Here is a 52,875-nt window from a genome sequence, read left to right as displayed (position 1 = left end):
CAATTACAATATAGACAATCATTGAGCAGTGAGCACACGCAGAGCAACATAGGACAAGCAAGACCTAGCATACAGACAGAGCAACATAGGACAAGCAAGACGTAGCATACAGACAGAGCAACACAGAACAAAAAATTCTAAATTCTTAAAAGCAACGGTGTTTCCACACCTCTCAAGCTACAGATGTTATGTTCACAAATCTGATTGACCTTTAAGCCATGTCTTCATGCATTTTGTGAAAGTGTGATATGTGGTGCAGTTATGTGTGTCTGATGGTAGTGTATTCCAGACATGGGAAGCTCTCACAGAGAAAGCGGATTTACTAAAGGTGCTTTTCCTTAAGGGAACTATACAGTCACCTCTCATGGCAGGCCTTGTGGATCTGCTGCCATATGTTTGGGTTTTCTGTTTAACAAAAATACTGAGTGGAGGGGGAGCCAGGCCATTTAGGATCTTGAATACAAGACATGCGTCAGTGTATTGCACAAGAATTTCCCAACTCAGGAGCTCATCATTTCTGAGGATGTAACAGTGATGATGGCTTTTGGGCTTCCTATCAAGCACTTTGAGAGCCTGTTTGTAGACAGACTGAATAGGTTTTAATGTTGTACAGCAAGCTTGAGCCCAACTATTCAAGCAGTATGTTAAGTGGGGGAGTATCATAGATTTGAAGTACAGTTTTGCTACCTCTGTAGTCAAACAATTTCGTATAAATCGGATATTAGCTAGGTTGAATTTGGTTATCTGAATTACCTTTTTCACATGCTTTTTAAAAGAGAGGTTGGAATCAAGTATGATGCCAAGGTACTTAAAATAAGACATCACCTGGAGCTTCTCCCCTGACACATAGACATCTGGCTCAGTAGCATCTGTTGCCCTCTTTGTGAAGAACATGGAAACAGTTTTTTTCACATTGAGATGCAAACACGAGTCACTGAGCCACTTTGTAACCTGGACCATTTACAGTAGTGAGTTCTTGTGCAGCTTGTTGTTTGCTCTTTGCATGCACATATATCACTGTATCATCTGCATACATTTGAACTTCAGACCCAGTACAGACAGAAGGCAGATCATTAACGTACAGACTGAACAGGAGGGCCCTAGTATTGACCCTTGGAGCATGCCCACATCATAGCTAAGAGTGGGCGACAGCTCATTGCTCACTCTGACACACTGAGTTCTGCCTTCAAGGTATGATTTCATCCATCTCAAGGCATCAGGGAAAAAGTTTAACTTTGACAATTTTGTGATGAGAATCTCATGGTTAACAGTATCAAAAGCCTTCCTTATGTCCAGAAACACAGCCCCAACAACGCCCCCTTTATCCATCTTGGACTTCACATTTTCCAGAAGAAAGCAGTTGGCCGTTTCTGTGGAGTGTTTCGCTCTGAAGCCAAACTGCATGGAGTGTAATGTGAAGGGACTGTTGTTGAGGTGGACAATCAGTTGTTCTGCTACACACTTTTCAACAACCTTTGACACCACAGGTAGTATACTAATGGGCCTGTAGTTACTCACGTCAGCAGGGTCGCCCGATTTAAAGATGGCCGTTATTATGCTCGACTTCCATAACCTTGGAAACACCCCGAGACCAATAGATGTGTTGGTGACCTTAGTAATGGGGCCAATGAGTGACTCTTTGTAGTTTTTAATAACCTCTTCAGCCTAGGGCTTACTTTGTCGAACATTCTGTTAAAAATCGCGCAACATATCAGCATCCTGCTACTCATGCCAGGAATATAGTATATGCATATGATTAGTATGTGTGGATAGAAAACACTCTGACGTTTCTAAAACTGGTTAAATCACGGCTGTGACTATAACAGAACTTGTGTTTCATCGAAAAGCCCAAGGAAAACTGATCACCAAAAAGTGGAAAAAATATCAATGCGCCACTTGCATGTATTGTCTATGGCACAGCAAATTAGATGGCTCCGAGATTACAAGTCCTACAGCTTCCACACGATGTCACCAGTCTTGGCAATTCCCTGGAGGTTGTTCCTTGGTCAAACGAAGAAGAGAGACCCCATACCATCCGGTCTCCGACAGGATGTTTTGGAAGAGAGATTTCCGACCATGATTTGAAGACGTGGAGCTATTGAATACACAATTTGATAGATTATTAACGTTTACTAATACCTAAAGTTGGATTACAAAAGCATTTTGAAATGTTTTGTGAAAGTTTATAGGCAACTTTTTGAATTTTAAAAAATTACGTTGCGTTTTGAAACAGTGTTTTTTTCTGCATCACACAGTTTTCATAGATGGATATTTTGGGTATATATGGCCGATTTAATCGAAAAAAAGACCCAATAGTGATGTTTATGGGACATATAGGAGTGCCAACAAAGAAGCTCGTCAAAGGTAATGAATGTTTTATATTTTATTTCTGTGTTTTGTGTAGCGCCGGCTACGCTAATTATTTTGTTTAGGTCCCCTTCAGGTATTTCGGGGTGTTGCATGCTATCAGATAATAGCTTCTCATGCTTTTGCCGAAAAGCATTTTAAAAATCTGACTTGTTGGCTAGATTCACGAGTGTAGCTTTAATTCAGTACCCTGCATGTGTATTTTAATGAACGTTTGAGTTTTAACGAGTGCTATTAGCATTTGGCGTAGCGCATTTGCATTTCCAGATGGCTGGGTGGGACGCAGACGTCTCAGGGGACGCTAAGTAGAGTCCAGCCCAAACACATCTTTGGCTTTAGAGTTCTTTAGTGAGCTAATCATCTTGTTCACCTTTGACTCAGAAACCTCCCTTATGATGAAGACAGATTGAGTGTCATTTACTAGCACTGAGCCCAAGAAACCAGTGGAGGGGTTCTGTGTCAGTACCTTGACAGAGTGAAAAAAGTAGGGATTGAAGGCTATTGCTATTTCGACTGCATCCTGTGTTAGATTGTTATTCACCATGATTTCTAGTCTTTTTGCAGTGTTACTATGGTCTTTCCCAGTTAACTTTTTTAGATTCTCTCAGATCAATTTAGAATTTCCCTTTGCTTCAACAATTATGTTCATAAAAAAGTTTGCCTTGGCCTGTCTGATTTCCTTCATCACCTTATTTCTCAACATGGTAAACCTATGTCTGTCATGCTCTAATTTGGATCTTAGGGCTATTTTTAGAGCACAATCTCATTCTTTCATCAATTTCCAGATTTCTCCAAGGAAGAGTGCTCTTTTGGCCAGGTTTGGATTTGATTTTCTTTAGGAAACCATTTACTGTAGTCTGGATTGTGGATAGAAAAACCTGACTATCAGCTTCCACGTCTGTATAGGACAAGAGATCATTCCAGTTAATTCCCTTAATTGCGTTTTCAAAATAGTTTAATTCACTCTTAGGTATTCTTAGTTGATCCGACTTTCTAACAGTAGAGAGGTTAAACCTGCACTTACACAGCTTTCTGGCTATAAGTGTCAGATTATGATCAGATAGCCCAGTAACCATATTGAATGATTTAGTCACTCTCTCTGGTTTATTACTGAACACCAAATCAATCTGTGTTTTAGAGCAACAAGTCACCCTGGTTGGCCCTTTAACTAGCGGTGTATTCAAAGGTATTAACCTCTTCAGTCGACCCTCTACTTTTTTGAACATTTTGTTAAAAATCGCGCAACATTTCAGCGCCCTGCTACTCATGCCAGGAATATAGTACGTTCATATGGTTAGAATGTGTGGATAGGAAACCCTCGGACGTTTTTAAAACTGGTTAAATCACGACTGTGGCTATTACATAACGTGCGTTACATCGGAAAGCGCAGGAAAACCTGATCACAGAAAATGGAAATAAATATCCTTGCGCCACTTCCAGCAATTGTTAACAGTGAGCCGAATTAGATAAGACCGAGCATTCAACTCCCACAGCATCCCCATGTTGTCTAGAGTCTTGTGAATTGAATCATCTTTGATTCTTGGTTGAACCGAAACAGGGGCACCGCTTACCTCCGATCTCCGCCCAGATCATTCCGGAAGAGCTCTCTCCTGAAATTTTTTCCAAGACGACAGCTAATGATATTTACATCGCCTACGGATGATTTTTATCGCTTATTAACGTTTACTAATACCTAAAGTAGCATTACAAACGTATTTCGAAGTGTTTTGTGAAAGTTTATCGTCTACTTTTCGAATTAAAAAAAATGACGTTACGTTGTGAAATCGCTGTTTTTTTCGTTTATCACACAGTCTACATATAACGATATCTTGGCTTTATATGGCCCGATTTAATCGAAATAAAGACCCAATAGTGTTTATGGGACATCTAGGAGTGCCAACAAAGAAGATGGTGAAAGGTAATGACTGTTTTCTATTTTATTGTGCGGTTTGTGTAACGCCGAAATGCTAATTATTTTGTTTTTTCAAATGACACTACAAATGTTCAAGTGCCCCCCTAGTAGTCCCTTGGGCTTAGCTCGTGGGTCCCAGATGACTCGAGAGTGATTGACACATTGAAAAAAGTTACATTGTCTGTGTTTTCTGACGGCTGGGTTTAGGCCGTTTTGTTTAGTTTTGATTAGGGGCAGTTCGGTAGCACAATTAACACTCCCTCCCGCCTGCACTGGATGAGGGGAACTAATTAAAACAGCTTGCGTACCAGAAACAGAGTCAGGGATCCCATACAGCGACTTGGGTATGTTTGAAGAGTCAAAATCTATCCTGGAGCCGGGTGAGTCGAGAGAAACCATAGGACCATAGCACTCACCCACCTCCACAGCGGCGACGACCAGTGGACGAGGCCATCCACTGCTTTCCACTCCGGTGAGTATCGCTGGCTCGGTGATGTTAGGCCCAGGATTGAGTTGCACATCCCGGAGAGCAGGAGGGTAGTGAACAGGTAGTTTAACAGTTTCCGATAAATGTTGGACTTGTGTTTGTTACGCCTAAGCGGTTCAGTGGAATAGGGAGCGAGGTAGACTTGGCCATTATTCAGAACATTATGGTATGCTGTGTACTGTCCTCTCCCGTGGAACGGTGAACCAATGTGTTTGGTGTTGATATTCTCTGGTAGTAGACTGATTTTGTCATCCCAGCAAGGACGCACTGATTTCAACCTCCGAGAACTGTTAGTGTAAATAATGGAAGACGACAAAGTCATTGAAAAAAAAGGTAGAACCCAAAGCTTATTATAGACGATTAATTTAAAGCTGAAAATGTAAATCCTAAATTGTAGCTTTTACACATGTTATTTTTATAGTGTAGAATATACACTGAGTGTACAAAATATTAAGAACACCTTCAGAATTTTGCCCTCAGAACGGCCTCATTTCATGTCTACAGGCTTCCCACAGTTGTGTCAAGTTGTCTGGATGTCTTTTGGGTGGTGGACCATAATTGATACAAAGGGAAACTGTTGAGCATGAAAAACGCAGCAGCGCTGCAATTCTTGACACAAACCGTTGCACTTGGAACCTGCTACCATTCCCCATTCAATCGCACATACACAACCAATTGTCTCAAGGCTTCTTTAACCTGTCTCCTCCCCTTCATCTTCACTGACTGAAGTGGATTTAACAAGTGACATCAATAAGGGGTCATATCTTTCCCCTGTTAAGGAGAGACATTCTTAATGTTTTGTGCTCTCAGTGTTAATCTATTTAAATATAAAGTCTTAGTTGTTTTTAGTACTGTATGAAAATATAGAATAATTGACTCACTCACTGTAATTATGTGTTAAAAAAATCTTTCACTCACTATACTCAATGCAGCAAAATATGTAAAAGTGTAACGTTTTTTGTTACAATAATAAAAGGCATTTTAAAATGTGTCATGAACTGATCAAAGTACTTGTATGTTAGTGGATATCTGTTTAATGGCCCAGAGGCCTCATTTGCAAAATATTATTAATTTTTACATGTCTCTGTAAGAGCATTTAATTATTATTATTTTAAATATGAGACAAATGTCCTTATAATAATGTCTACCCATAAATAAAGTTGTTTTAGTCGCAAAAAGTTTTTCCGATTATTAATCAAAAAATGTCAGGCAGAATTTATGTAAATTCCATATTTGCATGTCAGGTTCAATGATTTATAAATACCATTGTTCTTGTAGATTTTTATATATGCACAATTTACAATCAAATCTGTGCGTGCAAACATTTTATTAATGAGGTCCCAGAATAGCAGTCTTGACATTGTAAAGGCCTCTGATGCAGAGTGTGCTTACCAATGGCTGATTACAAACCTACCCAATCTATACATTGTTCTGTAAGAGCTGGCATAAACTGATTGATCCTCATGATCACAAGTCATAAACTGATACACATCCAAGTCTTAAAAGCAATATTACATTTTTCACAAATCAATACATTTTACAGTATATGTGTATGAAGGGAGGCATAACATCACCTATGCATTATTTATTATTTATCTTATAATATCCTTGTGGTTTGAGAAAAACAACTGAAATAGCTGTCTATTATTATTCAAATCATAGACAAAGAATAGAAAGTCAATGTGAGAAAGCAACACATTTCCATAATAAACTAAATGTTTCATACAATTTAAACATTTGCAAGCAAATGTGTAAATATTTCTGTAGTGACAATCATTAGTGATTGACTATCATTAGTGTAGTTAAGACCACTCGTGTTTAGCATTCCATCACAATAAAGTAGCCTATTGATTGATGTAGAGATGATAATTTATGCTTTAGATTATTTAGATTTTTTACTTTCAATGGACAATATTCTGATTGGATCTGCATCATTGTTCCAGGGTGAGAAAAGTGGGCGGACATCATCCTGATAACTTGGTCCTTTGGTGAATGAATAGATGAGTGAGCTGTCTTCTGCATTGTAGAAAGTAACCTTCCTTTCCTGATAATCCACATAGATACCCACTCGGTGTAGAATTATTTCTTTATGGACATCATCATCATCATCATCATCATCTATGAATGCTGTAAAGTCTTTGCCATCGGAGATCCCGATTACCCAGAAGCCATTGGCTGGGTTGAGAACCAACTGTCCTTTCCTGTTAGCTGTTACCTTGGTAACACCAAGTACCCAGTCCTTTTTCGCCTTGACACACACCTCCCAGTAGGCCCTCATAGCACGGCCCATACTGCCCAACACATATGGGGCCACATCAAAATGCTTGTCAATGTCATTCTTGTTAATCTCTGTCTGTGGTTCTTGTTTCTGCTTCACCCACTCCACAACTTTCCCATTGTGTGATATCTTCAGCTGAGAGTGAGCTGTTTTTCCATCTAGAATAACATCCACTGATAATAACAACAAAAAAAGAGTCAACCAATTACGTCATAGTTGGTAAGATTTAAGGTACACATATTAGCTAGCCACTGATTTGTGGTTCATAAGTGTGTATATACGTAGCTAATAAGGCCCTGAGTATGTCTAACTAGCCATATAGTAGGCCTTAATCCAGTGTTTTCTTATTCAAACATACATTAAAGGGGCATGTAACGGCAGATTTCCTCCTCTTCGTCTGAAGAGGAGTAAGGATCGGACCAAGATGCGGCGTGGTAAGTGTTCATGGCGATTTTAATAACAAAAGCACTGAACACTATGAAATACAAAAACAATAAACGACAATGATAAACAGCTGCCTCTGATTGAGAACCATATCAGGCCAAACACAGAAATAGAAAAACATAGAAACACAAACAGACTGCCCACCCCAACTCACGCCCTGACGATACTAAATAAAGACAAAACAAAGGAAATAAAGGTCAGAACGTGACAGGGCAGTGCAGTCAAAAAGTTGATTTCCTGTTTTGTTCATGATATTTCCGCTATATGAAGTCAAAATAACACTCTGAAATTGTGAAAATTATGATGCCCTTTTAGTGTAAGAGCCTGGAGTTTCAGCCTGTTCGGGTAGAATTGAGTTTTTGTCTCACAGCATGACATCACAATCTGATCTGATTCTTATTATCATCTTATATTTGCATAATGTATCCTTCTGCTTTGAAGGGGCTAGCAAGGTAGGCTCTGAGTCTAGACGATCCAATCCACCAATCGAAGCTGTGTATGTACATTTACATTTACATTTAAGTCATTTAGCAGACGCTCTTATCCAGAGCGACTTACAAATTGAATATATTTACATTTGTATCATCATCAGAACTGATCATTTCATTGGTAAAACGAGTGTCAGGGAAATAAATGTTATATATATATACATACACAGTTATTTTCATGAAATAATCACATTCACCAGACATACAGTGATGCTTTGAAATAAAAAATAAAAACTGCACTCTTAAAACGTTCACTCTTAAAGAGCAAGTTAGATGAGATACAGATTGCTAGGAAGCTGTCTCAACATGGGACTAATAAGGGCATGGCAGCTTAAAATCTATTTCCTTATGCTAACCTCTCATCATTACCAATAACAGGGGAGGTTAGCATGTCTTGGAGGTGTGATCTTTGACCCTCTGTAACTTTCTCACTCAACATTATTCACGATTCATTCAGGATTTTCCTTTAATCATGGTAGCATCCACATTCATGTAGATATGTTTCAATTCATATTTGATTGTTATTTGTAATAAAAGTGACTCCAAAATTACAAAATACATAATTGACCATTCATTTATATTGTGCACAACATCATTTTGGTTGAAGATCTGATAAAATTCAGAGTAAATAATTTGCAAAAATAGAGAAAATCTGAACAGGGGAAATACTTTTTCACAGCAGGGTTGAATATTTAGACATAGAAAGAATATGATTAAAGCGGAGTACCTTCATGTGAGCGCGGCTCTAGAAAAGAAAAGGAAACAGACAGGTTTAACATGTTTCAGTCTTATTATAGTACTGTGATTTGTTAACCCTATCAGTCCCAAGGCCGCAGCAAAAATTATACATTTCCTTTATCTCACTTTCATTTATATTAATGTCCAACACTTATATTTAGTCTCACGATTAAGTGTTTCACCATTTCCTTTTCATGACAACCAGGGCTACAAATAGAACACAAAACAAGTTGACAGTTGCACTCATGAGTTGTATTGACAAATGTCAATAATAAAAAAAGGTCAGCCAAAACAACAACCTGATCAAATAAATGTATATGAATGCTGTATGTACAGAAATGGTTTGCTCACAAGGAAATGGATATCCAACTAGTCAGTGACAACTGTGTAGAGTTTGAAGTTTGTGACAGAAACTATGGGAGCTTATTACAGTGTTATAGACACTATGTCCTGGGATTTCCTATGATGTTCACTGTAGAACAACCCTTTACCTTCTAACAACTCTTGTGTAGCTTGTGAGGTCATAGAGCAAAACATGTTACATGTGCATGTTTGTGAGATTCTCCGATTTTCAACCCTGGCCCCGGGCCCCTTCGGGACCTGCCCTTGTCTCATCAACACGGCTCTAGCTCAGCCCCCGTTAATCACACAGACTAATGGTTGGTATTTACGGATGTGGAAGAAACAATCAAGGAGTTTGAAAGGGGTTAGAAGTCCAAAATGTGTCAGTGATATGGTGGGACTCATTGGGTTAAGTTAATGTATGTATCGTAAATACGATGGTTAATACTGATTAGTACATTACCATTATGTGGGAGGTCCAAATTCGTATTTGTATCTGGAAAAAATACAATACAATTAGATTATAATAAAAATACATTAGAAAAGTAATACATCTCACAATTCACTCTTATTCTAGTACTGTTATTTATTTTGTAAACTGTACTTGAAACAGATTCATTTCTGGTTGACTGTTGCTTATTCAAGATGGTCTTAATTGAAGTGTCCTGTGACAAAATGATTATTTCCTATTGATACCAGCATGGTTAAGTAACCTTCATTCAGCCTCATCTTTCATTGAAACTGCCTTAGGCATCTTGGGATGGGGAGAGATATTTGTGTCTGTAATGGCAGTATATCCATGTGACCAACTGAAAATATAGCGTACCAGTCAAAAGTTTGAACACACCTACTCATTCAAGGGTTTTTCTATATTTGTACTATTTTCTACATTGTAGAATAATAGTGAAGACATCTAAACTATGAAACAACACATATGGAATCATGTAGTAACCAAAAAAGTATTAAACAAGTCAAAAGATATTGTATATTTGAGATTCTTCAAAGTAGCCACCCTTTGCCTTGAGGACAGCTTTGCACACTTTTGCATTCTCTCAACCAGCTTCACATGGAATTCTTTTTCACCAGTCTTGAAGGAGTTCCTACATATTCTGAGCACTTGTTGGCTACTTTTTCTTCACTCTGCGGTCCAACTCATCCCTATCCATCTCAATCGATTGAGGTCAGGTGATTGTGGAGGCCAGGTAACTCCATCACTCCCCTTGGTCAAATAGTCCTTACACAGCCTGGAGGTGTGTTTTGGGTCATTGTCCTGTTGAAAAACAAATGATAGTCCCAGAAAGTGTAAAACAGATGGGATGGCGAATCGCTGCAGAATGCTGTGGTAGCCATGCTGGTTAAGTGTACCTTGAATTCTAAATGAATCACTGACAGTGTCACCAGCAAAGCACCCCCACACCATCACACCTCCTCCTCAATGCTTCACGGTGGGAACCACACATGCGGAGATCATCCATTCACCTACTCTGCATCTCACAAAGAAAGACATGCCAGTTGGAACCAAAAATCTATGTCCATTGCTCGTATTTCTTGGCCCAAGCAAGTCTCTTATTCTTATTGGTGTCCTTTAATAGTGATTTCTTTGCAGCAAATCGACCACGAAGGCCTGATTCACACAGTCTCCTCTGAACAGTTGATGTTTTGATGTGTCTGTTAGTTGAACTCTGTGAGGCATTTATTTGGGCTGCATGGCAGTTGTAGTTAACTGAGTTATCCTCTGCAGCAGAGGTAACTCTGTGTCTTCCTTTCCCGTGGCAGTCCTCATGATAGGCAATTTTATCTTAGCGCCTGATGGTTTTTGCAACTGGATTGACTGACCTTCATGTCTTAAAGTAATGATGGACTGTCATTTGTCTTTGCTTATTTGAGCTGTTCTTGCCATAATATGGACTTGATCTTTGACCAAATAGGGCTATCTTCTGTATACCACTCCTACCTTTCACAACTCAACTGATTGGCTCAAATGCAATAAGAAGAACAAAAATTCTACAAATTAACTTTTAACAAGGCACACCTGTTGATTGAAATGCATTCCAGGTGACTACCTCATGAACCCGGATGAGAGAATGCCAAGAGTGTGGAAAGCTGTCATCAAGGCAAAGGGTGGCTACTTTGAAGAATCTCAAATATAAAATATACTTTGATTTGTTTAACACTTTCTTGGTTACTACATGATTCCATATGTGTTATTTCATTGTGTTGATTTCTTCTCTATTATTCTACAATGTAGAAAATAGTAAACATAAAGAAAAACCCTTAAATGAGTTGATGTGTCCAAACTTTTGACTGGTACTGTATAACCAAACCAAAAAAAAACATATTTTTTATTTGAAGGTAAACATATACAGTACATCTTCTCACATCACATTTTTGTTGAATACTCAATTCTAAATTACTGAAGGGCAGTCCACAATGCATTTATAACCTTTTACTGCATTGGGCTATATCAGGGTCACGCAGAGTCTTTCTTGGTAGTCTTAAACAAATCTACTTTGAATGAAAATTATAAACCTCATATACATGGTTATGGGCTTTTAAAAAAGAAGACCTGTACCATGGCAGATATAGAACTTAAATGTATTCAATTTTGGGTTTGCATTCCAATATTAGCGATTTGGTCATTTGACTGCAGGAAAGGGCTACAGAAGCAACGTAACATTTTAGCCATACATCCAAAATTGGTCACTCACCCTCTCCTCCAATGACATTAAATCTTCCCAGCAGATTTTTATTTGCATCTGTTAGAAATGACAAAACATGTCATTTAAGTGTATCCTTTTCTAAAGTAATGTTTTAAAGATAAACTGGGAATTTGATATTTTTTCCTAATATTATGATTGTCTGCTTGTTTCATATCTGCAAAAGAGTTGAAAAAGCTGTCAGTTTCAATTTAAGGGGATTTCCACTACTTTATAACCTCATAGTCTAAACATGCTGAAGATAATGAAAATGATGTTAAAAAGTAATGTGGTGGGATTCCCTGATTTAAGTGATAAATCTATTGTTTTAAAAAGTAATAAAGTATAATGAATGAAGCTTTACCTCCACAGCACTTATACCATACCAAGAAAACCACTCCCAGGATAATAATGATCCCAAATGTAACACATCCAGCAAACCACACAGTGCAATTCAAACCATACAGTGTACTGGTTGACTCGCAAGTTGATTGCCTCTCAGTCTCTGTTCCATCTGCAACTGCAATAGTTAATCAGAATTAGGTCTTGAACTCAACATTTAAATATGTGTCCTCTTTGTTAGAAAATAAACAATCTCTCAGGTGTTGATTAAAATAAGTGGTGATGGACATGTTGTTTTTTGATGTTGCTTTATGGTTCAAATGGAGACTGACAACCAACATTTGGAAATGTGGTACCAGGGTGAATGACTTAGTCTGCCCTCATAGCCCTTCCTAATACTTTACTATTAGCTTATTACCTGGAGCAGATGAACAGGCAAAAAAGATAAGGAATGTTACCAAACAGATATGCTGGATCAAAGGTCCCATGATGCACCTGCCTGGGGACATAAAATCATGACCTGCATCAAGATTATTAAAATATTGTTGTAAAATAATAAGTATGGATAGCATTCCTTTATTTTACAAATACTCTTTCAACAAAATCTTTGTCAACAAGTTTACTTAGATATACTTTTGTGCCAGTACTTCAATGCTTAATTTGAGCCGGAACCTGTCAGAAGAGGATCCGGCGCCTCTCCATTTTGGACTGTTTTGTTTGGAACATAATTGGCCGGATCCAGTACCTATCGTGGCATGACAAATCATTTATAAATAAAAGCTATCGAAGATCATTCGAGTTGCCTCCTCTTTAATATTCCTTTCTCCACAAATAACGTCATGTGAAAAAGTAGATTTTCAGACCGGGCCTAATATCATATGAGTTGATTTGGGTTGGGCCGCTCCGGGTTTATGGTTTTCGCAGCATTGTAACCATATATGTTTAAGACCAACGCGTGGCTGTGTGAGAAGCGCGCCAGTATCTCTCACATTGCTAGAATGAGATTAACTTTCTATGATCTCTCTCCGTCTCTGCTCTGATAGACATGAGCCTGCAACTCTCATTTCTCCAGCATTGCACTTTATAATTGATTTCCGTATAGAATCATGGCTGCGCGAAGGTTTCTGGGGGAACTGCAGTACCACAGCCTGGCAGTACACCTGATACATTGAAATACATTTGCCAAAGTTATATAATTACCTCTGCTGTTCAGAAATAAATGAAATCATTCAGAATAGCCCACTACACAAAGAGAAGGCCTAGAATTTAGCCACATAGGTTAAATAGTTTAATTTAGCCTAGTTCTGGATTGTAGCCCAATAATAAGGAATAGCCTACAGTCGGGAACGCATGGCAAATCGGTCAGTGAAAAAAAAGCACGCAGACAAAACATTTCATATAAAATTGAAAGAATACAGTTTGAAAAGCCACGACTCCTGACGAAAAGAGAAGACTCTATGCTGTAGGCCACCAAAATATTTGATCAACTTAAAAATATATTTGACAAAAGAAAGAGAGATGGAGATACGTTTTTGTGAACTGCGCATCATTGGGTGAGTCAGTGAATCTGGAAAGCATTTTTAGGACTATAATATCCTCATATTGTAGCCTACAACTACTGTAGGTTAAATTGCATTGAACCTTTATTTAACCTAGGTGTAGGCTATTGATGGATTCAAGACAAGGTCGCTTTTATTGATCTCAGATTGTCAGTGTCAAAGCAGCCTGCCATTTTGATAATTTGTGCGATATTAAAAATGATTCTGACAAAGTCTCCAGTCAAGTAAATTGACATAGAATTGCATGATATGCATTTTTAAAAGGCCAACATTTTCCCGGACCGTAGGCTACAAAAAATGTTCCCCATTTGTTCAATTTCTGTAAGTGCCTCTACCCTACTGCTCAATTCCACTACGAAAATGCGATGATATGCATGAAATGCTTTATGACAAAGGTATTGTTTTCCCCTCATGCGTTCGGGTATCTCAGAACTCCCCAGTTCAGCCCCCTCTACCACTCACTTTTTGTGGTTCACTATGAACCAGAGTAATATACAATTAAACCATCAAGACATTTGAAAGCATTATTAAATATAAGTTACATATCACATTATTTCGCAATAGATAAAGACACGCTTTTAGAAATGAATTAATTAACTAGAACCTCTTACCTGAATGCAGATAACAGAGCACGGAGCTATAACGGAGTTTCAGATATGAAATAAACGTTATATTCTCTCCAGAGCTTCTTATAACAATGAGAGTAGTGTTTAACCAGAATTAGACTTTGAGGCTCGAAGGTTCAGAGGCTCCCTCTAGAGGTTTCTCCAGCAGTACACGTTAAAACAGGTCAGGCCATTCAAATGTAATTATATTTTTAACGAATGACCCTCTTCACGTTTAACAAATAATTTTATTAAATACAAATTGGAGATATTGAAAATTGTACTGAAAAAGTGCATTATTATAGCAAAAATGATTCCTTCAAGCTTCCATTAAAGAGGTACAACTCCCACTTTGATTATGGCTGAACTATGCCTCTTTTAACCTCCCCAAGAGCATAAAATCACTAAGTGTCGTTGTGTTGAACTAAGGTTGCTATAGCAACAAGAGTATCTACTTTATTATGTATTTCTTTATCCCTGGTTTGCCTCACGCTAGCAGAATTTAGAATGTACATGTTCATCTATAGATAATATACTACTCAGACACATTTGCTATTCCTTTATAAAGTATTTTGGTTGTGGTCTTACCTCTCACCTGTCAGCAGTTCTCAGAGCTTGAGGGGTTTAATAGTTATTAGATACAGGTGACAGAATATTACAGAACTACATTACAACACTACAAACAACACAGTCACTCAATACTTATATTTTGTCAAATTGTTCAATTAAAGAAAATCCGAGTGGTGGAACAGTCTTTTATTTTATTTTTACAAATTAATAAATGAATTAATTCACTAGAATCTCTTACCTGAATGCAGATAAGAGTACGGAGCTATAACGGAGTTTCAGATATGAAATAAACGTTATTTTCTCCCCAGAGCTTCTTATAACAATGAGAGTAGTGTTTAACCACACCTACTGTGGACTTTGACGCTCAAAGGTTCAGAGTACACGTTAAAACAGGATTGGCCACACAACTGTAATTAAATGTTTAACAATGGCCCTCTTCACATTTAACAAATCATTTAATTACAAAAAATCGGAGATACTGAAAAGTTATGCTGAAAAAGTGCATTATTATAGTAAAAATTATGCCTTCAAGCTTCCACTAAAGAGATACAACTTCCACTTTGATTTTGGCTGAACTATGCCTCTTTTAACCTCCCCAAGAGCATAAAATCACTAGGTGTTGTCAAGTGTTCAACTAGGGTTGCTATAGCAACAAGAGGATCTACTTTATTTATTTTTCTGTTGCTTGCCTCACTTAGTGAACTTAATATACAAGTTGGTGTTTATTATGGTCTATGCATAGTAAATAAAGGTATTCTAACTTTAAAACCCACCAGACTGCTTGAACCTTAGTTTCTTCTAACCATTTCATACTTTTGTTGGATTCGATTTAACCTGTTGTTGTTTTCTATGAATCCCCCATTTCAGCTCAACGTTGGAAGCTCCAGACACATTAATTGCTCAAGGACATCCAAAGTCCATTGATGGTTAAACATTAATCATTGTAATAAAATGCTCTAGGAGAAAAGGAAAGAGTTTGACTGATCTTCAACAGACTCTCCATTTTAAACTTGCTGTGGCAGCGTTCAGGTAACAATTTCTATCCATTCATTTATAAACGCATATGATGAGTTTCATTCCATAACGCTATATGTCCATTTTCAGAAATGTTAGTAAATTCACTTTTATTGTTTCAAGAAATTCTGAAAGAGATTGATGTGTGGTGTTTTTCCACTATTTAGTCATGCCCTGGGGTTGTTCAATGACAGACATACATTTGTTTAAAATCTATCACTTGATGGGTTACATTCCAGAGTCAAATAATCATTTATTTTATTGGTACAAAATGCTATATATCCTACTCACTCTCAGGGAACAAAGTAGTACTGCTAGGTTATACAAAGTCAAATGTAACAAATAGCAAAAAATATTATATAAACTGTACAAATTATACATTTGTGACATCATAAATAAATAGTATTCAAAAGAGTAATATGAGATCTGTACTGTATGTAAAACATTTACATTTGACATTTTAGTCATTTAGCAGATGCTCTTGCCCAGAGTGACTTACAGTAAGAGCAATCATCTTAACCACATATCACAGTCAAATATACAGGATACAAACATTCCACCTCAGCTAAACAATGCATATACAGCATTCTGCAACAAAAATAAATACAAAAATATTGTGGATATGGAAATAATAGATTTAGAGATGGTAATCTTGTCATCTGCTCAAAAGGTATTTTTATACCTTCTAATACATTCAACCATTTTTGTATTCACCACATCCTTGTTTTGGTCTGTACTACATTGCTTCTTCTTCTTTGGTGAGGTTTAACGGTGGTTGGCATCCAATATATGTTGCATTATCACCACCAGCTAGACTATAATGGATATACAGTGCATTCAGAAAGTACTCAGACATGTCACGTCAACTCCCGCTCCCCCTCTCAGGCGCACAACGTTGCCGGTCTACTAACCACCGGTCCTGCCAACACATCTTTACACACACCTGGCAACCATCAGTATGCACACCGGCGTCTAATCATCACTCACACCTGGACTTCATCACACCCTTGATTACTTACCCATTATAAAGCACTCTTTTGTTATCAGTCATCGGGTAGTAGTGTATTTGTTTCTATGTCAGACGCTTCTCTTGCTTTGTAGCGCTCGATGTACATTATTAGTGAACTCACTGCAGCTACTTTCTGACTCCTTGTGTCTACATTACAAGACCCCTTGACTTTTGTTGTTGTAGCTCCCTTCAGTAACCACGAGCACAACCGTTCCTTGATTTTAACTGGCGGCTTTATTCTGTAGTTTTAGTCAGAATTATCACCTTCCGTGAGAACTATAAAGTAAATGAAAAATACAGTTAAGCACACTCTTACAACCTTATCTTACGAGTGACTTATTAGCTTGGTATAATTCTGAAGTGCTTACATACATAACAGTTTAACCGGCGTTATAACGGGTTCAGATTAAACACATGAATAAAGGAACAAATACCTCATTGGCTGCTTATTACAGAAGGGAGGAAATCAAACTTCACACTTATTATTCCTGGCATGAATTCACACTTCATCCTAACATACACTCTTCAACCTTTATGAACTACACTCGATGACATGAAAACTTAGCTAACGCAGCGCAGGATTGCCTTCCCTCCAAAAGTGTGTTGCTACAATAAGGATCCCCGTTACAACAGTATTAGCTACGTAGTTCCGCTTGTATTATCATTTCCCCCGCACAGCGGACACAAACAATTCAAACAAAAGAAAACGACATAACCTGTAAGTCTAACTGTCAGTTACAGTTGTTGTTGACTTTTTCCACATTTTGTTACGTTTAAACCTTATACTGAAATGGATTAAATAAATTAAAGGTCAATCTACACCAAATACCCAATAATGACAACACGAAAACAGGTTTTTAGACATTTAAAAAACTGAAATACCTTATTTACTTAAGTATTCATGCCCTTTGCTAGGAGACTCGAAATTGAGGTCAGGTGCATCCTGTTTCTATTGATCACCCTTGAGATGTTTTTACAACTTGATTGGAGTCCACCTGTGGTAAATTCAATTGACTGGACATGATTTGGAAAGGCCCACACTGTCACGATCGTCGTATGGAGTAGACCAAAGCGCAGCGTGGTTAGCAACATAACGGAATACTCAAAGAAGATGGCTGCCTAAATATGGTTCCCAATCAGAGACAACGATAAACACCTGCCTCTAATTGAGAACCAATCTAGGCAACCATAGACCTACAAAAACACCTAGATGGAAACAACCCCATCTACAAAACCCCTAGACAGTACAAAAACCCCAGATGAGACAAAAACACACATACCACCCTCGTCACACCCTGACCTAACCAAAATATATAAAGAAAACAAAGAATACTCAGGTCAGGGCGTTACACACACCTGTCTATATAAGGTCCCACAATTAACAGTGCATGTCAGAGCATTAACCATGCCATGATGTCCCAAGAACACAGTGGCCTCCATCATTCTTAAATGGAAGAAGTTTGGAACCACTAAGACTCTTCCTAGAGCTGGCCACCCTGCCAAACTGAAACATCGATGGAGAAGGGCCTTGGTCAGGGAGGTGATCAAGAACCTCTTACAGAGCTCTAGAGTTCTTCTGTGGAGATGGGAGAACCTTCCAGAAGGACAACCATCTCTGCAGCACTCCACCAACCAGGCCTTTATGGTAGAGTGGCCAGACGGAAGCCACTCCTCAGCAAAAGGCGCCTAAAGACTCACAGACCATGAGAAACAAGGTTCTCTGGTCTGATGAAACCAAGATGGGACAATATGGCCTGAATGCCAAGCGTCACGTCTGGAGGAAACATGGACCCATCCCTACAGTGAAGCATGGTGATGGCAGCGTCATGCTGTGGGGATGTTTTTCAGTGGCAAGGACTAGGAGACTAGTCAGGATCGGGGAAAAGATGAACAGGCAAAGTACAGAGAAATCCTTGATGAAGATCTGCTCCAGAGTGCTCAGGACCTCAGACTGGTGCAAAGGTTCACCTTCCAACAGGTAGCAATGCTTCCAATCAAACCTGACAGAAACTCCCCAAATAAATGTGTGCCACACTTGTAGCGTCATACCCAAGAAGACTCAAGGATTTATTTGCTGCCAAAGGTGCTTCATCAAAGTACTGAGTAAAGGGTATGAATACTTATGTAAATGTGATATTTCCATTATTTTTTTTACATTTCCAAAAAATTCTAAAGAACAGTTTTTCCTTTGTCATTATGGGTATTGTGTGTAGATTGAGTAAATAAGTAATGTAAAACATTTTAGAAGAACGCTGTAACCTAACTAAATGTGGAAAATGTCAAAGGGGTCTGAATACTTTTCAAAGGCACGGTATATATTCATTATACTTTGTGATATAAAATGTGAAAAAGAAAAACTACCGTGCCAACTGATTAAAAAATCCTTAAAAACCCACCACCATATTTCACCCTATCTAATCCTACACCAGGCCAACTACCAGAACACTACCACTCAACACCCCACTGCAACTCTTCTGCAGAAAAACCTCGCAAGTACATCTCTGCAGCTGCCACCGTAACCTCTGTTTTCTATGAGTTGCGGTCCATTTTCTAAAGTAGAGTAGACAACCATGGATATGAACGCTAAGAAACCCACCTCACTGAAACATATTATTCATTTCACTCTTTATTGGCCTCTCAGGATCCCTCGCCATGTACCCATCTTCCTGTACAACTCCCTTCACTGCCTCAGCACATGACGCCTTCTGTACTACTCTGACCCTGGCAACCTCAACCTGCCTTTCTCTCACCGACCAACTCCGATTTCTAGCACTGTGGGCACACTCAAAGCTAAGACACACAACTACACATTCCTTTGTTTATTAGTGCCCACCTGCACACTTTCCACATCTTGGAATCTCCTTCCTACACAACGCTGCAACATGACCATAAGCTTGACATCTACAATAACGTAATGGGTTCGGGACAAAAGCTCTCACGGGATAACTGACACATTGTAAAATGGCGCTGATTGAGAGGGCAGCCATGCTTCTAGCCCCTAGGCAACTTTGCAGTATTTCATTTTTTTATGTTATTTCTTACATTATTAGGCCAGATAATGTTTGTGTTATTACTTACAGCCAGGAATAACTTTTGGATATCTGAGTTGCGGTAACTCACCAGCATTACCAACATTACGACCAGGAATATTACGTTCCTGAATCGGATCCTTTGTTCGTACCCTCCAGGGCAATTGAACTGTTGGGTTCTCAGTTCATCGCACAGACAGGAATAAACATCTCTCCGGGAAGAAGAAGGGCGGTGGTGTATGTTTCATGAATAACTACTTACTGTATGACTGTGAAAACATACAGGAACTCAAGACCTTTTGATCATCCAACCTAGAATGCCTCACAATCAAATGCCGACCACACTACCTCCGTGTATATTCCCCCTCTAGCCGATACCACGACGGCCCTCAAAGAACGTCACTGGACTCTATGCACACTGGAAACCATATATCCTGAGGCCACATTTATTGTAGCTGGGGATTTTAACAAGTCACATTTGAGGAAAATGCTATCAAGTTCTATCAACACTTTCACTGTAGTACTCGCGCTACTAAAACACTCAACCACTGCAACTCCAACTTCTGGGATGCATACAAGGCCCTCGTCTGCCCTCCCTTTCGCTTCACCCGCAATAACATCTGCTAAACACGTGTATATGACCAATACAGTTTGATTTGATTTGACATCCTAACTTAACTTTGTCGGGTAAAGACTGCATCCAAACTCATCAGGACAGACAAAGTCTTCTCTGTTTCGTCACGCTCTCCACTGGTTCTGCGTCGTACCAAACCGCAGGTGTCACATACACCAGGAATCGTCAATTTCAGTTGCTCCTCCTCAACACTTAATGCCACCAAGTTATCACTCCTTTCAATGGCACCCTGCTCCGGAATTCTTGTATTTAGTTGTGTGGTCCGGAGCGCAAAAAAAATCTAAAATTCATCACAAGTCCACTTCGAGTTACATTCACCGAATGAGCAGTCCCCAACCTCTTCTCCACCCAACCTGACACTGCCAGCAGGTTAGGATCCACTCTCTCCAAACTTCTCACTCCAACTGGGTCAGAATCATCCTTATCATTTTTGGGACGAGGCTCAAACTCAGCCCTCTTCACCACACCTGCCGCTGCAGGTAATTCATCCTGGATCTTGTCAGATTCATTTTAGTCCTCCACCCAAGTATTGTGATTAATCCAATGTCCTGACTTTGACTTCGGCATTGTTCCTTCTTCCTCAGCTTCCCTATATGTCATCAGAATACATTGCTTTTTTTGTGAGAAAACACATTGATATTAATTTCTGTGTTTTCAAACATGGATGTCAATTCATTTGAAATATCCTCCCCACAGAATGCTTTTTTTGTGATACCAAGTAAAACATTGGTATATTTTGACTTTTTAATAGCTTAATATATATTTTTGTAGACTTAATGAACCATGTGATTAACAGGACCTGGTTTTATGTTCCATGTCAGGTGCATCATGGGACCTTTGATCCGGCAAGTCTGTTTGTTAACATTCCTCATCTTCTTTAATGCCTGTTCATCTGTTGCAGGTAATTAAGATTACAAACAATGTTTTATCCATGTAAACGTTTACCTACAACTTAAATATAATAAACACATTTAAATGTGTCAGTGGTTTTGTTTGAGATTGACTGCATTGCAGTTGGCGATTGCAGAGTGATCTACAATTCACTTTGCATCTTATTAAATAACAATTTATTATTATATGTAAATACATCACCAATAAGATGCTCTTGAACGTTATTATCATGTTGTATTCAGTAGCTCTTACTAATAAGTTAGCCTATTGATAAAAAATATAGATGTCTATTTCTTTGGTATTAGTAGTACGCTGTATACATCAGTATGATAGTCACCTATGTTAAAAGTAAACTTTGTGTAAATGTCTTGATAAGTTATTGCCCGATATGAGCCGCTCTTATGTTTGTGTCCTTCAGACTGATATTGCAACACTTTCTCGTCTCTCCTTCCAGATAAGCAGCTTGTTGTCCCTCCTGACCCTGTAGTTACCTCTGCTGGTCATGATGTCATCCTTCCCTGTCACCTGTCTCCTCAAACCAGTGCTGTTAACATGGATATCAGGTGGTTTAAGGAAGGAGAATTCGCTAGCCCCCTGTACCTGTATTTGGGTGGAAAGGTAACAGAGGGGAAAGGCTATGAGGGTAGAGTGAGTGTGTTAACTCAGGAGTTGGAGAAAGGCAATATGTCACTGCTGCTGAATAATGTCATGGCTTCTGAAAGGGGAATCTACAAATGCCAAGCCAGCGACATGGACTGGATTCAGGAACTGCCTGTTGTACTACAGGTTAAACGTACGTAAATAAGAACTCATTCAGTAAGAGGATCATTTTAATCCATTCCTGTCTAGTGCAGAATCATCAAAGCAGATCAACAGAATGTAGAGTATTTTAGATTTCACAATAGGGTAAAACTATTCTTTCACCTGTTTCTTTACAGAGCAGGGCAGTGTCCCCAGGATCTCCATGAGGAAGCACCACAGAGTGTTCATCCAGCTCAGCTGTAGCTCAGAGAACTGGTACCCAGAGCCTGACATGTTGTGGACAGACAGCAGTGGGAAGGAGATCACCTCAGCAGAGACATAGAGACCCAAACAGAAGGAGGGGGGCGTCCTGTACTCTATAACCAGTCACGTGAGAATAGGGATGGACCAACTGGAGGGGTCACATGTGTGGTGATTTCACAGTACCAGGGAACCAAGATGGAGTCTAAACTGCAGATGACTGGTGAGTTTAGGGACTGGAATATACTGTAGACCAGGAATAGACAACTGGCAGCCCCCCTTGTGTTGGACCAATTTGACCACCTCCAAAAAAATCTAAATTTACTGTTTAGAGATAGAATAATAAAATACTGGAGGTGAAATGTATAAACTTGGTTGTGCATCAGCAGTCACTCAATTATCACATGTCATCTATTTTATTATTTATTGGTAAATTAGTCTAGTAACCAGCTATCTAAACTTGTAGTAAGCATATTTGAATTATTGATTGGCGTGGGGCCTATTGATCATAGAAAACTGCAAACATTTGCCTCCACCTGATGGCAAAATGATCAGTTCTGTTTCTTTGTGGCCCCCACCCTCATCACAGTTGCACATCCCTGCTGTAGACCAATGCCTTTAACAAGTGGTCTAGGGGATGTTTGTTCATCATGTTAGTAATGTGTAAAGTTCAGACTCAAGGTACGGCTTATAGAAGACAAAGATTAGGTTGGAGTATGATTAGGTTGTCAACAAGGAATTAAAATATCAAGTAATATATGTAAATGTATATAGAACTCATTTACAAATATTTTTTATTTTTTATTTTTTACAATAGACGATATGAATACAAAATTAAAAGCTATGGATCAAGGTATGCAATATTTATCTTCAATATATACAGCATTTCCTTAAAATGAATCATTTAAAACTGTTTTAATTCAAACCAAAATAACAACTTTCCTCTACTGCATATTACAGAGCTCATCAAAAAGACAGAGGAACTCACTTATAAGGATAAGTTAATGGGTACGTATTATGTGTTTTACAGTTGATGGACCACTATTTATTTCACAAGTATTAAAAGTGAATTGATACAGAAACATGATTTTGTATTTTCACAGGAATTACTGAAACAATCCCAGACTCTGGTAACTATCGACTTCTTTCACATTAATGCTGCACAAACTTCAAGTGATTTGTCATCTAAGCATATAATCCATGCAGTTTCTTTTTCATATATACAGTGTGGTACTGAATTATTGACACCCTTGATAAAGATGAGCAACAATGACTGGATAAAATAAATAATTCAAATACTGAGCTATGTTGTATGTTCAAATAAATTGGAAATTATATTATTTTATACTAATACAATTGCTCAGAGAAAGAGATTTTGTTTAAGAACTACTCTTTTTTTTCAAAGGTAGATGTCAAAATTATTTACACTCCTTTTTTCAATATGTTTCAATACCTAAACCTTGCAAAGATTATGACACTGAGCCTATTTCTAAAATGTTTTTTTTGAGTTGGAAAACACATTGGGAGGGATCTCCATACAGAAACCTTCCAGATATTTGATATCGTTCATCTGGACCTCCCTCTTCAATTCAAACCATAGGTTTTCAATGTGTTTCAAGTCCGGAGACTGACATTGTCGTGTGCTTGGGTTCATTGTCTTGCTGAAAGGTCCACTTGCGGCCGAGTGTCAGCCTTCTGGCAGAGGCAACCAGGTTTCTGGCTAAAATGTCCTGATTCTTGATAAATCTCATGATGCCGTTGCACCTTAACAAGGGCCCCAGGACCATTGGAACAAAATAACCCCAATAACATCAATGATCCACCATATTTTATAGTAGTTATGGGGTTCTTTTCTGCTCATGTATTCTCATTTCGTCACCAAACCCACCACAGGTGTGCGTGGCCATATAGCTCTGTTTTTATGCAATCTGAACAAAGCACTGGTTCCAATCCAAATGCCAGTGTAGTTTAGCAAACTGCAGTTTTTACATTTTATGGATGACATGAAAATAGAGCTCTTTGGCCACGTGCACCAGTGGTGGGTTTGGTGTCAAAATGAGAATGTATAAGCAGAAAAGATTACTTCTTAAAGGGGACTGCAATTATTGACACCCTTGATAAAGATGAGCAATAATAACTGTATTCAAAAAATAATTCAGATACTGAGCTATATTGTATGTTTAAAAAAACCTGAAATTATATTATTTTATACAGATACAATATCTCAGAGAAATAGATTTTGTTGAACAAAAGATTTACCTTTTTTTTTGTCAAAAAGGTTGTTAGTCGCTCTGGATAAGAGCGTCTGCTAAATGACTTAAATGTAAATGTAAATGTAGAGGTCAACATTTTTGATAATTATTGTTGACACCCATAAAGATTCTTCTGAATAAAGTAGTTGAATATTTAGTATTTGGTCCCATATTCCTAGAACGTAATGAGTACATCAAGCTTGTGAATCTACAAACTTGTTGGATACATTTTCAATTCGTTTTGGTTGTGTTTTAGATTATTTTGTGCCCAATAGAAATGAATGGTAAATAATGTATCGTGTCATTTTGGAGTCACTTTTATTAGAAATAAGAATAAAATGTGCTTCTATACACTTCTAATTGTATTCTTATAAAAGTGACTCTAAAATGACACAATACATTGTTTGCAATTCATTTCTATTGAGCACAAAATGATCTGAAACACAACCAAAACTAAGTGTTTAGAAACATTTTCTATTCTTATTTACAATAAAATTGTCTCCAAAATGACTCTCATAACTCTCATTCCTTTTGTTTTCCCTTCTTAGTTTGGAGCTTGATGGCTGATCATGCAGGTAATTATGAACACTTTTATAATTCATATGTGTCATGAAGTTTGGTACTAATAGAATACACACACACACACACACACACACACACACACGCCTATATCATTGTATGTTTCATTTTTAACATGTGATCACATTTCCAACCACGAATAAGATTCAATTCAATAACAATGTTTGATATTTTATCTTTTTAACATTAACGTGATCACATTGCCTACCATAAATTCAATTAAATTGTATTGTTTTTTCAATGGTCATGCTAATTCATTTATAAGACAAACATAACATGTTGTAATATGCTAATGTTATTGGATTTATATCTTGTGTTAAAATATCAGAATTCTTTTTAACATTGAAACGAAAATTACATTGACGTTTTTTTCAGTGGATGTGACATTCGACGCTGACACTGCACATGTCAAACTCTCTTTATCTGATGATAACAAATGTCTCAAATTTGGAGAATTAAAAGAAAAAAAGGATTGTGAGAATTTCAAAGAAAAATGCAAAGGAAGCGGCAGTATGAAGTTTGAAGAAGAACACAAAGAAGAAGACACAGAGCGTTTTGGAGGAAAACCTACAGAAAATAGTATGTTAAATGTTTCAGGAAAAGACAGACAAGAAAACTGGATTATTTAACAGGATGATGAAAAAAGGACAAAACAACGAAGGTACTCTGAAGGTTGAGGAAGTACACAAAGACGAGGCCACTGAGAATTTAGAAGAAAAATGCAAAGGCACTAAAAACAAGTTTAAATATAATCAATGTGTCTTGGGAAAGGAAGGATATGACAAAGGTACACATTACTGGGAGGTTGACCTGGGGAAGAAGAGCCAGTGGAGTGTTGGCATCGCTCAGGACACAGAGAAGAGAGACAACATCCAAATGTATCCAGATACTGGCTTCTGGAGCATATGTTACAAAGATGGAGGACTGAAAACAGTTGAACCGTCTTCCACTTTCCTTCCCATTGAACTGACACCTGAGAAGCTGGGAGTTTTCATGGACTATGAAGGGGGACAGATAACATTTTTCAACGTGGAGAAGAAATGCCACATACACTCCTTCTGTGGCAAGTTTAATAAGAAACTCTATCCATTCTTTGGTCCTTTGATTGATTGTAAAGAGGAACTCAAAATCTCACCTGTGGTACAAAGAGACAAACCCTCAACCTCCAAGAACTGTTAGTGTAAATAATGGAAGATGACAAAGTCATTGAAAAACAAGATGTTTAGAACTCAAAGCTTATTATAGATGCTTAATTTAAAGCTGAAAATGTAAATCCTATAATGTAGCTTTTACACATGTTAGTTTTAAAGTGTACAAAATACACTGACTGTACAAAATATTAAGAACACCTTCCTAATGTTGCCGTCGGAACAGCCTCATTTCATTCTACACGGTGTCTAGATGCTTCCCACTGGATGGCTTTTGGGTGGTGGACCATTCTTGATAAACACGGGAAACTGTTGAGCATGAAAAACGCAGCAGCGCTGCAAATTCTTGACTCAAACCGGTGCACTTGGCACCTACTACCATTCCCCATTCAAAGGCACTTAAATATTTTGTCTTTCCCATTCACCCTCGAACAACACACATACACAATCAATTGTCTCAAGGCTTAAAAATCCTTCTTTAACCTGTCTCCTCCCCTTCATCTACACTGACTGAAGTGGATTTAACAAGTGACATCAATAAGGGATCAGGAAAGAGCAGTTGTTAATGTTTTGTGCTCTCAGTGTTAATCTATTTAAATATAAAGTCTTGGTTGTTTTTAGTACTGTATGACAATATAGAATAATTGACTCACTCACTGTAATTATGTGTTTTAAAAAAAGTTTTTCACTCACTGCACTCAATGTGGTAAAATCTGTAAAAATGTAAAAACTTTTGTTGCAATAATAAAAGGCATTTTAAAATGTGTCATGAACTGATCAAAGTCCTTGTATGTTAGTGGATACTTGTTTAAAGTCCCAGAGGCCTCATTTGTAAAATATTATTCATTTTTACATTTTTCTGTAAGAACATTTATTAAAATATGAGACATATGTCCTTTATAATAAGGTCTACACCCATAAATAAGGTTGTGTTAGTTGCAAAAAAGCTTTTTAAATTTATTAATCAGAAAATATCATGCAGAATTTATGTAATATTTGCATGTCAGGTCAATATTTATAAATAGCATTGTTCTTGGTGATTTTCTTAGATGCACAATTTACAATCAATTCTGTGCGTGTAAATTTTTTATTAATGAGGTCCCAGAATAGCCGTCTTGACATTGTAAAGGCCTCTAATGCAGAGTTGTGCTTACCAATGGCTGATTACAAACCTACCCAATGTCACACCCTGACCATAGTTTGCTTTGTATGTTTCTATGTTTTGGTTGGTCAGGGTGTGATCTGAGTGGGCATTCTATGTTGTGTGTCTAGTTTGTCTGTTTCTGTGTTTGGCCTGATATGGTTCTCAATCAGAAGCAGGTGTTAGTCCTTGCCTCTGATTGGGAACCATATTTAGGTAGCCTGTTTGGTGTTGGGTTTTGTGGGTGATTGTTCCTGTCTTTGTGCTCCGCTCCGCCGCTCTCTCCACTGGCTTCCAGTTGAAGCTCGCATCCGCTACAAGACCATGGTGCTTGCCTACGGAGCTGTGAGGGGAACGGCACCTCAGTACCTCCAGGCTCTGATCAGGCCCTACACCCAAACAAGGGCACTGCGTTCATCCACCTCTGGCCTGCTCGCCTCCCTACCACTGAGGAAGTACAGTTCCCGCGCAGCCCAGTCAAAACTGTTCGCTGCTCTGGCCCCCCAATGGTGGAACAAACTCCCTCACGACGCCAGGACAGCGGAGTCAATCACCACCTTCCGGAGACACCTGAAACCCCACCTCTTTCAGGAATACCTAGGATAGGATAAAGTAATCCTTCTCACCCCCCCCCCTTAAAAGATTTAGATGCACTATTGTAAAGTGGCTGTTCCACTGGATGTCTTGGTGAACGCACCAATTTGTAAGTCGCTCTGGATAAGAGCGTCTGCTAAATGACTTAAATGTAAATGTAAATGTAAATGTTTGTGTTTGTTGCACCAGATAGGGCTGTTTCGGTTTTCAACGGTTTCTTATTTTGTATTATACATTGTTCAAGTTATCATCTTTATTAAAGATGTTTATAAATAACCACACTGTGTTTTGGTCCGCTCTCCTTCCCAGGAAGAAGCCCGTAACACCCAATCTATACAGTGTTATGTAAGAGCTGGCATAAACTGATTGACCCTCATGATCACAAGTCATAAACTGATACACATCCAAGTCTTAAAAGCAATATTACATTTTTCACAAATCCATACAATGTACAGTAAATGTGTATGAAGGGAGGCATAACATTACATGTGCATTATGCATGATTTCTTATAATATTGTGGTTTGAAAAAAACAAATAGCTGTCCAATTTTATTAAAGTCAAAGACAACAAATATAAAGTCAATGTGAGAAAGCAACACATTTCTATAATAAGCAAAAAAGTATCATAAAATTTAAACAACTTCAAGCAAATGTGTAAATATTACTGCAGTGACAATTATTTGTGATTGACCACCATTAGTCAATCACTCCTCAAGTTTAGCTCTCCAACACAATAAAGTAACCTATTGATTGATGTAGAGGTGATCCTTAATGCTTCAGATTATTTAGATTGTTTAGTTTCAATGGACAAATTTGTGATTGGATCTGCATCGTTATTCCAGGGTGAGAAAAGTGGGCGGATATCATCCTCATAACTTGGTCCTTTGGTAAATGAGTAGATGAGTGAGCTGTCTTCTGCATTGTAGAAAGTAACCTTCCTTTCCTGATAATCCACATAGATAACCACTCGGTGTAGAATTATTTCTTTATGGACATCATCATCATCCATGAACGCTGTAAAGTCTTTGCCATCGGAGATCCCGATTACCCAGAAGCCATTAGCTGGGCTGAGAACCAACTGTCCTTTCCTGTTAGCTGTTGCCCTGGTAACACCAAGTACCCAGTCGTTTTTCTCCTTTACACACACCTCCCAGTAGGCCCTCATAGCACGGACCATACTGCCCAACACGTAGGGGTCTTCATCAAAATGCTTGTCAACATCATAGTTGTTCATCTCTGTCTGTGGTTCTTGTTTCTGCTTCACCCACTCCACAACTTTCCCATTGTGTGATATCTTCAGCTGAGAGTGAGCTGTTTTCCATCTAGAACAACATCCATTGATAATAACAAAAAAGGAGACAACCAATTATGTCATAGTTGGTAAGATTTAAGGTACACATGTTAGCAACTGATTTGTGGTTCATAAGTGTGTATATAAGTAGCTAATAAGGCCCTGAGTATGTCTTACTAGCCATATAGTAGGCCTTAATCCAGTGTTTTCTTAATCAAACAGTTTATGTTGAAGGGGCAGTGCAGTCAAAAACTTGATTCTCCTGTTTTGTTCATGATATTTCCACACAATGAAGTCAAAATATCACTCAGAAATAAAGAAAATGATGATCATGCCCTTTTAGTGTAAGAGCCTGGAATTTCAGCCAGTTCAGGTAGGATGGAGTTTTTGTCCTACAGCATGACATCACGATCTGTTCTGATTCTTATCATCTTTAATTTACATAATGTATATTCCTACCTCGAAGGGGCTAGCGAGGTAGACTCTGAGTCTAGACGATCCTATCCACCAATCAATGCTGTTTATGTAAATGTATTTACATTTGTATCATCATCAGACTGAGCATTTCATTGGCAAAACGACTGTCAGGGAAATAAATGATATATATAATTTATATATATATGTATATACAGTATATCACAAAAGTGAGTACACCCCTCACATTTTTGTAAATATTTGAGTATATCTTTTCATGTGACAACACTGAAGAAATGACACTTTGCTACAATGTAAAGTAGTGAGTGTACAGCTTGTATAACAGTGTAAATTTGCTGTCCCCTCAAAATAACTCAACACACAGCCGTTAATGTCTAAACCGCTGGCAACAAAAGTGAGTACACCCCTAAGTGAAAATGTCCAAATTGGGCCCAAAGTGTCAATATTTTGTGTGGCCACCATCATTTTCTAGCACTGCCTTAACCCTCTTGGGCATGGAGTTCACGAGAGCTTCACAGGTTGCCACTGGGGTCTTGGTGGATGTTAGAGACCTTGCACTCCTCCACCTTCTGTTTGAGGATGCCCCACAGATGCTCAATATGGTTTAGGTCTGGAGACATGCTTGGCCAGTCCATCACCTTTACCCTCAGCTTCTTTAGCAAGGCAGTGGTCATCTTGGAGGTGTGTTTGGGGTCGTTATCATGTTGGAATACTGCCCTGCGGCCCAGTCTCCGAAGGGAGGGGATCATGCTCTGCTTCAGTATGTCACAGTACTTGTTGGCATTCATGGTTCCCCTCAATGAACTGTAGCTCCTCGGTGCCGGCAGCACTAATGCAGCCCCAGACCATGACACTCCCACGACCATGCTTGACTGTAGGCAAGACACACTTGTCTTTGTACTCCTCACCTGGTTGCCGCCACACACGCTTGACACCAACTGAACCAAATAAGTTTATCTTGGTCTCATCAGACCACAGGACATGGTTCCAGTAATCCTTGTCTTCAGCAAACTGTTTGTGGGCTTTCTTGTGCATCATCTTTAGAAGAGGCTTCCTTCTGGGATGACAGCCATGCAGACCAATTTGATGCAGTGTACGGCGTATGGTCTGAGCACTGACAGGCTGACCCCCCACCCCTTCAACCTCTACAGCAATGCTGGCAGCACTCATACGTCTATTTCCCAAAGACAACCTCTGGATATGATGCTGAGCACGTGCACTCAACTTCTTTGGTCGACCATGGCGAGGCCTGTTCTGAGTGGAACCTGTCCAGTTAATCCGCTGTATGGTCTTGGCCACCGTGCTGCAGCTCAGTTTCAGGGTCTTGGCAATCTTCTTATAGCCCAGGACATCTTTATGTAGAGCAACAAGTTCTTTGCCATGAGGTGCCATGTTGAACTTCCAGTGACCAGTCAGAACTTCCAGTGACCAGTTAACACACCTGCTCCCCATTCACACCTGAGACCTTGTAACACTAACGAGTCATATGACCCCGGGAAGGGAAAATGGCTAATTGGGCGCAATTTGGACATTTTCACTTAGGGGTGTACTCACTTTTGTTGCCAGCGGTTTAGACATTAATGGCTGTGTGTTGAGTTATTTTGAGGGGACAGCAAATGTACACTGTTATACAAGCTGTACACTCACTACTTTACACTGTAGCAAAGTGTAATTTCTTCAGTGTTGTCACATGAAAAGATATATTCAAATATTTACAACAATGTGAGGGGTGTACTCACTTTTGTGATATACTGAATATACACAGTTATTTTCATGAAATAAACACATAACCAGACATTCAGTGATGATTTGAACATTTCAATTAAAACTGTACTCTTAAAACTTTCACTCTTAAAGAGCAAGTTAGATGAGATACAGATTACTAGTAAACTGTCTCAACATGGGAGTAATAAGGGCATATATACAGTACACTTTTTGCAATGTAAAAATTATAATAAAAGCAATCGAAGTTCATTCGAGTTGCCTCTTAGCTAATGTTTCCTTTCTAAACAAAAAAAAACTTAATGTGAAAAAATAGATTTTCAGCCCGGGCCTAATATTCTATGAGTTTAGAATTACATATTGAATCAAAGCTGCGCGAAGGGTTCTGGGGTACCTGCAGCACCCCTGACAAGTTGAAATACATTTGCCAAAGTTATATAATTACTGATGGCTCTTCAGCAATAAATGAAATCATTCAGAATAGCCTACTACACCACGAGAAGGCCTATAATTTAGCCACAGAGGATCAATAGCTGCTTTTAAAAATAGCTTAGTTGTGGATTGTAGCCCAATAATAAGGAATAGCCTACAGTCGGGAACACGTTGCAAACCGGTCAGTGAAAAACAGCACACAGACAAACATTTCAAATACAATTGAGCGAAAACACAGCTTGAAAAGCAACGACTCCTGCTGAAAAGATAAGACTATGCTGTAAGCCACCAAAATATTTAATCAGCTTGAAAATATTTTTCACAAAATAAAGAGAGAGGGAGATAAGCTTCTGGTACGAGCTCATCGACAATCACCAGCGAGTGAGCTGCGCATCATTGGGTGAGTCTGTGAAACTGGAAAGCATTTTTAGGACTATATTTTCCTCATATTGTAGCCTACAATATGCGTCTCCAAACACCTATTTTTTAAACCTTTATTTAACCTAGGCCTACGCTATTGATGAATTCAAGACAAGGTCGTTTTTATTTATCTCAGTTTGTCAGTGTCAAAGTAGCCTGTCATTTTTATCATTTGTGCGGTATTAAAAATGATTCTGCCAAAGTCTCCAGTCAGGTAAAATTACGTGGAATTGCATGAAATGCGTTTTTAAAAGGCCGACATGTTCCCGGACCTTAGGTTACTAAAAATGTTCCCCATGTGTGCAACTTCTGTAAGTGCATCTATACTCTACTGCTTTATGCCACTACGAAAATGTGATGATATGCATGAAATGCTTTATGACAAAGGTATTGTTTTCCCCTCATGCGTTCGGATATCTCAGAACTCCCCAGTTCAGCCCCTCTACCGCTCACTTTTTGTTGTTCATTATGAACCAGAGTAATATGCAATTAAACCATCAAGACATTTGAAAGCATTATTAAATGTACGTTACATATCCAATTATTTCGCAATAGATAAAAAATACGCTTTTAGAAATGAATTAATTCTCTAGAACCTCTAACCTGAATTCAGATAAGAGTACGGAGCTATAACGGAGTGTACGTTTCACATATGAAACGATGATAATCATTTTTATGCACACCTACTGTAGACTTTGAAGCTCAAAGGTTCAGAGGCACCCTCTACAGGTTTCTCCAGCAGTACACGTTAAAACAGGTCAGGCCATTCAAATGGAATTAAATGTTTAACAAATGGCCCTCGTGACATTAAACAAATCATTTAATTCAATAGAAATCGGTGATATTGAAATGTTATACTGAAAAAATGTGAGAGTTGTCATTGTAAATTATTATTCCTCTTGTAAAGCCCTGTTAAATCATGAAAATACATGTCCTTAATTTATGCTAGCAGAATTAGAATGTACATGTTCATCTTTAGATAAGATACTACTACACATGTCCTATGCCTTTATTAATTATTTTGGTTTAGTGGGGTCTTGTCAATAGTTCTCAGCGCTTGAGGGGGTTACGAAATGCTAGATATCTACAGCCACACTCAGTACTTATATTTTGTAAAAAAAAATACATATATATATATTTACAGCAAATCTGAGTGGAACTGCCTTTAATTCTATTTATATTTACAAATTAAAGATGTGTAGCTTTAATGGATGAGCATAAATTATAATGTACATTTCCGTGTTTGGATTAGGTTTCCGAAAATACATTTATGCACTTGTACGATTTTTAGTTACTCTTTACAAATTTCATTAGGGCAAAAGAAAGATAGACTATCTTAGTACATGTTCCAGAAAGGAGTGGATGTGGCACCTTTTCGCCACGTTGAAAAATGGTATCTGTCCTCCCTACTAGTCCACTAACAGTCCCAGCTTCTCAGGTTTCAGTTCTATGGGAAGCTCATCAACACTTCTCAGTTCTCCATGATGATAACATGCTCCAGTAGCCATTCTCTGGATACTTTAGTGCAGGGGTGTCAAAGTCAAATGGACGGAGGGCCAAATAAAAAAATCAGCTACAAGACGAGGGCCGGACTGTTCGAATGTTCATTGAAAAATTTTTAAATGACGCATATAGTCTAGTGAACCTAATTGAACCTACTGAAAACCTAACAAATATATTACAATATGATCAGATAAATAAAGCAATATTTTCTTATGGCTCTGTCAGTAATCTTTAATTTTCAACAGACACAAAAGACAAATTTCCTTTATATAAATATCCCCATAACATGAACATTAAATGAAAGAAACCGGTATTCAAGGCACCATCAGTAGACTATATTTTCTATTTTAGCAAAAGTGGGCTAAATTTACTTCAAAGAAAAAACAATAATAGCAATTTTCTATCATCCACTCAACTGAAATATTTTTAAAATATAATTGGATTGAAATACAAAAAATAAAGTGCAAAAATCTATTAATCAAAAACAACACTTTGTTTAAGGAGAAGTAACATGCAGTGAAAACAAATATTAAATTTTAACTTTTAAACTTGAACTGAGTAAAAACTCTAAATATGTGATTGCACAGTAATGTTCACTTGTTTGAGGTTGAGGGTGATACTTGGTGGTGTCCCATCTTTTCCACAAGTTCATCAATGTTCGGGGTAAGGCTCTGAGCTGAAGAAATCCTCAGAATTGAGTGGAGGTGTTCAGCAGTAAGTCGACTTCTGTGTGATGTTTTGTTCAGGTTCATCAAAGAAAACAGTTGTTCACACAGGTATGTGCTGCCAAACATAGACAACGTTTGAGCAGCCTGGATGCGCAGCTGGGGCATTGTGCCGGGAGGAAACGGGCGAACTCCGCAGCACCCACTGCCGCATATTTTGCCCTCAGTGCATCATTGCATTGGAGGTCAATCAACTCCATTTGGAGGTTTGGTGGTGAGCTTTCCACGTCAACAGCAAATGGGTTACCGAGCAGTTCCAACCTGCTTTTTTGTGCTTCAAAGTCAGCAAATCGGCGTCGAAAGTCAGCGGCAAGCATACCTATTTTATCAGCCAACTGTGTGCTCGGGAACGCACTGGTAGAGAGCTTCTCTTTCATGGTCTGGCAGCTGGGAAAGTGGCTCAAATTTTCTTTCCGCATCTGCGTCTCCCACAGAGTCAGTTTGGTTTTAAATGCCTTCACTGTACTGTACATATCAGAGATGACACGATCCCGACCCTGCAGCTGCAAGTTTATTGCATTCAGATGACTCGTAATGTCACACAGAAAAGCCATTTCACACAGAAACATTTCGTCTCGGAGTTGTGTTGTGTCTTTCCCTTTGCTGTCCAAGAACAGACAAATCTCCTCACGAAGCTCGAAACATCTTTGAAGCACCTTTCCCTGGCTTAGCCATCGCACCTCTGTGTGATAAGGCAAATCACCATGCTCCGTTTCTAACTCCGTCAGAAATGCCTTGAACTGGCGGTGATTCAAACCTTTGGCTCTGATAAAGTTAACTGTGCGCGTGATGATGCTCATTACATGCTCCATTTTCAAGGCTTTACCGCACAACGCTTCCTGGTGTATGATACAATGATAAGCTGTCAGCTCACCTGTCGCGTTTTCCTCTTGCATCTTTTCCCGTATCTTCGCCACCAGTCCGCTCCTGTGTCCACACATCGCAGGTGCTCCGTCGGTTGTCAAACCCACGAGTTTTTCCCAAGGCAGCTCCATCTCATTTACACATCTTGACACCTCTTCATACAAATCATGCCCGTAGTTGTGCCATGCATAGGACGTAAAGCCAAAAACTCCTCTGTCACGCTTAGGTTGGAGTCCACTCCGCGGATGAAAATTGACAACTGGGCAATGTCAGAAATGTCGGTGCTCTCATCCACAGCCAAGGAATATGCAATAAAATCTTTTCCCTTTTTCACAAGCTGCTCTTTTAGATTGATGGACAACTGGTCTACTCTCTCGGCAATGGTGTTTCTGCTCAGACTCACATTTAAAAAGAGTTGCCTTTTTCTGGGCAAACTTCGTCACAAACTTTAATCATGCAGTTTTTGATGAAATCCCCCTCCGTAAATGGCCGGGCTGATTTAGCGATCTCTTCTGCCAAAATAAAACTGGCCTTGACAGCAGCCTGGCCTTGTGATTTGGCTTTTTTGAACAGAGCCTGTCGAGATTTGAGGCCTCGTTTTAATTCCTCTGCCTTTTGTAGCCTTTGTTCCATGTCCATATTCTTGTTTTTGTCCGCGTGTTTCGTTTCATAATGTCGTCTCAGATTATACTCTTTCAGTACCGCCACACTTTCTCCACACAGAAGACACACAGGTTTTCCAGCTACCTTCGTGAACATATACTCCGACTCCCACCTTGTTTGAAACCCCGGTTCTCAGTATCCACCTTCCGTTTTGCCATTTTTGATGGGTATCTGAAAGTTAATTTTACTGTGATGCTGACGACTGCTGTGCCAATAAATATTGAAATGAAGCAGCCTACTGCTCGGTGCGTCACCTTTGCATTGTGGGAAATGTAGTATTGGTGCGTGTAAAAGATCTGCGGGCTGCCGGCTTGCTGCGGGCCGGTTCTAATAATAAATCAAGATCATCCCAGGGGCCGTAAAAAACCTTCTTGCGGGCCGGATGTGGCCCGCGGGCCTTGACTCTGACATATGTGCTTTAGTGGGTTAGATGAACCCAGTGGTGGAAAAAGTACCCAATTTTCATACTTCAGTAAACGTAAAGAGACCTTATATATATATATATATGAATATTACATATGAATATTACACCTTAAAAGAAAATTACTCAAGTAAAAGTAAAAGTCACCTCGTAAAATACTACTTGAGTAAAAGTATAAAAGTGTCTGGTTTTAAATGTACTTTTAAGTATCAAAAGTAAAATTATAAATGATTTAAAATGAAGCAAACCAGACGGCACAATTATTTTATTTTTTACATTTAAATTTACGGATAGCCAGGGGCACAGTTCAACACTCAGACATAATTTACAAATGAAGCATTTGTGTTTTGTGCGTCTGCCAAGGATGACCAGGGATGTTCTCTTGATAAGTGTGTGAATTAGACTATTTTCCGGTCCTGCTAAGCATTCAAAATGTAACGAGTACTTTTGTGTGTCAGGGAAATGTGTGGAGTAAAAAGTACATTATTTACATTGAGAATGTAGTGGAGTAAAAGTTGTCAAAAATATAAATAGTAAAGTATAGATAACCCCCAAAACGTCTTAAGTAATACTTATAAGTATTTTTACTAAAGTACTTTACACCACTGGATGAACCTCTGTTCTCTGGGTCCTGTGTGACTCCAACACTCCACTGAGTCTTCCTCCCCCAGGTCAACCTCCCACTAATGTTTACCTGTATCATATCCCTCCATTCACAAGACACACTTCCTTCCCAGAAACCTCTTCCCAGGACCTGTTATTTAGTTTTCCATCATAAACTGGTAATCCAGTTAAAAATATATTTTCAAATCTTTAGTACTATTATATATGTTTTTATTTTATCCTAAAATATGTTAAACAATATTTAGTAAACTTTTTTTTAAATCATAAAACACTCTGTGGTGTGTGTGTGTGTGTGTGTGTGTGTGTGTGTGTGTGTGTGTGTGTGTGTGTGTGTGTGTGTGTGTGCGTGCCTGAGTGAAAAGAAAGTGGTTGGTTTGAAATGACCTGAATGACCAATAATTAGGCTCCAAAATATGACGAAAAAATACAATTGTTCAACTAAACAACATGGTAAACAAAATTATAAATAACGTTTATTTAGCCTAGTAACATAAAAGCCAGAAATGTATCCAGTAAGTCCTGTACACATAACCATATTTAAATATAATTTCCTATATCAATAAGTACTGGGCATTGATGTAAGAAATTATGGTAACTATCATTTATAATACTGTGTATACTCATAGCATTGTTTTTAACAAGGGCTGCATCCTTTTTGGTGATTTCTGCAAGAACTTGCCTTCTCTTCATCTTTAATGATGTCTAATCAGAAAATAAATTGGTGAAAACTCTGGGACTTTGAAGGAGTGAATAATAAGTATAATAAGTGCCTTTTCATTTAAAGCTTCAATTGCTTAAATTATTTTACGTAACTTAATGAATTAAATGAATTATGCATGCAGTGTAAATCAAATAGAAAAGGGAGTTTTGTCCCCAAAATTCATCACAAATACAGTGGGGCAAAAAAGTATTTAGTCAGCCACCAATTGTGCAAGTTCTCCCACTTAAAAAGATGAGAGAGGCCTGTAATTTTCATCATAGGTACACTTCAACTATGACAGACAAAATGAGAATAAAAAAAATCCAGAAAATCACATTGTAGGATTTTTAATGAATTTATTTGCAAATTATGGTGGAAAATAAGTATTTGGTCAATAACAAAAGTTTCTCAATACTTTGTTATATACCCTTTGTTGGCAATGACAGAGGTCAAACGTTTTCTGTAAGTCTTCACAAGGTTTTCACACACTGTTGCTGGTATTTTGGCCCATTCCTCCATGCAGATCTCCTCTAGAGCAGTGGTGTTTTGGGGATGTTTGCTGGGCAACACAGACTTTCAACTCCCTCCAAAGATTTTCTATGGGGTTGAGATCTGGATACTGGCTAGGCCACTCCAGGACCTTGAAATGCTTCTTACGAAGCCACTCCTTCGTTGCCCGGGCGGTGTGTTTGGGATTATTGTCATGCTGAAAGACCCAGCCACGTTTCATCTTCAATGCCCTTGCTGATGGTAGGCTTTGTTACTTTGGTCCCAGCTCTCTGCAGGTCATTCACTAGGTCCCCCCGTGTGGTTCTGGGATTTTTGCTCACCGTTCTTGTGATAATTTTGACCCCACGGGGTGAGATCTTGCGTGGAGCCCCAGATCAAGGGAGATTATCAGTGGTCTTGTATGTCTTCCATTTCCTAATAATTGCTCCCACAGTTGATTTCTTCAAACCAAGCTGCTTACCTATTGCAGATTCAGTCTTCCCAGCCTGGTGCAGGTCTACAATTTTGTTTCTGATGTCCTTTGACAGCTCTTTGGTCTTGGCCATAGTGGAGTTTGGAGTGTGACTGTTTGAGGTAGTGGACAGGTGTCTTTTATACTGATAACAAGTTCAAACAGGTGCCATTAATACAGGTAATGAGTGGAGGACCGAGGAGCCTCTTAAAGAAGAAGTTACAGGTCTGTGAGAGCCAGATATCTTGCTTGTTAGTAGGTGACCAAATACTTATTTTCCACCATAATTTGCTAAATAAATTCATTAAAAATCCTACAATGTGATTTCTGGATTTGTTTTTCTCATTTTGTCTGTCATAGTTGAAGTGTCTGTCATAGTTGAAATTACAGGCCTCTCTCATCTTTTTAAGTGGGAGAACTTTCACAATTGGTGGCTGACTAAATACTTTTTTGGCGCACTGTATCTCCAGGAAAAACATCAGGGACAGACTGATATTCTGCTTTGGACTGGGGTAAAGTCATTTTCTCTGATGAATCCCCTTTCTGAGAAGACAAGGTGATCGCTACCATCAGTTCTGTGTCATGCCAACAGTAAAGTATCCTGAGACCATTAATGTGTGGGGTTGCTTCTCAGCCAAGGGAGTGGGCTCACTCACAATTTTGCCTAAGAACACGAATGAATAAAGAATGGTACCAACACATCCCGAGAGCAACTTCTCCCAACCATCCAGGAACAGTTTGGTGACGAAAAATGCCTTTTCCAACATGATGGAGCACCTTTCCATAATGCAAAAGTGATAACTAAGTGGCTTGCGGAACAAAACATTGATATTTTGGGTCCATGGCCAGGAAACTCCTCAGACCTTAATCCCATTGAGAACTTGTGGTCAATCCTCAAGAGGTGGGTGGACAAACAAAAACCCACAAATTCTGACAAACTCCAAGCAAGAATGGGCTGCCATCAGTGATGTGGCCCAGAAATGAATTGACAGCAGTCCAGGGCAAATTGCAGAGGTCTTGAAAAAGAAGGGCTTAACACTGCAAATATTGATTCCTTATATCAACTTCATGTAATTGTCAATAAAACCCTTGACACTTATGAAATGCTTGTAATTATACTTTAGTATTCCTTAGTAACATCTGACAAAAATATCTAAAGACACTGAAGCAGCAAACTTTGTGGAAATTAATATATATAGCCATCGCCGATCCATTTTTCATTTTCTATTTGTTTTGTCTCATTTTCCCACACACCTGGTTCTCATTTCCCTCATTATGTGTTGTGTATTTAAACCTCTGTTTCCCCCATGTGTTTGTGTGGTATTGTTTATGTGTTTTCATGTATGCGCACGTTAGGCTGGTTGCGCTGGGTTATGTTCAACCCATATTTGTATTTAGTGTTCATTTGTGCAGTGTGCTTTTGGTTCGCCAAATAAAAAGCTCAGTTTTACTACCAAATATCTGCTCTCCTGCGCCTGACTTCCTACAGCCCTTCACGCATACCTTGACAATGGAAGTATGGAGGTAGTTTTGTTCCCCAAACAATAAGGGGTTAAATATGTGTTTAAAAAAACAAACATATTTTCTGAGCCTTTCTTATATCTCCTAGAGGACAGACACTTCTAAACTTTATTTCTTATGATTTATATTTTGACTGTTGTCGTGTCTTTGGCTATGCCGGATTAAGTGATATGACATGCTATTCTATAAAATAATTTCCCTGTAAGTAATATTACCTGATTAAGCTAATCAGGTAATTAATTAACTAAAAAGTGAGGACACCACGAAATAATGTTTATATAGCTGTTGTCTTCCGAATAAACTCTTAAAGACCTAGTCATCTTTTATATCAGTAGCAGTCAATATTTAATATTCACCTTACTTAGTCTCATTTGAAAGTTGTAAATTCTTGGATATCTTCACGAACCCTAGCTAACAAGTTGAATCAGCAATACAACATTTGGTTTAATTATTTATTTACTAAATACCTAAATAATCACACAGAATTACATCAACACAGAATGGATCATACATTAATTACAAATTATGTCATAAAGGAAAACATCCCTAGTGGACAGAACAGATATGACGGCTGATTACACAAAGAAAGGGGGTTGGGTTTTGAATGAAAGAGCGGGAAGACTGAGTAACAAAGGGAGAAGCTATGCTATCGTAAATACAGTATCTCATGCATTCTAAATTATTGCCCATTTGAAAAAGGAGAATGCAATAAATATTTACTCTGAGCTGCGCTTTGCTAGATTGTTCGTAGATGGGAGGCTGGGTGGTGCAGCATGGATCTCTGATCCTCTGAAGACTGTCTAGTGGTGAACTGGAGCATGGTAGAATGGACACTCTGTCCATCCTCTCCTAGCCCACGTTTAGCGGGCGGAGGGGGGTAGCACTTCTTTAGTGAATAAGAGTTCAAAGTTCATACCAAGTTGCCATACTTTAAGCTCATGCTATATTCTGGCTGGTATAGTCTAAATTCATCCTTCCGGCGTGTAGGTCGTCACCTTCACATTGAAATTCGATGCCAATTTCGTTTGGTTCTTGTTGATGTTGGCTTAGTTCTGTAGGTGGTCTTTGTCCTTTCAAAGTGGGGACTGCCAGTCAACGGGTATATATAGTGGTGAAAGAAGGGCGTGCTTCATAGTTCACAACCCATGTCTGTTCACTTGGACGGGGCCTCTGAGTGAGCAGAGTGGTGTGTGATAAACCGTTCTCTCATTTAAGAAGTTAAAATTACATTTAATCTTTTCACAAATAGTGTCATATTTAAACCTTTAAATTGCACAACAATTCCATGTGAATCTGATAACTATAATGTGTAGACTTTCCAAGATAGAGTTTATGTTGTCCTATCATTAGTAATAATGTCTCAGACACCAATTGATCTGGCATCATATTCTTTAAGTACCAATGCATATTTTCAACTGGTTGGATTACTGAAATATGGTTCCTTTCCCCACTCTTTTGATGTTATAAGACTCTCTCTTATGTTAAATTCTTGCGTCGAGCCAACCTGGATCCGGGATCATGACTACAGCCTCAAGCCCATTACCATAACGCAACGTTAACTATTCATGAAAATCGCAAATGAAATGAAATCAATATGCTAGCTCTCAAGCTTAGCCTTTTGTTAACAACACTGTCGTCTCAGATTTTCAAAAATATGCTTCTCAACCATAGCAAACTAGCATTTAGCATTAGCATTTAGCGTTAGCATTAGCAGGCCACATTTTCACAATAACCAGCAAAAACATTCAATAAATCATTTACCTTTGAAGAACTTCGGATGTTTTCAATGAGGAGACTCAGTTAGATAGCAAATGTTCAGTTTTCCTGAAAGATTATTTGTGCAGGAGAAATCGGTCCGTTTTCTGCGTCATGTTTGGCTACCAAAAAAAAACGAAAATTCATTCATCCAAACGCCAAACTTTCTTCCACATTAACTCCATAATATCGACTGAAACATGGTAAACGTTGTTTAGAATCAATCCTCAAGGTGTTATTTACATATCTCTTCATGATATATCATTCCTGGAAGTCTCCTCTCTGTCTCAATCACGTGGATGAATGCGAGCAGCTTGGAGATTACGCAACAATTTCAACAAAGGACACCGGGCGGACCCCTGGTAAATGTAGTCTCTTATGGCCAATCTTCCAATGATATGCCTACAAATACGTCACAATGCTGCAGACAACTTGGAGAAACGATAGAAAGGGCAGGCTAATTCGTGGCGCTTTCACAGCCATATAAGGAGACTTGGAAAAACAGAGCGTCAAAAATCCTGCTCATCTCCTGTTTGAAATTTCATCTTGGTTTCGCCTGTTGCATCAGTTCTGGGGCACTCACAGATAATATCTTTGCAGTTTTGGAAACGTCAGAGTGTTTTCTTTCCAAAGCTGCCAATTATATGCATAGTCGAGCATCTTTTCGTGACAAAATATTGCGCTTAAAACGGGTACGTTTTTTTATCCAATAATGACATAGCGCCCCCATAGGTTGAAGAGGTTAACAAAGGACTTTCCAAGAGACACTCTGTAGAGTAGGGAGAGAGAAAATTGGAAAGGTATTTCTGGGGTCATAAACCTCCGCCATCACGCCAACGTCATGACACTGTCTTTTCTTGTAATTTATGAATGTGTTATTCAATGCGTTTCTATGGGCAATAGTAGTGAAGGCCAAATTCAATATTCTATCAAATAATTATTTTAAATATGTTTTTATATCTAAATGGGTCCTAAAATTCTAAATCAAATAGCTAAATGATCCAAGGTATAACCATCTTCTGGCAATTCCATATGTCAGCTCATAACAATTCCATATGTCAGTTTTTTAAAAAGCCCTTTTTACTTAATCAGTTGTCACAAAGTACAATACTACCATCCCAATAAAATAAGTGCATCATCTGCATTAGTAGCCTCTAATTCAGAACCTCCCAACACAGTGTTAGTGTGTTATTTCAATTTAATGAAATAAAACAGACACTGAATATCCCTTTGAGCATGGTGAAGTATCTAATTACACTTTGGATGGTGTATCAATACACCCAGTTATGATAAAGATACAGACGTCCTTCCCAACTCAGTTGCCGGAGAGGAAGGAAACTGCTCAGGGATTTCACCATGAGGCCAATGTTGACTTTAAAACAGTTCCATAATTTAATGGCTGTAATAGGAGAAAACTGAGGATGGATCAACAACATTGTAGTTACTCCATAATACTAACCCAAAAGAAGAAAGCCAGTACAGAATTCAAATATTCTATAACATGCATCCTGTTCACAATAAAGCACTCAAGTAAAACTGTTACAAAAGTGGAAAAGAAATTAACTTCATAAAGTGTTATAAAAGTGTTATACTTGAAGCAAATCCAACACAATACATCACTTAGTTCTAGGCTTGGGCGGTATCCACATTGTCATACCTTCATACCGATCTTGTGCCATACCGGGATATTCAGTAATACCGGAACTGAACATAAGGGTGCGCTAATTTCAAACCCGAATGATACTCTGAAATCCGATGGTTAGCAATGCTAGCAAGTACATGTAAAATCCAAAGCGAACTAAATGCTAACGAGCACATTGCAAACATTTTATACAGTCCATGACCGAAACTTTACAAATAACAAAAACTGCTACTCACAGTTTGCTGTACGCACAAACAAAATATTAGACAGCAAGGCATTCGTTTGGTAATAGCAGAGAATCCCCTCCTAAATCAAGAATCCAGGAGGGCATTCTCTGCTATTATCAAACGAATGCTTGGTTTTGGAAGAAGATAACCACTTAGCTAGGTAGCTAACTAGCTACTATATTAGCAAACCAAATATACAACTACAAAGCGTTTAGCACATTTCTAGCTGGCAAACATTTAGTTGTGAATTCCATACTGTAATTCGATCACCTGGCACATGCTGTACAACATTGAGTGACTCACAAGGCTCCGGTGTCTCGTCGTTGTGTGCTTGTAAACAAACACCACGTGACTGGCGACAACTGGTAAGCTTCATAATGAAAAATTATATGACAGGTGAAATGAAGAACGCAAACTTATTTTATCTCCTAATTTACTGCACAAGTTGACTGCAGGTATTTACTTAATAAGTGGCTACAAATATTAAAAAAATGAATAAAAAAACTTCAAAGAAATCGTTCTCAACGGTATTTACGGTAATGGTATATAAGGAATACCACCCAACCCTACTGAGTACCCCTCTTCAAATCTTCAAGCATGGGAATGGCTGCATCATGTTGTGCGTATGCTTGTCATCGGCAAGGACTAGGGAGTTATTTAGGATTTTAAAAAACTGAATAGTGCTAAGCATAGGCAAAATCCTAAAGGAAAACATGGTTCAGTCTGCTTTCCAACAGACACTGGGAAACATTCACCTTTCAGTAGGACAATAACCTAAAACAGAAGGACAAATATACACTGGAGTTGCTTACCAAGACAAATTGAATGTTCTAGTTACAGCTTGAAACTCTATGGCAAGACAATGTAGGGAGTGCGTACTGACGGCAGAGAAGTCAGACGCCAGAGAGCAAAAAACTGTGTTTCCAAAGGCTCAGTTTAATAATCAAAACCCACCGGATACAGAATAATAAATAAATGGGTACATAACCCGACACACACCAGAACATAACGTGCACAAGCCTTTACAACAAACAATTATGGACAAGGACATGGGGGGAAACAGAGGGTTAAATACACAACATGTAATTGATGGAATTGGAACCAGGTGTGATGGAAGACAAACAAAACCAATGGAAAATGAAAAGTGAATTGGCAATGGCCAGAAGGTCGGTGACGTCGACCTCTGAACACCGCCCGGACAAGGAGAGGTACCAACTTCGGCGGAAGTCTATGGTAAGTTTATGGAACTCTATGGTTCCTTGACCGGAACCCAACACCTCTCCTCCGGACCGTACCCCTCCCACTCCATGAGATACTGAAGGCCCCTCGCCCGACTCCTGGAATCCAGTATGGAGCGAACGGAGTACGCTGGGGCCCCCCCAATGTCCAGAGGGGGCGGAGGAACCTCCCGCACCTGAGACTCCTGGAGCGGGCCAGCCACCACCGGCCTGGGGAGAGACACATGGAACTAGAGGTTAATACGGTAATTGGGTGGAAGCTGTAACTTGTAACAAACCTTGTTCACTCTCCTCAGGACATTAAATGGCCCCACAAACCGCAGACCCAGCTTCCGGCAGGGCAGGCGGAGTGGCAGATTTCGGGTCGAGAGCCAGACCCGGTCCCCTGGTGCGAACACCGGGGTCTCACTGCGGTGGCGATCTGCGTTCTTCTTTTGGCGCGTCACGGCCTGCTGAAGGTAGACACGGACGGCTTCCAAATCAAATCAAATCAAATCAAATCAAATTTTATTTGTCACATACACATGGTTAGCAGATGTTAATGCGAGTGTAGCGAAATGCTTGTGCTTCTAGTTCCGACAATGCAGTGATAACCAACAAGTAATCTAACTAACAATTCCAAAACTACTGTCTTATACACAGTGTAAGGGGATAAGGAATATGTACATAAGGATATATGAATGAGTGATGGTACAGAGCAGCATACAGTAGATGGTATCGAGTACAGTATATACATATGAGATGAGTATGTAGACAAAGTAAACAAAGTGGCATAGTTAAAGTGGCTAGTGACATAAGAATGCAGTCGATGATCTAGAGTACAGTATATACATATGCATATGAGATGAATAATGTAGGGTAAGTAACATTATATAAGGTAGCATTGTTTAAAGTGGCTAGTGATATATTTACCTATATCTATAGACCTATATCTATATCTATAGACCTTTACCTATAGACCTATATCTATCCTACCATGCCTTTCTAAGGTCTTCGAAAGCCAAGTCAACAAACAGATTACCGACCATTTCGAATCTCACCATACCTTCTCTGCTATGCAATCTGGTTTCAGAGCTGGTCATGGGTGCACCTCAGCCACGCTCAAGGTCCTAAACGATATCTTAACCGCCATCGATAAGAAACATTACTGTGCAGCCGTATTCATTGATCTGGCCAAGGCTTTCGACTCTGTCAACCACCACATCCTCATCGGCAGACTCGACAGCCTTGGTTTCTCAAATGATTGCCTCGCCTGGTTCACCAACTACTTCTCTGATAGAGTTCAGTGTGTCAAATCGGAGGGTCTGCTGTCCGGACCTCTGGCAGTCTCTATGGGGGTGCCACAGGGTTCAATTCTTGGACCGACTCTCTTCTCTGTATACATCAATGAGGTCGCTCTTGCTGCTGGTGAGTCTCTGATCCACCTCTATGCAGACGACACCATTCTGTATACTTCCGGCCCTTCTTTGGACACTGTGTTAACAACCCTCCAGGCAAGCTTCAATGCCATACAACTCTCCTTCCGTGGCCTCCAATTGCTCTTAAATACAAGTACTAAACTATACAAGTACTAAACTATACAAGTACTGAACTAAATGCATGCTCTTCAACCGATCGCTACCTGCACCTACCCGCCTGTCCAACATCACTACTCTGGACGGCTCTGACTTAGAATACGTGGACAACTACAAATACTTAGGTGTCTGGTTAGACTGTAAACTCTCCTTCCAGACCCATATCAAACATCTCCAATCCAAAGTTAAATCTAGAATTGGCTTCCTATTTCGCAACAAAGCATCCTTCACTCATGCTGCCAAACATACCCTTGTAAAATTGACCATCCTACCAATCCTCGACTTTGGCGATGTCATTTACAAAATAGCCTCCAATACCCTACTCAACAAATTGGATGCAGTCTATCACAGTGCTATCCGTTTTGTCACCAAAGCCCCATATACTACCCACCATTGCGACCTGTACGCTCTCGTTGGCTGGCCCTCGCTTCATACTCGTCACCAAACCCACTGGCTCCATGTCATCTACAAGACCCTGCTAGGTAAAGTCCCCCCTTATCTCAGCTCGCTGGTCACCATAGCATCTCCCACCTGTAGCACACGGTCCAGCAGGTATATCTCTCTAGTCACCCCCAAAACCAATTCTTTCTTTGGCCGCCTCTCCTTCCAGTTCTCTGCTGCCAATGACTGGAACGAACTACAAAAATCTCTTAAATTGGAAACACTTATCTCCCTCACTAGCTTTAAGCACCAACTGTCAGAGCATCTTACAGATTACTGCACCTGTACATAGCCCACCTATAATTTAGCCCAAACAACTACCTCTTTCCCAACTGTATTTAATTTATTTATTTATTTTGCTCCTTTGCACCCCATTATTTTTATTTCTACTTTGCACATTCTTCCATTGCAAAACTACCATTCCAGTGTTTTACTTGCTATATTGTATTTACTTTGCCACCATGGCCTTTTTTGCCTTTACCTCCCTTCTCACCTAATTTGCTTACATTGTATATAGACTTGTTTTTTTTACTGTATTATTGACTGTATGTTTGTTTTACTCCATGTGTAACTCTGTGTCGTTGTATGTGTCGAACTGCTTTGCTTTATCTTGGCCAGGTCGCAATTGTAAATGAGAACTTGTTCTCAACTTGCTTACCTGGTTAAATAAAGGTGAAATAAAAAAATAAAAAAATAAAAAATGTTAACATGCATGAAACCAAGGCTTTTACGTTTACAGACGTCAACAATTGAGAGCACCTGGGGGGTGGGAGTGGAGCTAGGCACTGCAGGACCTGGATTAACACATCACCAGAGGAACAGAGGAGAAGTAGGATAAGGGTACGGCTAAAGACTATACGAACTGGCCGTCTAGAACGTTCAGAACAGAGAGTAAAAGGAGCAGGTTTCTGGGCACGATAGCATAGATTCAAGGCATAGTGTACAGACAAAGGTAAGGTAGGATGTGAGTATATTGGAGGTAAACCTAGGCATTGAGTAATGAAGAGAGAGATATAGTCTCTAGAGATGTTTAAACCAGGTGATGTCATTGCATATGTAGGAGGTGAAACAACATGGTTGGTTAAGGCATATTGAGCAGGGCTAGAGGCTTTACAGTGAAATAAGACAGTAATCACTAACCAGGACAGTAATGGACAAGGCATTTGATATTAGAGAGAGGCATGCGTAGCCAAGTGAACATATGGGTCCAGAGAGTGGTTGGGCTGGCCGGGGACACGGCGATTCAGACAGTTAACAAGCTAACAGTTAGTAGGCCGTAGCTAAATAAGCTAGCAACTAGTAGACCAGGTCAAGCTAGCAGTTAGCAGGCCGGGTTAGCAAGCAAGCAGTTAGCATGGGCTAGCAGTCTCTCAAATGTCTCTGGAATTGAACTAGCATAGTAGGAAGTGATTTCGGTAGTACTTTATTTTACGGGTATATAAAATTACACATTTGCTAGGACATTATAAGGTATCTATTGTTACTTTATGGTACTTACTTTAAATAATTGTACACAATTGGTAACTTTTAGTGCTTGTTCCAATGAGTCCCAAAGGTAACAGTTTAATGTAGGTGTCCTTATTCAAACATTCATATAGCCTTTATAACAGCTATATAACACATTATAATGTTTGCCGTAATTAGTAGTTTCAAATAGTTTATGAGTAACGGCATAAGATGTTACAAAACTAGCTATAATGGGTGTTGAAATCAAACAGCTGATTGAGCTTTCATGTCACCAAATACATTCACGGGTCACTACGAAGGAGTTTTGGTTCCTGATTCAAATGGAATCCCGTTCCATCTGCTTTTCACCTTTAATGTCGCCTACAAAACAATTGGGAACTTGGAACTGGAACTCGGAAATCTTCAACTTCCGGAAAATATTTTGAACGGTCATTCAACTATTTTGAACGGTCATTCAACTCGGAATTCTAACTCGAGAACTCAGGCCTTTTTCTAGAGCATGAATATCCAACTTGAAAGTCAATGACGTCATGATTTGACCTCGATGTCCATGTTGTCTTAGAAGGACAATAAAAAACATTGTACCCTTCGGCAGCTCATATCTGTGTGAAGCTAGATTCAGTGTTCTCATCTGCATTAAAACCAAATATCGATCCAGGTTGGATGTGACAGCAGAGATGAGGTGCGCACTATCGACCACATCCCCTGATTTTGAGAAGCTCCAGCGCGACGTGCATAAAGCCATCTCATTAGTGCTGGTGAGATACATCATGTCAGACTGATTTGTCACAGCCCCACATTAAAAATATGTGATGGTGAGTTGAGAAGATATTCAGAAACACTGTTAGAATTTTTCGAAATTGACTGCCATAGCCCCAAAATATAAAGTAAACAAAGGCTGTTAATAGCATGTTTTTTACATGGTTGGGGTCGCGATCCTTTTCAGATATCATAATGGGGTCGTGGGCCCAAAAAGTTTGGGAACCCCTGGTATATATAATGCTTCCAGTAACTAAACTGGCCATGAGAGAGAGGCAGCTTTCCTATAAAGTACTGTACTGACAAAGTAACTAAGATAATGCTGTCTTGATAAAACCTGGACGCTCCCTGTTTCACTATGTGATTCTTGCTGGAAGGTTCAACTGACTGGTTACACATTAACCAAACGAGCTGGGGCATGCTGTCTCATTATCAAATCTTTCTGTTCTCGTAATTATGGCCACTCGCTAGCATTTAGCATTAGTAAGTTGGTAAATGGGTACTTGGTATGAATAATATTTGAGACTATAGTGGTACATATACAGCATAACAGGACAGGTTTTGTACACAAGGTAAGTGTCTGAAAGATAATCACCATATGGTCCTGAAATCAATCTTCTTTGATTCACTCAGCGTTATTGTTTTATTACTGGGTCTTAGAACTGTTATACTAATGTTTTAAACAATAATCCTTTTGATACGAGACAACTTGAAATATCTCTGAAACAGAACACATTCATCAGGATAACTATACTGCCTTTCTGAAACGAAATACCCACGTTTAGAACGTAATCCTTTCTTCAAATGTCTCTGGAATTGAACTAGCACAGTAGAAAGGGATATGGGTAGTACTTCTTTTACAGTATTTAAATGACACATTTGCTTGGACATTTTAAGGTATCAATGGGTACATTCTGGTACTTACTTCAAATAACTGTACCCAATTGATAACTACCTGATACCAAATGCCTTTTACTGCTTGTTCCATTGAGTCCCAAAGGTAACAGTTTACTTTAGGTGACCTTATTCATACATTAATAAAGCCTTTATAACAGCTATATAACACATTATTACATTTGTCATAAGTAATGTAATGTAATGAGTAGTTTTAAATAGTTATTATTAACGGCATTAGATGTTATGAAACTAGTTATAATGGGTTTTATAGAGAACTGTTCATCCTGTTGTCATATGTGCTTATGTCACCTTTTAATAACAACTGATATTACACAGTCTGCATGACAACTTATTTCATGTGTTATTACATGCTACATAAGTGTCTACGTACCAGATGTTATAATAGGGGCGTTATAGAAGTTATCAAACTCTGTGTCACAGGGGCGGCAGGGTAGCCTAGTGGTTAGAGCGTTGGACTAATTGGACTAGTAACCGGAAGGTTGCAAGTTCAAATCCCCGAGCTGACAAGGTACAAATCTGTCGTTCTGCCCCTGAACAGGTAGTTAACCCACTGTTCCTAGGCCGTCATTGAAAATAAAAAATTGTTCTTAAATGACTTGACTTGATATATATATATATCAAATGGAATTATGGGGTGTCATAGGCCGTTATGGAGTGTGCACAGACACTTTAAATAAAGTGACAAGGTTGAGCGTATCACAAAACCATTCAACATCACTCACTTCTTTTGGTGGTAACACAATAACAATTCTGCGTTTGAGACTGACCAGAGGCATTGCAAGTTGCCTTCCTCCCAACTCAATAACTTTTCCATCGTTTTTGTGGAATCATGATTCCTTTACACTTGTCACTTGGTTTTTGTTAACATTGTGAATCAGGTCTAGCAGACGTTAAATAAGGCTGATAATTTCTTTATAGGTGCCGTGGCTGAGTATTGGAGAAGGACAAGACACAGAGTTGTTCTGGGACTATTTGACTGTTAACGAATACAATTTAGCCACCATCACCATGGGTAAAGCTGCCCGGATATACTTAAGGGCTGGATTCAATCCGTATCGTGGAAGATACACGTTCAAATTTAAAAGCAAATTTCCGATTGAGCCCACATACGGTATGCAGCATTTACCGTGAATGCAGTCGCCGCAAATTCTGGAACATTGCAGTTCAATTTCTATCAAGCCATAACGCCGATCCGCAATAATTCTGCAATATGGATTGAATCCAGCCCTCAATCATTACCCCTAAATGCATTATGTGATATATTGGGGAATATTTGACTGTTAGCTGTTACCATTTAGCCACCATCACCATGGCAATAGCCACTATCACCATGGGTAGAGCTTGCTCGCGTATACAAACCTAAATCATTACCCTAAATACATGAATTTACCCCTGACTACAATATTGATTACAGCTATAGTACATATACCACTGGGTCAAAAACTGTTTCCTTCATTTACAGGATGTTTGGAATCAAAAACAGAAGGACAGAGTGAGTTAGTTTTCTTGTCTTTGCCATAAAAATATGGATATTTGTCTTTCAAAAGAAGAAAATGTATTATTCAACACTATATTACTTTATACAGCACAGAGCCCGGTGGATTCAACAACGAAGGGTCAGCTATTAATCTCTTCATGTAAATATTTTTTGTGGATTTTTTTTACAAAAAGATAGTCATGAGTTGGTATATTTAAGTACATGATCTCTGACTCATAAGGATTTAATATGTTGGGGTTTGAAGTTTTAACCTAACATTTGTTAACTAATAAACAACAAAAACATGACATTGATGGAAAGCATAGGATCTGACAAAAAAATTCAGAGGAAGAATGTTTATTTAAATTACTTAAGGAGAATTCTATTATTTTGTTGATATGAATCTTATGACTCAACTGCAGACAAAGAAAACCCTTCACAGTCAGAAATTCAGCTCAAACTATCTCCAGAAAAAGGTGAGGAATATTCTACTTGAGTTCAGTAATGCATCTCTTTTAAATACAATATAATTTCAGAAAATATTAATATGAAATGTGATACTCATGCAGAGTATATATTAATGTAGAGTATATATTAAAATATATATATTTCTCCAGATATAAATCAAGCACGCTCACATGAAGGTAATGGGCTCTGCCAACAGAATTGTTTTTTCAACTAAATTAAAATACTTACTAAGATAAAATATTTTATCGGCCCTATATAACTAATACTTAAATCACTGAAGGTTAAATAACAATGAAAATTATGAGTAAATAAATATTTGGTCTTCCCATTCTCCACAGTGGATGTTACTCTGGATGTGGACACTGCTCAACCTAAGCTGAAGATACATGGGAACTCACTACAGTGGATAGATGAATCACCACAGAGAAACATTGACATTGAAAACTGTTTTGATGAAGAGCCTTTTGTGTTGGGCAAAATGGGCAGTCCTTTGAAGACTTACTGGG

At 38.8% G+C, this 52,875-nt stretch overlaps 2 protein-coding genes and 1 pseudogene across 7 annotated transcripts in view; 2 read left to right on the top strand and 1 right to left on the bottom strand.

The window, feature by feature from the left end:
* Positions 1-6,074: 6,074 nt before the first annotated feature.
* LOC115139046 (probable E3 ubiquitin-protein ligase TRIML1) lies at positions 6,075-16,865 on the bottom strand. Its single transcript, XM_065024983.1, has 8 exons — positions 16,862-16,865; positions 14,847-14,865; positions 12,553-12,593; positions 12,117-12,272; positions 11,765-11,812; positions 9,520-9,552; positions 8,704-8,721; positions 6,075-7,217 (listed from the first exon to the last, which is right to left on the bottom strand). The coding sequence occupies exons 1-8, from the start codon at positions 16,863-16,865 to the stop codon at positions 6,649-6,651; spliced, it is 888 nt and encodes a 295-aa protein (XP_064881055.1). The 3' UTR covers positions 6,075-6,648.
* On the top strand, positions 15,770-27,152 carry LOC115137911 (butyrophilin subfamily 1 member A1-like; annotated as a pseudogene).
* A 22,712-nt stretch (positions 27,153-49,864) lies between these two features.
* Positions 49,865-52,875, top strand: part of LOC115137910 (butyrophilin subfamily 1 member A1-like) — a 9,497-nt gene continuing 6,486 nt past the window's right edge. For 2 of the 6 annotated variants that reach the window (XR_010465269.1, XR_010465270.1), the window contains exons 1-7: positions 49,865-50,078; positions 51,343-51,436; positions 51,887-51,916; positions 52,011-52,061; positions 52,324-52,377; positions 52,519-52,545; positions 52,708-52,875. The exon at positions 52,708-52,875 is cut by the window's right edge and continues 2,251 nt beyond it. The gene's annotated coding sequence lies outside the window, so the exon portion shown is untranslated. The remainder of the gene's footprint in view (positions 50,079-51,342; positions 51,437-51,886; positions 51,917-52,010; positions 52,062-52,323; positions 52,378-52,518; positions 52,546-52,707) is intronic. The other 4 variants (XR_010465271.1, XM_065025328.1, XM_065025329.1 and 1 more) reach the window with 4 other exon arrangements.

This window comes from Oncorhynchus nerka, linkage group LG12, assembly GCF_034236695.1.
Source record: "Oncorhynchus nerka isolate Pitt River linkage group LG12, Oner_Uvic_2.0, whole genome shotgun sequence".
Classification (NCBI taxonomy): Eukaryota; Metazoa; Chordata; class Actinopteri; order Salmoniformes; family Salmonidae; genus Oncorhynchus; species Oncorhynchus nerka.
The sequence above is the reverse complement of the archived record's forward strand: the minus strand, read 5'-3'. Positions and strand labels throughout refer to the sequence as shown.

Bases quoted from the DNA above. Each gene is read 5' to 3' on its own strand.
- LOC115139046 (XM_065024983.1), bottom strand. The intron at 12,273-12,552 runs GTAACATTCCTT...TAACTATTGCAG, and splicing joins TGATCCAGCATATCTGTTTG to TTGCAGATGGAACAGAGACT. The intron at 11,813-12,116 runs GTAAAGCTTCAT...CATTTCTAACAG, and splicing joins ATGGTATAAGTGCTGTGGAG to ATGCAAATAAAAATCTGCTG.